Below are 72,089 nucleotides of genomic sequence, written 5' to 3'. Positions count from 1 at the left end.
CTGGGCCCTTTCGCTACTGCCCTTCCTTTGATTTTGCTACTTGTTTCTGTATATCAGTTTGACAATAACATATATCCTAATTACCAAGAAAAAGCAAAACCCTTTTTTTCCTGCCCAAGCTGTCAATCTGCCATCACCAGGCTTCATGAAAAGCAGCAGCCTTTTTCATGGCTGCAGTATAGCTAACTCTGTGTGCTTATCTCAGGCTGCAGAGGGTTTCATATGTTTGTGTTTGTGGTGGGGGCTGCAGAGGGTTTCTTATGTTTGTGTTTGTGGTGAGGTTTTTTGGAGGTCTTTTTTTTTTTTTTTTTTTGGAGGGCTTTTGTTTTCAAAAGCCAGTGTCAGGAGCCAAGAACCACAGTAGGCTTACAGAGTCTCTCTGTGAGATGTCTGTTTTTCACTCCTCTAGATGCAGAGAAATGCAGAGCAATCTGAAGGCCCAAAGGCAAGTGGAATGAAACTGAACTATGTCTTCCAATTCATGTTTTTTTGAGGGAATAGCATTTTGGGGGATAGTGACAGAGGTGAGAATGCAATAAATGAGAAAACTTTTGTTTAGTTGTTTTCTGTTTGCTGAAAGCTGCCATGGTTTGCCTCTGAAGTGCAGGAATCCACATCCCTTTACTGGACAAAATCAGGGACAAAACTGGCCTCTGTAATTTTATTTTTCATGCAGGAACAGGAGGCTGAGGTTGAAGAGCCTCAAAAGTGTCTTTCAGTGTTTTTCAAATAACCCACCAAGCTTTTTGTGCGTGCGTATACACGCACAACATATTTGAATGTTAATGGTATGTTAATGTCATCAGAAAAGTATTGCTATGTCACTACTAACTTTAAAGCTTCTGAGATAATGAATCTGTGATATTACAGATCCTGGGGGTGGAACATCGCATCTACTCTGCTCACCCCCTCTACCAGCCCACCAGCTCTGCCACTGCAGCTGGGACCTGACTGCAGACCTCACTCCATGGTCTGAGGCTGCTCTTTGGGTGATATTAGGCAGGGGACAACTGCATGAGGTTTTTGTCCTATGGTCAGGGATGATGCACTGCCAGTCCTGTGTGCATAAATACAGAAGAGCAAAGAAGGCATTGGAAGATGTGAAGTGCTCAGATGCTTTCCTGACAGAGCAAGACAAGCCCTTTAACTGGGGGCATCACACGACTGATATTAGTGAAGTCTGCCCATCACCCATAGCTCTGACTAGGCATACTGTATATAGGTAGATACATTAAGAAAATTTGCCGCAGTCAGCCCCAACATCAAAAAAATGAACTCATATTGGTAATTTAAAATATACATGTACTTAAACAATAAGTTAGATATTATTTTATTTCTTTTTGAGTGCATGTTTTTAGGTTTTTGTGTTTTGCCTTGTTGGTTTTTTTTTTTGGTTTCCCAGAGTCATTAAATCTAGAAACTCACATTTTAAATGAAGCCTTGTGTCTTCCACAGGACTTAAAGGAAGCCATTAGATGCTGAGAGATGCAGGTAAACCCATCAGCTGGCAGTGGTGGTAGCAGGGTGGAAATATCCTGTACATACACTATGTGGAATATACTTTTATCAGGGACGAAACTTCCAGAATGCAACTACACTCATCAAAGGCGAAGTTGCAGGCTATCTTCATCAACAGTTCCTGTCAGGTCTTTGGCTCTTTATTGAATTGCATTTTTTAGCAAGGCACTCTGGTTTTTGAAAACATTTCATTTTGCTCCCCCAAAAATTTCAGTGGCAGCAATCTGCCTACCTTGCTGGCATAGGTGAGGCTGTTACCAGCCAGCCCTGCCTGCACATGTAAGACTTCCAGCAGGTCCTGGGACTGCACATGTTTTTCCAGGTATATTCTCAAGGGTAAACTGCTCACGTCTTGTGAAAGTGTGGGAATTAGTATTCGGACTGTTATGCCTTAGGGGTGATAAAACCACTGCTTAAAGGAGGTTTCCTTGAATAACAAGCTTTCCTCATGCTTCAAAACTTTAACCATGATGGATGATTCTGAGTTTTCCATACACAAAGTCCATGACTTTCGATTTCTCTCCAGTCAAGGATTCATTTTAAAACTTCAAACTTGGAGTAATCTTGAATTTCTTCAATAGGTTTCTGCAATTCTTTGTGCTATGTGTTTGTCCAGGAAACTATGTTGAGGAAGGAAGCCTTAGGTGAAGCATTAGCAGGTTGTCAAGCTCTTTTTAAACCTGTTCAGTGAAAGGAAGCCTTAGGGACTTTTCTATCTGTGAGATACCTCCTTTTCCTGAGTCTCAGCTTACTGAGAAGATCTCTGTTCTAATCCTGCCCTACCCAGTACCACATTCTCTCTTAAGTAATTGTTTAGAATGGGATTTAGTGAAAAGAAGATTAGAGAAACTTTCAGGGTATGGAGAACAGCCCACCAGAAATAATACACTGGTTACTTGACTAATTGGCCAGCATTAGCTGTAGTGGGATGCATCTCACAGCGATTAAGCTTCAGCGCACCTGAGATTCCTAGGTCCTTACAGGGAGTCATGGGGCAGCAGTCCTTCAGAAGGAATGTTAATTTGTTTTAGTAGCTGTATTTGCGTTCCCTGGCACAGCCTACTGCTTTGGCACAGGGCTTGCGCTGGTGTCATGCACCATGGATTGGGAAGGCAAATCAATGCCAAAATGCTGTATGCTTTGCCAGATGACCTACGGTAAGTGAAATAGTTGGAAGAGTAATGACATGATGATGATAAAGGATCACAGAATGAGTTACTCCTCCTAGCACCAGGGAAGGACCTAGACAACAGAAACACAAACAAGGTTTCAGCACCCTCCCTCTACCCAACAAATTTATTTTTCCTTCCATTTCTCTACAGAATTATCATTATAATGCTGCACCACTCAACTTCTTGTGTTGTTTTTTTTTTGTTTGTTTGTTTTGTCACTGTGGAATCCTCTTATCAAATCTATGAATTCTTACTTTCTTACTAATTTATATTTTTTCCTCTACTTTTTTTCTTCTACATGACTATAAACTGGTTGTAAGCCTTTATCTGCCAAATCTTAAACTCATATTTGCTAACTATCCCCATGTCTCCCTAGATTACCTTCACTTCCTCCCTCTGACATTTCCTGCTTCTTGCTAATGTTCAGCCAAGGACCAGAGAACTGAATGTCCATTATCTCTGGGAATGCAGCCCATCATCATCTACCTCCATCCCAAACTGCAGCATTGCTTATCTAAACTTGATTTTGGATGTCTGGGTGAGCAGAGCAGAGCAGCAGAAAGCAGATCCGGTCCTACTTTTGTTTGGTTCCAGTTGCTGCTTCTCTTCAGCCTCAACTAGGCTGTTTTACTCTCCTGAATTGATCATAGTTGATGTGTTGCTGCTGAGCAACGGGTGGGTGCCTGGGGCTGGGCCGGGCCGCTTGGTGGGAAGGGCTGCTGCCATGATGGCATGGGGCAGACAGTGGCTGCAGGATGGGCTGGGCCAGGCCGCATGAGGCCTGCAGGTTGGACATGCCTGCAACCACTATTGAAAATCTTGTGATCAGAATCAAAGTCTAAATGAAATGTGAGCATTCATATTACATTTGGAAAAAAAAAAAAAGAGAGAGAGAAATTGGTAAGCCATCTGTCTAAAGTTTCTGTTTTTCAAAATAAGCACCACTTGTTGGTTGACCCAGACCTATCTGGGTAAGACATGAAGCCTGAAGACTTCATTTTACCTCAGTTTGTATGAACTGTAAAATTACTACTGTTTACATAAAAAGTTCTTGAAAAACTACTTTACCATAAGATGTCTTTATGCAGCCCTGAGCATCAGTCATGGAAGAGTTCACAACATGGGAGTGTATAAACAGGAGGGGGATCGATTGTGAGGATAGATAGCGATAGGACAAGGGGGAATGGTTTTAAGCTGAGACAGGGGAGATTTAGGTTAGATATTAGAAGGAAGTTTTTCACACAGAGGGTGGCGACGCACTGGAACAGGTTGCCCAGGGAGGTTGTGGATGCCCCGTCCCTGAAGGCCTTCAAGGCCAGACTGGACATGGTTCTGGGCAGCCTGGTCTAGTGGTTGGTGACCCTGCACTTAGCAGGGGAGTTGAGACTCGATGATCCTTGAGGTCCTTTTCAACCCAGGTCATTCTATGATTCTGTGATTCTATGATTCTATGATAGTGATGCTCAGAAAAATATCCACCAAGCCACAGGCATTAAGACATTTGCCATAGCAGGAATACACATGCATTGTATCATTGAACATCTCTCACTTCTGAAAAGCCAAAGATGGAAAGAAATCTGCAGTTTTTGCAGGCCAGTCTCTGGAAAGGGCACAGAACTACCAGCGCTGCAAATAATTTTCCTGGGATTGATCAGGTGGAGTAGTTTCAGCTTGCTCATCCTGTTAGCAGCTCTGGAAATCCCTGGGTGCTTCCTTCAGGCTTGCAGTCTATCCTAATCACCTTGGTGGAAAATCTGATCATGCAGTTGCATGGCCAGGTAGGTACAAGCATGCTCTGCAGCTGCTTGCACGGCATGCTGCTGATCTGCAAGGTTCTCTTTCCAGGTGTGAATATCTCCTAGTCTGCAGGCAGAGCAGTCATGTGCATCATCCTCTTAGGTAACATTCACACATCCGTGCTGCGCCTCCTGCATGTAGCAACTTCGTCTGTTTTCAGCTTTGGGACAGGCAGCTAGGGTGCAAGCTCAGGAGAAAGTCTCTTGTTTCATTTAACACGGAACTCTGGCAAGAAATCAGCTGGTATCACCTCAGAAATTAGCAGGGCATTGTGTTTTGCTGCTCTTTTGGCTTCTGCAGCCACAGTCATTTTTGTCTCACTACCAACATGTAGTCATGTAAAATTCTGACTTCTCTGACACAAGATTGGCTTTTATATTAAACTTTTATAGTCATCTCTTATCTCACTATGAAGCGTAATGATGTCGTTTTGATGTACAGGGTGATACCATACAGTGACTGTATTTACTGCAGGTTCACCTTCTCTTGTAAGCAGCACCTCAGGGGAGGAGAACAAGATTCAGTGAGGGCATCACATTTTCATTCTGCTGTTACCAGTTTAAATAACACAAAGCACCTCCAGACTCTGGAGGAGTCCTGCTGCAGCTGTGAGTCCATCTGCTTCTCTCTTGGGTTTGTTTTCAGGCCTGATGCCAGTGGGATGTTTGAATCCTGTATTCTGGCTTGTCTGGTCATGAGCACGTTGGCAGTAAAAGGAGCTGGTGGGAAGAAACCAACAGTTCTAAGTGTTATTAGGCACCTAGCTTTATTTGCAGAGTCAGTATGCGTGCCAAATGCATTTAGTCCTGTTTGTGTTTAGCTTTCCATTTGGAGCTCAGTTACTGGTAATGTTTTGTCCAACCAGAAAAGATGAAATGGGGAATTCACCATTGTACTTAGCAATAAGTCATAGTAGGAAGATGGTCTAATACATGAGTGTCCAAACTCTTGCCTTGTGAAGAGGAATCATCTTCGGCTGCGTATAAAATACATGATATAGTTAATGTATATAAGTAACAACATTTCTTTCTTTTTTTTTATTTTTTATTAAAACAAAAAATAAAAGGGCAACAAAAACATAAGACTGTCAGATTAATATATACCATTACTCACTTCATAAAGTGCATTCTGTATGGAAGTGCAGGGTCTGTGTGACAGTTCAAAATGCTTATAGAGCATCCTGCCAATTATTGGTGGTTGTAAATTGCAGCAGTGGGGCACAATGACCAGACAACAGTGGAGGATGGTTTTTTTCATCCCTTCAGAAAACCTCTGCAGCTGTTTAATGAACCTTCTCTTGATTCAGTACAAGACATGCAACAGATCTATTCTGTGCATCCAGTATCCTTCATACTGACCAATACTAACCAAAGTATGTTCAGGCATGGGGGTTAAGTTTAAGAAAGTCATCTGTGTTCTCTCTGTAGTCAATGGAGAGAGAAATTCTGTTCCAGGTGCACTTAGCTGAGCTAATTATTTATTGAATGGCTGAAATTAATTGATGAGCAAAAGAGCAAGTAATCAAGAGACAAGTAATGGATGGGGAAATGGAGGTGGAGAGGCTGTTCTCTGTATCCAATCCAGTGCGGGGGTGGCTCAGCATTTGTTTTGACATATCCCCTCTCCTCTGCATAGTCAAGTCACACACTGGGAACGTGATCCTTTAGAAGGCAAGTTTGAGTTAAACTAACATTACCGACTACAGGAAGATTGCCTGAACATTATGAACAACAGTTTCTGGGTGATAACCAAGACTAAAAGAATGGAAATAATCTTTAATAGAACTGTTGTATATCCTTCCCACGTGGATGAAAAAAAAATAAAGGAAGCCACATCAATCACACAATCACATTAATATCAGAAGTAGGAGGAGAGTAAATGGATTACTTGGAACAGATACTAGTTGTAAATTAGAAAAATCAGGGGGGGCTAAAGTGACTGCTTTCACCCTCTTCAGTTGCAGATACAGCTGACAAGGTGGCTGATACCTGCTCTGTGCTGTCATCTTATGCAGAGAACTTGCATCCAGTGGCACCAGACTGTAAGTGCCCTGAACTACTCACATTTGGAGGTGCCTCAGACAGCTGTCAAAGCTTCCTTGTCTTGTTTTATTTATTTCCTCATGAGCTTTAATGGCTGATTTTGGTGTGTAAAATCATGCAACTAAAGATTAATTAATTAATTAAAGTTAAAAAATGTGAGGGAAATCAACTTTATACATGGGTGGATGGTGACAGGACAAGGGGGAATGGTTTTAAACTAAAGGAAGGGAGATTTAGATTAGATGTCAGGGGGAAGTTTTTTACTGAGAGAGCGGTGAGGTGCTGGAACAGGCTACCCAGAAAGACTGTGGATTCCCCATCTCTGGAGGTGTTTAAGTCCAGGTTGGATGGGACCCTGGGCAGCCTGATCTAGTACTTGATCTAGAGGTTGGCAACCCTGCCTGTGGCAGAGGGATTGGAACTTGATGATCTTTGAGGTCCCTTCCGACCCAATCCATTCTATGATTCTATGATTCTATGATTTTTAGTTTGTTAACATAATCTAGTGGATATGTCATGAAATCAATTGAGATTAAACAGGTAAAAGTAATTAGTAGAAAAAATTGTACTCATTTTGCACAGCTCTGCCTATTAGACATGGAAAATAAATTACTAATAATCAAGTTCCCATTTAGTATAGTGCTTTATTACCTGGCATCTGGAAAATTCAGTCAAGGATTTATGCACTGCAACACTTACCTTGGCATTGTAAACAGTGCAGTCAACTGGTTAAATTTAATTGCGGTGAGTTGGCTTCAACTAAGCACCATAGAGACTGCTGAGAAAAAAATCAGCTCCATCCCAGTCTGATCCAGTAAATGATGCATTGGTCTTCTAGAATGTTAGTACATCTCATGGAAGAAGTTAGGTACCTATGAAAAGAAATACAAAATATTAAATCTCCTACTCTTACCACGGGAAGTGGCATCATGATTTCTGCAATTTTGAAAGCTATTTTCCCTTCTACAGAATAATTTTGTCAACTTTGATTAAGAAATAAAATAAAGATTTTAAAGGCATCGTCCTTCTTTGGTTCCAAAAAGGGAACCAAATAGCAGGTAGAGACTGAAACCAGGACTAATCCTGCTCCTTCTTTTTGTCTTGGCATTAACTAACTTGGTAGTTAATGAAGGTGGCTTCAGTGGACTGACTGTGCTAATGGCTTCCTATTTCAAAAGCCTATCTTCCTGTACAGAGAAATATGAATTGTCTAATAATTTCCCCTTGATGTTCAACTTAAACATCATTCTGAAAGCAAGGTTACTTGGAATTAATTTTTAAGTCCTTACATATTGTTTTTCATCATCTGTACTCCAGTATCTTACTCCTTCTTTACACATACCAAAGTTTTCAAGGCAAAACAGTATAACTAATCCTTTCACCTGTTCAGAGAAGCCTTAGCTGACTTAGCATTATTTCTCAGCACCAGGGAATGTATATGTGGAAAACTAAAAAAATCAGATCAGTAGTTCGGTAACAGGCTTGCAGAAGGCTGAGGTAAGGATGTCAGGCTACAGGCTCATGTCTTTAAGGACAGACAACTGAAGAGGGATGGAAGGTGACATATTTTTTACAGGATTCAGCAAACACCATTTGGTCATCTCAGAAAGCAATACGACATCTTAGCATGTATTTAGTTACAAGCTAATATTTATAGGATAAATATATCATAGTCTTAAATGAAAATTGGATGAACAGGAGTACAACACAAACACTACAGATAATTTTCTTCTACCAAGCCCATTTCTGTACAGCAGGATTGTGCTTGATGTTTGTGAAAAAATAAATAAATAGATGCTGACTTAGACTCTGATCTTGGGGAATCATTCTCAGCAGTTAGAAGTGACACTTCTGCCTTTCCTATCTTCTGCTCTTGATGCTAATGATCATGCTCATGCCATGTTTATAAGCAAAGGAAGAACTGGAGATACAACAACTGGGGGGGTTTCTCACAGGAGTTTTGTAAACACCGAGAAGGCAACAGTCATTCCTTAATGGTGGCTGAGTGGTTTGAAGCAGCAATAAGCCAGGCAGCAACTTGAAAATGAGAAAGGGATTTTCAAATACTTTGCTATAATTCCAGCAAGATGGTATTGGGTTACTAGCAGTTCACATTAAAAAAAAAATAGCACAGAAGGTACTATTAGAGCAGCAATATGTGCAACCAAAGCTATATCAGATCATAAAAGCAATTAAGTTATGTTCAGCTTGGGTGATTTGGCAACAAGACTAAAACGATACAAGAGAATGAGGAAATTGTACCTGCAGAGGCTGGGGGAGAAGGAATCTGTTAAAAAATAGCACATGCTTAGCCTCATGCCATGCTTTCTTCCTTCAGTTCTTGAATGAGATCTGCTGTGATCCTTCCGTGAACATGGCACTGGCAATTCCCCCAGGTTCACTGGGTACAGAGCCCCTAAGGTGGCATAAATTGCTGTGTTGTGAGTGGCAACGCTGCCTACAGCAGGGATTTGGAATTATGTGATCTCCAGGTTCTCTTCCAACCCAAGCCATTCTGTGATTCTATGATTCTGTGGTACCCTCATCATGGAGCAAACATTCCACCGAGAATTTACAGCAGCCTTCACTATGAGAAATGGCAGAACTTGGCATAGCCTAAAGGAATAAAGGGGCTCTTGAGTGAATGAAGGTGGCCAATGAGCCCATGCTGCCCCAGGCAGCAAAATTTCTGCAAATGGCTCTGTGTTCTTCAGGCCTGCACTAAGCAGCTCAGAATTATGCTGCAGCTTTACCTTCAAAACAGTCTGAAAGCTGGCAGATAACAGCAATGGGCAACTCCTGCACTGTGCTTCATGAAGCAATGCCATACTGTCATTACAATTGCTGGTAACAGAAATACAAATAACGTAGGACAGGGCTTCCAGGTCTTTTTTTTTCCTTGACAACTTTGTTGACAACCAGCAGCAGCTTTAATAGTTACAGTCTGAAGCAGCAACTTGGTTGAGGAGTTTGGGAAGATGCTGTGAATAAGTGGAACCCCTGTTTAATACACAAGGAAGGTAAATCAATGCAACAGCTGCCAGTACTGAGAAGATCTCCATGTTTTCCTCTTATTGTTTCTACTAGGGACCCTAACTTGCCATGTGATGAGATCCTCTGTGGGGAAGACATTTTTGGACTTCTGGAACCCTTTCAGGGATCAGCTGGGCATCACTATGGCACTACAAACTTTAGAGATCTGTGTATGCACACACTAAAGCTCAGCTCAGGTTAGGGATCCAAGCACCAACAGGCACGGGGATGCACCTTGTCCACACCTGGTGAGGATGCAGTGGCACAGCTCCAGCCTTCCTGTGTCAGCTATGCTGTGCCTCCACCCCCTCCACAGCATCCTGAGAGAAGAGCTGCTTTACTCCCTGAGATTAAGCAGTGCATCTATAGGCAATCCGTGAAAGAAGTTAACATGCCAAGTGTTAACACTGTCGACATCCTTTTGGGTCCTGAACAGTAGGAGATCAAACTATTTGGTTGTGCTGACAATGCTGCGAAGGAGGCACAGTAAGAGGCCACCAAATGAGGCCAGGCTTTGATCTGCAAAGCAGCCCTCCTCCTCCCCTCCGGCTCCCAGCGCTCGGGGGCAGCACTCCGCTGCAGAGTGCTGCAGGCTGTGGGGAAGCTGCCAGGCTCCAGCCACCTCCCTGCTGCACACACGGCTTCATTCAGCAAGGCTGCATCTCTGAAGCCAGGGCATCTCATCCTTGGGGATTTTCCTTTCCTTTATGTGGAGCAGTGGGTCTTTGGATGCAATCCCAGTGCATCTGTAACAACGTAGAGCTTTCTAGCAAATACAACAGGAGATCTCAGAAAGATTTCAGAGCCAAGCTGCCAGGCTGCAGCACTGCTGGCAAGACACTGTGACATGAAGAGTGAGGAGATGTAGAAACAAGGACAGAAAAATGCAAAAATTTACCCAAGCCACAGGTCCAGCAAAGGTTAAATGATTTGTAGAGTGCCTTTTTACCCTTGTTGAAATAGCATTTCTTACACGTTGTTCTTTCTTCAGCTTTCTTAGAAGAAGAAAAATTCTGGGAAGGTTCTTGCTTCAGAGGTCAGCTGTTACAAGAGAATGCCAGCGACTGAGAGGAATACTTTAAATTTATAAGATACTGCAAATTACCCAAATGCATTAGTCTATTGTCTTTATGTCAGCATTTCTCCTCAGCTTGCTTAGAAATACCGTGCAAGAAAAGAGGGAAAAAAAAAGAATTCTAAATGAATTAAATGAAAGGTAAGTCCACAGTAGGAATTACCTTTCATACTGAAGACCAGCCACTCCTCAAGAAAAAAGCAGTGCTCACTAGGGTTAATATAAACAGCAAGAGGAAGTCCACACAAGCTACCTACAGCAAGTAAAAGGGATTCAGGATAACCTGTTAATTTTAAGATTTTAAATGCAAGCTAGTGAAAATGAGTTTCTTAGCTAGAGAGTAAAGAATTTGAGTTTGGTACAGTCATCTTCCACAAGTAAAAAAATTTCTCACTGATATTTTGTATATGCAATGTTACTGTCAACTTAAAGCACCAGATGAGACTCTAGCTGTCCTGAATACTCTAAGCGTTCTGTGATTCTATGATTCTTTGAGAAGTAAGGGTTTTACCTGGGAATAGCAGTCAGCTGGCATGAGCCACCAACATCTGAGCATACATTTCTCCCATACTGTTAGCTGAGAAAAAAAAAACAGATTCTTGGCTGCCAGTCCTGTTCCCTTGGGAACCCACTGAAGGCAAAGGTCCAGATGCTTGTCATTCCCTCCAGCCATATCTGCTTTTTTTCTTCTCCTTTAAAGAAAGTTCAGAAAATGTAATCTTGCAAATTTTAATTGCAAGTTAATGGTCTCAACCACCAAGTTCTTTTTGGGTCTGGATGCCTATGCCTTGGAATTACAAGATTTCATTTCTGTTCTAACCATAACCACTTATAACCATAACCACCAGCTTGATGTTTCAGAGATACCTTTCAGATGTTTCAGTTTTCACAGTCCTACCCTGAGATACTGGAAGCCTTTGCAAGCACATTGGTCTAAATTCTGGGAGGAAATACAAGAACTCTTAATGATTAAAAATAAAAATGAGTGCTGGGACCACCAGTCTGAGGCCTAAGAATTTCTCAGCACAACAATATAACCGGGTAGGTAAGTGTCAGTAGCTACTCAAGGAAGTAAAGGTGTTGATGTTGCAGCTGGTAAATTTCATTCCCTTAGTAAAGGGACCATTTGCAATAGTGCCCAGAGTCTTGAGTGAGGTGGGAGGGTGCAGCCATGAGTGCATGGAGAGCATCAGTGTGCTGCTGGGGACTGCTCTGCTGAGCAGAGGAGAAGGGACCTGCTTATGTCTCCTGCTAGTAGCCATAATTCTGATTTGCTTTTTCATGTTTTCACATTTCAGAGTAAGCTGTATTTTTACTATGACAAATCCATGCACATCTGAAGCACCATGATAGTTTTGGCACAGTTCTCTGTCAAAAGCTGCCCTAAGTGACAGATCTGCTGAGAAAAAGTATCCTGCTTCCCACATACTCTAATGGAAATGACATCATTCTTACTGTACTTCTGAAAGAAATGGAGGGAGTTTACTATAGTGGTCATTTCTGTAAAAAACTGTTTACCTCAAGTAGATTTGCACAGCTGGTCTGACTCACAACCCAACATCACCACCTTCCTGTCCACTGGTCTCCTCCCCGTGGCTGCCTCTTTGCTGTTCCATTTCTGCACCTCTTGTGTCAGGAGCCATCCTCAAAGACTGTAACACCCCAAAAACATGTCACAGGCAGTATACCATCACTGTTTGCATGCTTCAGCTACATCAGTTCATATCACAGTTAAGAGACAGAGCTGACCTCTGTGATGAGTCTATTTTGCCAGCATTTCCTTATGATGCTGTGTTCTTTCCAGCATCCTTTCTTTGCTTTACCTCTTACCTTCTGCATTTTCTTCAAAACTCTCTCCTGTTTTCAAGGAGATTTCTATACTTTTAAAGATTTTCTTGCTTTTGGTAGTATTAGACCCCCATCAGTGCTGATGACCACAGGCTGACCAGCTCTTCCTGGCAAGGTTTCTACCAATGACACATCCCAGACTTACCCAAGTTTTTGGGCTCAAAATTATCATTAATCTCTCCATAACCATTAAGCATTCTAACTTTTACCAGCAGGTTTGGATTACATGAGGCCTTTGCTCCAGTGAGCAGGCAGGATCTCTATTAGATGGCATAGATGCCATAAGCTTATCTGTTGTCATAGAAGTCTCTTTCAAGGCAGAGGAGACCATGGATAGGATAATTCCCAAGTGAGAGCCCATGAGCCTGCTCCCAGGCAGCTTTGAAGTGAATGAGCGGCCCACAAACTGGTTTTCTTCTGTGTGCGTTTTTGAGTCATCTTGTTTGTAAGATATCTACAAATAGCTCGTATTCACTTCAAATAGGTGCAAGCAATTGATTGCCTGGGTTGAGTGAGCTTGTCTGCTCCAAACTGATTTAAATGGAACAGATGCTTCAACTTTCCCCCACATCATTTTCCATCAGAAGCTTTACAGACAGCTGTTAACACCAAAGGAAAGCCAATCCCCACTTTCAGGCTATAGTTTTGAATATAAAAGCCCTATTTCCCCTCCAAAGAAGTGAATGCTAATTGCAGTAAGCCACACACAGAATAGTTCCCAAAAGGCAAGAAAAGTAAGTGCAGGAACTGAGTTTACATCCTTTCTTTAAGGGCCACTGCAGTGTTTCTCACCTAATACTGTCAAGTACTTATATTTTTACTGGATTCGAGTTTTCAGGTTTCTACAGTGTTCTCACACATAGTGTAGTGATTCCCAGTCCAACAATCCTAAGTAATAAAAAGACACAATCTTCAGGTTCTTCAGAGTTTCCTTTTAAAGAGAATCTGAGCATGTGATACTCTGAGAAAGCCAATCAGGAGAGCAATCAGGGACCTCCATAATTAGAATATTATTTTAGTTCTTTTGGGATTAACCCAAAGTCAATAAATATGCAAAGACTCAAAAAAAAAGAACGGACCAAACTTCAGATTTAGACATTCTCGGGGGAAAAATAAGATGGAGTTAAAAAATCTTTTTTTGTTGTTTTTCTCACACCGAGCCTGCAGTCCAAAAGGGACAAAAGGCTAAATCAAAGACTAAATCAAAGACTAATCATACATGTACAAACATATTCAGTTTGTGCAGCAATGAAATGGGGTTGAACTGGCTGGGGAGCAGCACAGCAGCAAAGGCCCTAAAGGTGGCAACAGAAAGGCCATGGGTGCTTACGACATAACACCTATGGAATGTGACAGAGGAGTTGGAGCCGGGGATAAAAGACTATGGGTAGAAGTTAAAGAAGAGCATTTCAGACTGGAGATGAGGAGACTCTTTCCCCAGGGGCACAGGGCTGGACAGGGAGCAAGTTTCCCACGAGGCTGTGCAACTCCATCCTTGGAGTTGTCCAAGTTTCCCCAGAGGATGCAGCCCGGTCTGAACTGGCCCTCTCCAAGGCTGCACCATCCTGTCTGAATTTTCCTAGGATCTTACAATCCTATACAAATAATTTTTATATAACATTGTTACTTTTAGAGTCAGCGAATACCAAAATACGTGGACCAACATATTTGTTTCATAGTGATCGGAAAAGTACTTCCATTGAGGAAATCCACCTAAAGAAGAATGCATGGGATGGAATGCGTGTGTTTTTTTCTGAGTGTAATAGCATGTTGCAGCCAGAAGGAACATCTAGTAAACTGTTTGCTTACTGGCTCAGTTTTTAGTGATCTGAACTAAGACAGCGTTTAGAGAATTGGTCAGGGTGGACCTCGTTGTGCTAGACCTGTATACATTTTGTCTCAAGCTGATAATTACATAAACAGTGCAAACAGAAAGAAAATGAAAAATCCAGAGACCGTCAGTGGACTGATACCAGAACCTAAATTTTTGCAATAAGTAGTCATAATGCTAGTCATTTGGACATAGGTCTCTAGAGGGAACACATGTAGAAGTGAGACGAGTCATCAGTTATGTTACTTCATGTTTCATAGAACCCTGTATCACCACTCCATCCCAGGAAAGCAGAATACTGACCTATTGGATCTCAGTCCTCAGTCAAGGAAGAAGCATATGCCCTTCCACAGCCACCAACACTCCCACTTTCCCCAAATTCACTCCTTCCTCTAGTTCTGTGCCCCTTCATTGAAAATCTCTAACTGTAGTTGTGCAAAAAGAAAATTAAATGATCCCAGCAGGTCTTTCAGATCTTGCAGTCTAGGAATTCAGCTGTGTTCATGCAATATGGAGGACTGAAATAAAAGAAAAGGAATATGGGAGAGAGCATACCCTCTGGAGGTTGAACCTAGCTTTTTATTCTCAAAGAAAATACGATTTAAATATTGGCCTTTATGGTAAAGTGTTTTCTTGAATTATAAAAGAAATAAAAAAAATGACAGTGATCTTTGTACTAGTAAGGGCATATGAATAATAACACTGTGACCTACTGGCAAAGGAGGGGTAGGGGAGGAAGGAAAGCATTGGGCACTAGGACTCCGTCTTTATTGGTCATCCTAGTACATCATGTGGCCAAGACTCCTTTTTAAAGCCCATCTCTTGGAGCTCATACTATCCTCCCAGCTTGTATTTCTGTTTGATCCCGTGAAAGACTGCTACCTGGCCTGACGAAATGTGCGACCAGTTTGTGGGCACCTGGAAGCTCCTTTCTAGTGAAAACTTTGAGGACTATATGAAAGAGCTGGGTGAGAAATGTTACTTGAAATTATTGTGTCTGGGGAAGGGAAGGAATGCTGAATTTGAACTCTATTCCTTACTTGCTTTTTCTGGCTATGCTGTTTACCAAGGTCTTTTTAGTCCAGCTACTTCTATTAAATAATTTCATACTGGAGAACCTGGCTGTTTGGATTAGTGTTGTCACATTCCTATAACATAGAAAAACCTTCATTGGGAGGAATAGTTTCAGGTAGGCCAAGTCTATGCATGCCTAACTGGTAGTGCTATAAATGAAAGTAAACATCTCGCTGCAGTATTTTATGTGAATTTGCTTTTAAGCTTTTGGAAATACAAAATGGTGTAACACTAGAATGCAGCAAGCTTCTCCGTGTCTAAGAGCAACACACCTAAATTTGCTCTTGGACACTGATTAATTGTCACGGCCATTACAGAAAGTGAATGAAACTCTGTGACTGCCTCCAGTGAATATTAACAAGGAAAGTTGCACAGATCCATGCAAATACTACAGATACTTGCAAAAGATTTGAGGAATAACACTCTGAAGGCGTAGACTTCGCACTTAGAGTTAAAATTGGGCTTTAAAAGGTTTCTGTATTCCAGTAGGATGGGGAAGTATGGAGTAACTTGCACTGTTTGGATCTATACAGGGTAAAAAGCTGGGGATTTATTTGGAGATGAAGGGTAAAATATTCAGTGAAAATTCTGCAGCAAGCATTCAGACAGCTTTCAGTGAGATTCTCACACTCTTCATCTTTACCCCAGATTTTAGTCAGGACATAAGAGTTGCCAGCTATTTCTTAATCATTTCCTTTCATTCAGCCTAGCCACTGATAAAAATATCTGCAATTTAAGTGGTTTTGTTTGTTTGTTTGTTTTTGTGGCTTACAAACTGTTGTATATTTCAGCTTTTTTATTTTTAGATATAGTTAGCATACAAGTTAGTGCATAAACCACTGTGGTTATCTGGAGCAAGTACATATGCAAATATCTGGCACTAAAATTTTGTCTCAGTCTTCAAAATGTTACTTTTGCTACTCTGACAATGACAGAGCATACACTTTCCTCATGTCATCCCCTCTGGCTTGGTCTATAAACATACCAGCTAATGAGATGTTACAAAAGGACCTCTACAACATAATATTAATACAAAATTCAGAAAGTAATGGAGATAGCAACACTGAAGTCTTTTATTTTCCCCCGGTAAGAGAAATACACAAAAATAAAACTTTCATATTGTCCTTTCTTATTTACAGGTGTGGGGTTCGCTACCAGGAAGATGGCTGGTGTGGCCAAGCCTAATTTAACTATCAGCATCAATGGTGATGTGATAACCATCAAATCAGAAAGTACCTTCAAAAATACAGAGATCTCTTTCAAGTTGGGTGAAGAGTTTGATGAGACCACAGCAGATGACAGAAAAACAAAGGTGAGTCCAGAAAAGGCATTTTCCAGCTACGTATATCAAAAAGGTTGTCAGATATGGAGAACAGAGTTGCTATTTTGACATTCATTCTTGAAATGCTGCCTTCAAAGGTAAACGTGCTAAAATTGCTTTTTGCTTCAGTATTGTTTGGACATGGAGACAGTTTCTCCTTTGGTCCAAAGCGCTCTGATGAAATAGTCACGCTTTGCTTTTTTTCTCTGGCAGAATGTCATAACCCTAGACAATGGCACATTGAAGCAGGTGCAGAAGTGGGATGGCAAAGAGACTGTTATCAAGAGAAAAGTGGTGGATGGGAATCTGCTGGTGGTGAGTTCATTTTTGCTGTCTAATCACAGAACTCACTGTGGAGAATGCTATTTTGGTGGGTGTATTACACTGGATTCGATCACAGGGAGTGAAAACATCCAAAAAAACTGTGTGCTGAGTGAGAAGTCTTTCTGAACAAGTCTGGAGCATGTATTAAAACTGAAAGGATCTTAAACTTATGGAACAGTATAGAGGTATCTTCTATCCTTAGCAAGAAATGGTTAGGAAAGAATAGGGTGAAAAATTATCCCAGTTAGGGAAACTTCTTTTATATTTTATAATCCTAAAGTCCTGGACAGGATAGAGGTTGCATTAACAAAGTCTATTGTAGGTGCACCCTCTCTATGCTGACACCAAATACTTCTCCTGTTCATCTCCAGTAGACCCCCCATAGCAATGTCTGAGGACCGTATTGTAGACTACCAGTAACTGTGTCAATGCTATGATGCTGTAGGGAAAAAAAAAAAAAAAAAAAAAAAGTAATCTGTATCTGATCTCCTTTGATTGTTGTTATCTGGGCAGACAGCACTGTGCTAGACTTGGTGCCAGTGAGGCTCAGCTGCTGTTTGGGGTTTCCCAGTGTTGCTCTCCAGTTTTAGGAAAAACACTTTGAAATACCTGGGAGGGAACTAACAATGTCTTCAAAAAAGGCAGCTAGGATTTCTACATGCTAGAAAATGATACACATACATTAAATTCTTAAAGAGTTATGCCCTTCCCTAGAGAAAAAGATGTCTACAGATTTCATACTTAAATTTATTTGGCTAAAGACCAGAGGAGAATAAATAGAAAATAGTTTTTAATAACGACTTCATTAGAAAAACTGAAGAAAACAGGATTTGATCTAGCAGAGAAACAGATGAGGACAGTAAAATGCAGAGGATGACACATGCAGCTGCAAGCTGTGTAGGACCATGTGCTGTGTTGTACACACATGTGAAGAAGAAGAGCCACAGCTACACAAGGTGGGGAGAAAAGAGACAACTGCCTAGATCCAAAATGCCCCCATCCTCCTTGAGTGTTCCAGAAGCCTTCTTTAAGGCCCAGAAAGTGAGGAGATTAGAAATCTGCTGGGGGGGGCTAAAGCAGTCCTTTGATGTTGTTTTAGTCCTAGGCATCTATGAATATTTTAGACTTTTATTTCTGAAGCTCCCAAACTTGAGTTTCACTGTTTTGGCAATTGTTCTTGAAGGAGGAGAAATGCAAATTCTTTCTTGTGTTGGCTCCCAGTGCATAAGTAGTTCACTACCTTCTGACTAACAAATATGCAGTGAGACTTAAAAGCTGATTAAATTTGCATTTCTTTCCAGGAATGCACCATGAATAATGTTACCAGCAAAAGAGTTTATGAAAGAGCATGAGGAAGCCGTCTTCACATGGGACTGATGCTTAAGGCTGAACAAAACCAACTTCACTGAAGGAGAAAAACTCCACAAATGCATTTTGAAGAGAGCTGCACTTTTTACAGATGTATCCCCTCAAAATTACATGCAGCTACTCTAATTTGTTGTGGCTATTCAATAAAACATTCTGCTTTCTACAACCCTTGCGTGTGTTGGCGTTTGTCACAAAGGGCCTTGGGGTGTGCACTGTGGGGATGATGCTGTGTGGGATGTATCATGTGAAAGCCAGCACCACGCTTGGTAATATGGCCCATCTCACTGCAGAAAGAGGGTCAGAGCCCATCAAGTGGGTGGTATGTGCTGTGTAATGGAGGTGGATGAAGACCTGGATACAAAGCATCATGTGATAACGTGTATTTGCTGTGTATGGTCTACTGACTGCAAGGAGAGTGTGGCCAAAATGCTCAGCATTGCCTTTCAATGTGAGCGGGGAGCCTGGCACCTCACCCATGGCTATGGTTTGAGAGAATATAAAAAAAACTGAAAACTTTAAGCTTGGGGATGATCTGAAGTGGTTTGATCTTGTCCAGCTCCACTTGCAGTGAAATCAGAAATGCTGGAGCTCTCAAGTGTGATTATGTTGCTAATGTGCCTTTCCCTAACATTTTTTTTTACCCTAGATCAGACAAAAAGCATCAACCTAAAAATCACGGTTTAGAGACTACTCTCAAGCCTACTAATAAGCCTTTAATGGTTTTCTGTTTTTATAGCCTCCTTACTCTCCTATATGCTTTTTCTACTAGGTCATTAGGTTAAAACAGTCTTTGTATTTTATATCTGTTAGAGAAAGCTTTTATGGGAACACAAACTTCTTTAGATGCAAAGCCTTTTAGGTGCCAGATTTTTCAGCTCCTCTTATTCTTGAATTCCCTTTTTCTACTTCTTTCAGTCCTCAACACCTACTTCAAAAGTTCATGTCCTCATAAACCTCAATTTCTTAACCTGGGAGGACTCAAAGAGGAGTTGTAAAATTAGGATGTCTAGGGAAAACCTAAACACGAATCTGAGAAGATGTGCAGTATCCACAAAATGGGAAAAATACCATACCTCAAGTTTATGAGTAGGTTAACCATTTGTGAAACACATTGCACATGTTGCTGACATTCCTGAAATCAGCTGTCAGAGGCAACAGTGCTAGGACCTCACTGCCAGCAGCAGAGACCTCACTGCTGGATTCTGCACTATTAGCACAGCTGAAGAGGGGAAAAGGTAGGGCCTCTAACCTCCAGATGAACTAAGGAGTCATTTAAGAGCAGTTCTAAAAACCATCAGCAAATTCTGCAGAAAAATGTTGAAAGAGCCACGAACAAGCTGCTCCCTGTTTTTATTATAGCTTCACTGATTGTGAAATGTCATGAGCTTAAATAACAGCAGTTGCATAGGGGAAGGAAGAATGCTTTCGAGTACCCCATACCTACAGTATTCACTTCTTGAAAACATGGAGAGAACCCTCTGGTAAATGAAACGTGCTCTCTCAAAAGTGAATAGAGCTGACATTTCTAAGTCTCTTGCCCTCTCCTGCAGAGCAGCGCAGGCCACCATCTCCTTTTTGAAGTACTGAACTATTCTCCAAAAATCAGAAACCATTGCACAGCATTCATTTCTTATAAAGGAGCATCTCACTACGTTCCTGCAAACCCCACAGGCTGCAGCAGGCACCTCTGAGTGCTAACAGGAGTGGGTTTTTACTTGCTAGCTTACTGGCTCGCTATTCCTGTAAAGGTATCGTGGATGATCAGAGGAGAAGGGGAAACAGCCACAGATTTTTGGCAGCTCAGGAGAAGCATGATACAAGGCTTTTACTCTGACCTATACTTTGCTCTGACCTTCATGTTATTTTTCTCTTTTGCTTTTAATACTTGGTTAGCACTGGGAGGAATGCAGAATACTTCTGCATGTGAGTCTGCCAAGCCCAAGGTCACCCAGCTCTGCTCTGCATACCCTGCCCTCCGCAGCCTTGGCCTGGTCTCCTGGGTGCCCCAGCTAAGCAGACAAAAAGCCTTTCACACCCCTAAAACGGGGCTGTTGGGAATAGGCAGACTGCTGGCCTCATGTTCGCTGTCAGTCCCTCGGCTCCCTCGCGTCAGCATCAAAACGTCCTTGGTGTATTTTAGGCTAGGCAGGCGTTTGGCCTCTCTTCTTTTTTTTTCTGTTTGGTTGATTTCCCCTAGGATTTTAATTAAGATGTCCTTCGGATGAAATGTGTCCAGATCATATTTCCTCTGAAGAAGTTGACATAAATTTACTTTCTACATTTCTTTTAATATATATTCTTATGTTTTGTCTCTCTATTTTTACTAGTTTTTACCCTTCTTTCTAGTCCTGCTTCATAATCTCCAAGTGCATTTATTTCAAATCCTATGTCACTCTAATCACAAGAAAAACTGGAATCAAAGATCCCTCCTATTCTGTGCATGTCCAATCCTTGCTGCATTTTTTCTTCACACTTGAAAGGATTGCTTTCCACAGATATTATTTCTACTGAAGTTATAATTCCCTGCTCTTCTTTCTAGACTGTAAGTCCTTTAAATGAAACTACTGATCTTTCTTAGTGACAAAGAGATGGATGGTAGCAATGTCAACATTGTTTGAGACTGCTTAAGACTGGGGTTTTTGTCTGTATAAATAATTCTCTGTCACTTTTTTTCTTAAGGTTACTGGTACTGCAGTATAGCTGTTCTATTCTGACTGATTTGCTCTTTTGAATTTCTTTGGGCCTGATTTTATATTGTCCCAATCATCTTTTATTTCCAAAAGGCACCAGCCTTGTCTTGTTAAAGTGCCTTTATTATGTGGATAGGACAATTAAATGAAAGAACAAAGAATGCCTGAGGGGCAACGGTAGAATATTTTCCTATTATTCACTGAGTAATAATGGATAGTTTCATTTAGGAGAAGCTTTCTCATTTCCAAAGATTGGGTAAAAGACCTAGCTATTTTTTACACTAAATATGATGTAATGTTTTAGAATAACATTGTGTGGTCATCTTCACAGATTCATTCACTTTTCCGTACATTTTCAGACACAATACTTGCTTCCTATTGTGGGGGAGAAAGACTTACTCTTTTATTTTCATTTTTAATTACTCTGGACTTAACCCCTTTACACTGCACTGTAATGAGCAGTAATGGGAAGTTCTCTCAATTTATCCTTGTTCATCTTATGACTGGTAGGATAAAAACATTTTCATTTACAACAAATAGTTGTAACTTAAGCACACAACCTCAGAATAATCCAGAAACTATTTTATTTTCCCTGCCCAAGTTGTATCTTTCTTCCGCTTAAGCATGTTTCCCTTCCTGCATATGGCAGCTGTTGAGACAAGACCCACACCTTAGCTACCTCATCCCAGCATCAGCTCCATTCCACTCTTTCCATCCTGGATGCAACAAACTCAGTTCTGCATCCTGTCATACCAGCATTCTTCATCCTTGCAGTGAAGATCTGAGAAGTTCCCATATGTGGTCATAGCTCAGAAATTAATTATGAAAAAAAAATCAACAAATAGGTATAGAAGTCAAATAGGAAAGAAGCCATTTAATACTTTCATGTAACAAGTAATAGTTTTCTCCAGGAAGTTAGTTTAGAAAGGGGAAAGGCAGAATTTCACTTGATGTGGTCTTACACTACATAGTTTCATGCATTTTGGGGTATCTTGAATTACAGTGCTTTACATTCTTGCCTGTCAAGGATACATACAGTTTATGTTGCTAACTACAACACAATAATTTTAAATATACATTTACAAAAAGCTTTTCAAATGTTTAAGCTCACTGTTTCTAACTCCAGGTGAACGTGTCTTTGCCACAAAGAGTACTGATGATATCCCGGGCTGCATTAAGAGGAGTATTGCCAGCAGGTTGAGGAAGGGGACTCCTTCCCTCTGCTCAGCACTGGTGCGGTTACACCTGGAGAACTGTGTCCAGATTTGGGCTCCCCAGTACAGGAGAGACCTGGACATACTGGAGAGAGTCCAGCAAAGGGCCACTAAGGTGGTGAAGGGACTGGAGCATCTTCTATGAGGAAAAACTGAGAGACCTGGGGCTGCTCAGCCTGGAGAAGAGAAGGGTCAGGGGGATCTCATCAATATCCATAAAGACCTGATGGGAGGGTGCAAAGCAGACAGAGCCAGGCCCTGTTCAGTGGTGCCTTGTGCCAGGACAAGAGGTAATGGGCATAAATTGAAACAGCTGCGGTTCTCTCTGAACATTAGCAATCACTTATTTACTGACACAGTTTTCCCAGACAGGTTGTATAGTCTCCTTCTTGGAGTAATTCACATGCAGTTTAGATACAGTCCTGGTCAGTTGGCTGTAGATGGCCCTTCTTGAGCAGGTGAGTTGAGCCAGACATTCTAATCCAGACAATAATGTCACTAGAAGGAGAGATTTCTGTGGCAGATTTTTTGTCACTTCATCTGGAGATGTAAGGTGTTTGATCTGCATGTCCCTTTCTACTTCACATGGCACAGAAGAAGCCATTGCCCTTCTTGACAGCAGGAATACCTGAAGAAATCTTATGACATTAGGAGACATTGGAATGCAAGGTCTTTAATGACTGCAGTAGCTTAAATATGCATTAAACGCTATGAAATCTAACTATGCAGGTGCTGGGAGGCAAAAATGGAACAGAGTATTCCCTCTTTCCAATCCAATTGGACTGCTTACCTCTCACCAAGTGACTCTGAACTAACGATAAGTCCTTTAGAGCTGAGCTCCACTGATGCACTGCTATTCTGAGCTTGTCCTTAGTTTTAGAAGGGAGACAGTGAAGCTTGACTGCTCCTTTTCTTTGTGGTGCTTCCTGGGCTATACACAGGGAAGAAACAACAGTTTGGGCTCATTGCTCTGATTCAATGGCAGAAAATAGGACAGAATAATTCCATCCTGTCTGCAAAGAATAAAACTCACAAATCCTTTCCTGGATGCGTCACGAAACAACAAAAAAAAGTGTAAAGCAGATTCTTGGCAACTCTTCCCTCAAATTAATGTGGATTTGATTTACCTGTCATAGAAATGACAATACTAGAAATTGTGTCAGCAGCAGAATGGTGTTGGGAGGACAGTCAGAGCTGGATTTCATAGGGATACAGTGGCTGGTGGCGACATATGGCTCAGACCCCACTGCAGTCCCAACTGTTCCATGGCTGCAGCGATAGCCTCACATCCCCAACCCCAAATGTGCCTCACTGTCTTGATCTATTCAGTGGAGGAAGCTGTGGCAGGCGTCACCCGGAGCCTTGGTACTGACACGGCTGCCTTGGACAAGGTGCACATTGTGTTGCCCTGGCACTGCTGCTCCCATTGGCCCATTCTGACCATTACAGGGACTGGACATCTTTAAAAGGAGGCAAAAGAGATCTGAGCCAGGCACAAAATTTCTTTGACTCCCACCAAGAGCTTCTGTGGCTGCTGCCTCTCTCCAGAACGACTGCCTCACAAAGCCAATACAATGTGTAACCGATTTGTAGGAACCTGGAAACTTGTCTCCAGTGAAAATTTTGATGACTATATGAAAGAATTGGGTGAGATACATTGTGTGCTTTTTTATTTTTATTTTTTTAAAGTAAATTTCCTTTACAAATACCTCTTCTTCATCTTATGTTTTGCTCATACATAATGCTTTCTTCCTGGCCACATAGGTGCTGTAATTATTTTTCTAGCATAACTTATTTCCTTAACACCTAAAATGGAAAGAAAAGAAGGGCTTCTGGTAAATTACTGTTATAAATTTACCTCTGTCTAAGTGAACTAACCTCATCTAACCTGTTTGTAATGAGAAGGATCTAAGGAGATGCAGCATTGTTTTATGTTTCTCTTCATTGCACTGTTAAACTCGTGACTTGTGATAATTTACAATATATAATGGAGCTGATGTCTCATGACACTTTGGTTTCAGAGTTCTAAATCCTATGAATGAATATATCTGTTACTGAGAAATGCCAGGAATGTAATCAGTTGGGCATTGTTTTTTATTCTAATGCTGGCTTCATTCCTAGATAGCAAGTGCACACAGTCAGTTACAGCATTTCTTTTGCTATATAAATGATTCACTGAGACACTAATTCCTCTTATTTGAAATGTTATACTGAGTAACAAAAGAACTTCAGTAAATTAATTAACCAGAGTAAATGTGGGACGCAAGTCCAGCTACAGACATTTTTCTGAAGATCGGAACAAAAATGTTTCAGTAGTGAATAATTACTGCCAATAGTATTATACTTTACAGATAACAACAGATAACAACATATCTCCTTTTATACGTATCTTCTCATAGGAGCACTTCATAGCATTAATGCAATAACTATAGCTATCCCCTTTCTATTTTTATAAAGCAGTGATACATTATTACTTGTATGAGTACTTGTCTTTTTCTCTGAGGTTCAACAGCTAGGATCCCTAAGGAATCTTAGTAAAAACCTATGAATTGCCCATTCTCCAGTATATTTTTTGCTTTAATGAATAAGCAACAAGATACTGGCAGTTCAGAATCCAGTTTCTTCTAGGCATCTTGCTAAGAAAAGTTCAGATTCTAAGATTATTCAACAATTTTTATCTAGAAAGGATTTAGTTGAATTTTTATGAGAAACAGTTCTTTTTCTGATCTTCTCTACTCATTCCATCTCTACGAAGGTACACGCACATCACTAACCACCAGTACTTCTTCTCAGCTAACTCAAGTCAGCTCAAGTGAATCTTTGCTTCTTGCTGGAGGTGCACACTATCAACTGGGGCTGTGTGAGCCTCTGAATACAGTGCTTCCACATATGAAGAATCAGTGTCTCATATGAAGAAAGCATTATAGTATTCAAGAATAAAATGTTCCTCGTTTTTCTACTGAAGTTTTATAAATTGATACTGAGTTTTTTGCTTCCTACAATGTAATGACAGCTTTGTTCCTGATTTCTAGGAGTGGGCTTAGCAACCCGGAAACTGGGTGGCCTGTCAAAGCCCAGTGTGATCATCAGTATGAAAGGGGACATAGTAACCCTCAGAACTGAAAGCACCTTCAAAAATACAGAGATTTCCTTCAAACTGGGTCAGCAGTTTGATGAAACAACAGCAGATGACCGGAAAGTCAAGGTAAGGGGGCTGATGATCTCTGAGTGTTCCTAACATACTAGAAAAGAGACAGGAGTTTCTCCTACCCTCTTAGTGTACTATGAAATTCCCAGGTTATTCAAGAAAAGCACTGAAAGAAGAAATAGTATGATGCTGACACCACTGGTAAGAAGTTTATCTTTAGCAGAGAACGCAGATCTGGCTGAACATAAAATGAGTTGCTACTCTAACCTGCAGACTTGGACTACAGTTTGAAACTCTTCTCTTGCCTTTGTAGAGTGTTGTAACCTTGGAGAAAGGGTCATTGGTTCAAGTGCAGAAGTGGAATGGCAAAGAAACCACAATAAAAAGAAGACTGGTTGATGGGAAAATGGTGGTGGTAAGTACCAGGTTCTCACTCCTCGTACACTACTGCGTGGCAGGAGGATGCAGCATTCAGTTGGCCTCTGTCTAAGCAGAGTGTCCGTTTTGGCTTTTTGAGAGAAATAAGGATGGAGAAAATGGGAAACAAGCTTAGGAAACAACCTGCAAGGAAATAAATATTGTTCCACAACAGCAAATCGTCATTGAAGTAATTATACTGGCAGAATTGTTATGATTTGAGATCATACTTACTGATCTCAAAATTATTCTGCCTAAAAGAAATGCAACTTTCAGAGAGTAGAAATCTGTGAAATGTAAAAAGAAGTTTGCAAGCCACAAATTTCTGTCTCTGGAATGGCTCTTTCTTTTCTTCCCTCTTCAGAATGAATCCTATCCACCTTAGAAAACTGATTTCACATCTTTTTGCACACCTGTTTCTATTCATGCCAGTCAGTTCATACTTCTGTTTTTCAGGCGAGAGCACACCCAGCTGAAGGTGCTGGAGGTTTATTGCATGAAAGGCAGTTCTCTGTGCCTAATCCTGCTGGTGATGTTGACCTTCAGTGGGGTCAGCAGATCCTGATGGCTCCTCTGAATGGCCTTTGGCACTGAGAGAAGCACTTCCTTCATGAAGGCTGAGGACTTTCCTCACTCTATCTATCCTACCTTTCTCTACTAGGCACATAAAAGCCATGGAGGAGCCAAGCCAGTGCCATAATATGTTTTAGGGAATTAAGATTTTACTTCTGAATAAATAGAAATAACACGGAATCAGAATGATAGAATGGCTCGGGTTGGAAGGAGCCGTAAGGGTTACCCAGTTCCAACCCCCTGCCATGGGGACATCAGACTGCCCAGGGCCCCATACAGCCTGGCCATGAGCACCTCCAGGGATGGAGCATCCATAGTTTCTCTGGGCAGCCTATGCCAATGTTTTGCTCATTGTTCATTTAAGTTTTTAAAAAGTAGAGCTAAACTAGCTCAAGCAACTTGTTCACTAACAACAGCATCAGGCTGTAACATGCTATCTTGTTCAGACTGCATTTTACTTTAAGATTTCTTGAATTAGGAAGGGTTCTTTGCTTTCACATCTCATTGTGGTTGCATTTCTGTGTTAGTCATTTAAATTACCTAGACATCTTTGAAGCAGTGAGCAGAGGTTGGGTCCTTCTACCACCAGCACTTTGTGGCCTACCTCTGGCCTGTGACAGGACTGCAGAGGAGGCCTCGTTTCTGCACGCCAATGAGCCCTGACTCATGTCCTGCCACCTCTGTCGCACATGCCTGGTGGCTGTGAGTCACCAAGGACCACTGTGGGCCACCAGGACGAAGGGGTCAGGAAAAACATCTGGTGATTCATGAGTGCAGAGTTTTGTAGGCCAGAATCCTGACCTCTGAACTGCACAGGCTGCATGTGTTTCCACAAAAATATATTTGTAAAATTGAAAGTGTTTGTGAGCCACAGTATAATAAACTGGGCCGTGATGATGTTTCTATCAAACCAGTAACAACAAGGAGAGTACTTTTTTTTTTTTCTGTAAGCTGAAGCTAATTTTGCAATCTCTTTGTCATTATATGCCATTTAATTAAAGAAACCACTTATTGCAATAGAACTACAGATTTGCCATCTGCTTTAAAAATCATACAGATTTATAAAATATGACATCCGAATTTTCAGTGATTTTACTGCAGCAGACGCACCTGTTGCCAGTGAAATCCTTATATTAATCTTTTCTTTTGTGCCTAAGGAGTGTGCCATGAAAGGAGTTGTCTGCACCAGAGTCTATGAAAGAGTGTGAAGAAACACCTTCTCTGCACCGGACTGGGACTGGCTCTTAAAACACACCCTAGTTCAGTGACAAAAGCTTCATGCACTGTGCTTCTTTATTTTATTTCCTTTTATTGGGAAAATGACTGCATTATGATTTGATATTCCAGAGCCATAGAGTGACTAATCAAAGTATTGTGGTGCCTCAATAAAAGCTTCTCAATACATGAAATACAGTGTCTGCACATCAATTTTTAAGGTTTGCTTTCTTGGATGCTGCCCATCTTTTCTGTTGCTCCTGTTTGTGTAAGTGGTCAGGCTATTTCTGCACAAAATACTAAAATACAACCAATCTGCCTCTGGGAGAGGGCTAACACTGGTTCCTTGATGCATGTAAAAGTTCTCATCTCATGGCTACAATATTACATTCCTGTAAATGATTTTATTGCTGAATAGTTCCTATAGGGAAAATAATTTTAACCACAATAATTTTTGACCTGCAGTATGATTTATAGTTTCAGTCTTTTTGTTTTACTGTATCATTTGTTTGTTTTCATCCTAAAATGCTTATACTTCTCTTCGTACCAATTTCTATAACCTGGCATTCGCTTGGAAGAGAACAGCTTTTGGAGGATGAATTATCAGGATATATTCCATGTTTCTCTGCCGAACAGCTCTTGAACTGTCAAAAGAAATGTGGAACAGGTCTGAATGAACTCCAGAAATCTTAATGCTAGAGAGTTTCATTTTGCAAAGCAATCCATCCTACTTCTAGCAATTTTTAAGCATGAGTTTAGTGTTAAACACACAAAGGAGATTTCAATTGATAGACTTTTCTGCTAAACCCAGTAGAGTAGCTAAGCTGTTCATTCTTCCCATTGTACTTACTCTGTGCTTTTAACTAAAGAAAAAACAGAAAATCTCCTTAATCCAAAAGCGCTGTAGCAGCTTATTATTTTTTGCTTTCCTTAGCTGGTATTCAGTAATACCACAGCATTCAAGTTAACAACACAAAGAGGAGTATTTCTTCCCTTTTCATTGCCTCCACGTCATCATGCAGGACTCTCTCTGCCTTCTCTGGGGGGTTAAAACTGCTGTGATAGGCAAATGTGTTTATTTTGGCTTGTTAGGAGCTGTAGTGCTAATGTGAACCTTTGCCTACTGGTTCTGCAGTCAAGAACATGAATTCTCACAGTAAGTGAGATCCTGAATGTCAGTATCTGAATCGGTGTGGCTGAGCAGATAATTAAGAAGTGAAGGTCATATGTAAATATAAAATGTAAAGATCACTTTTCTTCTCGACCCACCTCTGGAAAAGCTAGAGACTGGATCCAGTTTTGGTCGCAATTTTATACAGATGAATACTCACTGGAGGCAGCTGCCTGAAGATACAAGAGGCCTCCTAGAAAATATGAGAAGACTGGACATTTATAGACAAGTTTATGCTGGTCTCTAACCTAAGGGAGTTAACAAGGGAGCAAACTCTTCAGTTTCACCATTAGGATTCACATTTGTGAGAGTCAGTTTCTGTGACTCTAAGTCCTCTGTGTCTGTAACAAGGACTGTAAGTAAAGTGCCGCCCCTTCTAACATAACATTGTTCACAAGCTGATTGTAATCACAGATTGTAACTCAAGGCAATCCACCAGGCTTCCACAAAAACAGCCCCACACTGTGAACTGCTGCTGCACGTAAGTTTCTTGTTTGTTCTCCTAGACCATGAACAGAGAGCTGAAATAAGCATTTCTTACAGCTCAGCAGCTACAGTGTATGTGATGGCCTAAAGTTTTGCTCTGGATTTTTATGAATCTGGGTTTTTGCTACTACCCGGTAGCTACTGAACACAGTCTCCTCTCAGTGTAGCAAGGTCCCAGAGAGGCTGCCAGAGCTGCCTGCCCTGTCCCAGCTCTTCTCCAGCTCTGAGATGCAGGCAAGGGAGTGGTGAGTGCTGCAAACATGCTCTTTATTTCCTTTGCTTTTCTTTCAGCAACCTGTAAATGTTTCTCTGAGGTTAAATGGAAAATTTTCTTCTCCAACTGAATATCAATTTTAAGTTTTTTTCACTTCCTCAAGAAAAGGAAATAAACATTCAGTTTGGTACAAGCTGTGTTTTTCCAGCACTGGGAAAAAAAAAATAGAACTGTTCACTCAGTCCTCATTCATTTGCTGTCTTCTCCTTTTCTCTTACACAACCCATCTTCCTCCTCTTGTCTGTACAGCTTTTTTAATTGCATTTAATTTTCCAGAGTTTGAGGATTATAATGATGGTAGCTTTTGGCTTTAAAATTCCTATTGAGATGCAGATATGTTATTAGGATCTCAGTATTTGGCATTTTCACTCCATACGAAGGTCACTTCAAAATGTCATGCAAGCTAGGGACTTTCCAAAACAGGAAAAGTGCAACAGGACTGATAGTGTGGAAGGCGAAAACAATGAGGCAGGTGGCACAAATCAGCACAGAAATTGAGCGCTTTGGGATACTGCAGCCCATAAAGCAGTCCTCGGAGTCTCCAGAAGAAATTAAAGTGAATATGAACCGTGTTGTCTGAAAGTTGATTTTGTGCCTAACTATAAAACAGCTTTTCTCCTTTCCTAAATATTTTACACGGGCCAGATATTCATGGAATGACTGTCCAAACTGAGGTTTGATGCCTATGTCTTGAACACATTGCCAAATGAGTGCATTTTCCATTTCCCTGCTGCTTAATCTAGAGACATGAGTATCCTGATGCTGGCATATGAATAGCATTGTTTAAGCTAATCAGTTTGATCTAGTACCCACCTCATCCTCTGCTTGCTACAGAGACCAGTGGGACTACTGAAATCAAATAAAAGCTGCCCCTGGCCTGCAGGTGTGATGGCTGTTGCCTTGGACTAGACAGAATTTGACTATTTGCAATAGAAAGTGTCTCTGGGTGACACATAGCTAAACCTGTGTTTCTGTACTCTGCACTCCACTCGCTTCTGTGCAACAAGGAGGAAGGAGAGGCCACAGGCTCTCGAGCAAAGTCTTTATCCCGGGTAGCACCTTTAAACTCTCCTCAGCTGTTCTTGGTGAGTTCAGGTATGTGGTATTGCAACTGCATTGCAAAGCATATTTACACGCATCCTAGGGACCAGCACATGGCCTTTGGTGCTGATTTAGTTACACTACCTTGTCACCTATTGGGACCATTTCATCAGGCAGTAAATGTGCTGCTGAACTGTTCTAGGAATGGCAAAGATGGAGGAGGGGATTACACAGAGTTATTAAATACATTGAGCTTCATAACAGGTTGGTCCTCAGTATATATCTTTTTCATAGAGAAAATTCTTGCTATGGTTATAAACACTTCACCATATAGAAATTGCTCAACTCTGCCTTTTAAGGTGTTGTTACCTTCCTTAACTTTCATTTTGTATTAAAGATGTTCTGCTGATGTCTGTGTTACAACAGAGTGAAAGGTTAGCAGAGCTGAAGGGGTAATCAGCCAGAAACAAATAGGCTGATGCCATGAAAAATCGCCTTCAGAAATCCTGGAATTGAAATGTAATCAAGGTCTTTGTTAAAGAGGTAATTAAAGCATATCCTTGCCATTTCAACGGGGAACGTTGTGATTGGCCATTGGCCATTGTACTGCAGATAGGAAACACAATAAAATGATGTTATTTGGACTAAAGGGTACAACAACATTTGTGCATTCCCTGAGACACTAAGGAGAAAGAAAGCTGTGTAAAGCAAATACTGTTCATGTAGCATTTTCAAATGAGATCATGGATTTTTTACCTTTTGGGTAGCAAATCAATATTCAAATATAATTTCCTTTAATGTTATGGACATACTAAAAACTAAAATTGTGAGGAATGGCATGATTCAGGGATTAGGAAGGATGGAATCTCTGGATTACAGCTGGATCTATTTTCAGGTACTCAATAGAGTAGTAGTTAAGACTAGTTAGATTAAAATTTATGCATATTGTTATAATGCGATCACCAATATTGATTATACTATGTGAGATGGGTAAGACAGAGAAAAAGGGTTCTCAATTTACTTCCTAGTGAATGTATCTACTTCCTAGCACACTTCCTTGTGGACAAGGCTTCCTTATAGACATCTCTGTGAGCAGCAGGGTCAAAAACACTGTGAGAACTGATCCTGTGCTTCAAGCTTATAAATGCTCTAACAGCTAGGGCTAAAGCTACAGGAGATGTCTGTAGTGGAGCTGTGTGACAAGTCAGCTAAAGCACAGCCTCTATCAAGTCTGACTGAGCTTTAGGCTTTTTTGGGAAATCTGTAGACATAATTACTAGAAAGAAAAGATATTTCCTGTATCTAGCTACTCTACAATACTTACATTACTGAACATGCCAGCAATAATCTCATTTATTTCTCAGCTCTTTGCACAAATTTCCAGAACTGAAAGCTGAAATGTAGATACACGTTTTACTTGGAAACTGCACACTGGATATGGAAATCGGAGACAGTGAATATGGAAGACTCAGTCATCTTGTGCTCCGAAGCTCCTAGCAGAGAGGCACAGCTTCATACAACTTTGTGCCACCTTCTCATGCTTTGTTCCATTGCGTTCAGAGTTTTTTACCTTAGTGACTCTTATACGTGTGTATAGGCAAAATCATTTAATGGGAATATTAACTTTTTCGCAAATCTTCCCTCTTTGCTAACAGTGGGATTAAAAAGCAATTTGAAATGATAAGGCATAACACTGAAGGCCCCTAATTACCTGGTTAACGTACATGTTTTGATTTAAATTAACAAGAGATCAAGCAGTCAGATTATAAAAGGGTAGGTGCATAAAAGTCTCTGCTTTCCAGATAGAATCTGAGCCTCTGGCCAGGAGTGCAGGAACCAGCACTAAGACTCTCCCTGGTGCTTCCTCTTCCTGAAGAATCTGATGTAATCAAGAAGCATCATCACAGTTTTTGCTGGCACTGTATCCAGTTGGATAGAGATTGCATTGTGAAATAAAAAGGCAACCATTAGAGTCTAAGATAATGACTTTGGAAGACAGCGCGTCAAGGAAGATAAATAATTTTAAGATTGTATTCCCCTGCCTTTCTTATATCCCTTTGCAAAGCCTGTACATTATGGCTAGCTCACATCTTAGTTTAACTGCTTCTAACTTGAAAAAACAATCCAAAAAACAAGCCAGATGCTAACAACAAAGTTCTGAATGAGATGATTGCACAGATATAACTACAAGCAGAAACACAGCTCCTGTAACTCCTGAGTAAAAGGAAGCAGAGGTCCAACATGCGTCTTCAGTTCTTCACTAGGATAGAAAGAGAGGCCAGGATCTTACAGGGCAAACAGTGTAACATAAGGCCTCAGAAAAATTCCAAAGAAAACATCAGGCAAGCTATTTATAAGAAGCTAAAAGAGAGCAAGATAATGGAGGTCAATCTGAATAAATCATTCCAAACCAATGTCATTTTCTTCTACCAGAGTGGCAGACAAGTCTTGCGGATGGAAGGAGAGTGGCGATCCTCACCTCTAGTGACTTCAGTAAGGCACTGACAGTCATCCATTAAACGTTTTCATAAAGATGCTATACATTTAGGCTAGTTGCTCCTACAGAGAAGGGATACAAAAAATATCTGGACTGTCAGTGGTTCACTGTCAAACTGGTAGGATGTTTTGAGTGGACTTCTGGCCCAGTCCTAATTAATCTCCTCAGTAATAGCACAGATGTTATTTATGGATCATACGGAGAAGAGAGGAAATGCAAGCACACCGGAAAGCAGGGTTCAAATTCGGATGATTTCAACAAACTCAGGAAATAGTTTGAAACAGTCAGGGGAACATTCAGGAGGGAAAAATGTGCTAGGCAATATCAGCTGCAGCACACACGCCAGATGGGGAACAAGGAACAACCAGCACAAACCCTGGGAGTCTGTAGTGGCTCACAGACTGAATACGAGCAACAAAATTGACGTTATTGAAAAAAGACAAACCTCATGTTGGGATGTGCAGTCAGGAGGACAGCCAGTGAGCTGGGGTCATCTGCACGTGCTGCTTGTCACTTGTGAAGCCTCCACTCCACATGTGTCTAGTTCTGAGTAATGCAGAGCAAAACAAATTTGTCAAGAGAGAAGTAATAAAGCCATAAAACATGCTCTAAATAGGAAGGATTCAGGAAAGGGAGATGGGCCAAAGGTGCACATGACTGCAGTGACACAACAAAATTCCTCACGTCGCTAAGATGGGTAATATATGCAGATCTACACACACAAGCACATGCACAGAATTGTCTATTAATACACACAGTTTTAGTCAGAGCCAGTGACCACCGTTCTCAGACACTGAACTGTCCCGGAGGCAATGTAGCTGAGACCCACCTCACCTCTGTAACTCCTGCTATGAGAATCAAGGTTCAGTGGATCTCTCCTCAGCATCTCAAGAATGTATTATAATGGGTCAAAAGCTCTTCACATAAAGAAAAAAAAAGGAAATTTAACAAGAACCATAGAAAAAGAGCTGATTTCTCAGACCATGAAGAGTACTAGTGATTTCCTTCTACTACTCATATTTCCTAACTGATCTGTGATATGAAATAGGAGATTTAAACTGTTTGAACCAGAAATGTATTGGTACAAAATACTCCTTTTTTTAAGTAAATAAGTATCTGCGTGTTAAAAAATATGTGACAAATCAAATAAAAAGAGAGAGAGAGAAAGAAAATCTGAAATAAGCAAAGAAATCTTAAATCCTTAAATCTGAATGCAGCATGCTGTCATGGATGCAGCCAGCCTGTGAATATGATCAGATTTTGTATTTGTCATTGTTCTAGAAACACTGAAGTTCTTGTAGAGCAGAAGATTCTGTATCTCTTAAGAACATTACTCTTCTTCTCATCCTGTCACCATTGTAGAGGGACTGACCTGGCAATTGTGTGTCATTCCACAGATTTTCTAGGATGAGGGAAGAATTGGTGTATTGCAGGTTTCACATTACTCACAAGAGGTTGTGAAAACAGTTGAAGGATATGTGTTTTGTCTTAGTTTTGACTGTCAAAAGCCAGAATTCTTCCCTGAAATCCATATGATAGCACTGGGTTCCCAAAGTGGGAATTGCCTATATGAGCCCTTTGAAGACTGGTATTTATAGGTTGTAAACATAAGTTGAACAAAAGATATTCCCAAACTCTGCATCAGCTCTGCCACCTGAAACCAGTTTGGAAACCTGCTGACAGCTTCTCTTGGTCAGCAGATGGGTTTCAATATGGTCTACATTTTTGATGTTAAGTTGTGCTATCTAAATGAATATCATCAGTCTTCAGAAAATAAGGAAGGTGCATAGTTCATGCTAGTTGTTGTCTGTCTCTTCCCCTAACTCATCATGTCTTATGTCTATTTAGTTGTTCAGTTTAACTTCATTTCCCACTAATGCACCTGCATCCTGGTCAGCAGGAGGGAAGCAGGACAAGGCCCGTTTGTGCTTGCATGAGGAACAAGTGTGTCAGCATATGCTGATCTGCCTGGCTGCCCACATGTACTCTGTGTGTCTATGTGTGCATGCACAGGTACCTTTTGGGAAGACAAGCTCAGCCTGACCACTACCTGTACCTTTGGGTCTCCTGCAGCTACTTCACCCACTATCATCCATTTGAGTTATCATGTCTGTATAGCCCACAGAGGGCTTTACCTTTTGGAAAGGGTTTAGATGGCTTGTTTTAAAGGCCTTCTTTAGGAGATGAATAATAGCTTAGAAATATGTGCTTTTCCTCCCTGACTGCTAAGGGATATTTGTTACTGTCTGGTATTTGATTAACAGCTCACTGAGCTGAAGGTTTAGCATCTTTCACCACTATTCTGGCTGAGCTATCTTTGGTGGTAGAGCTCCAAGAAGCACCCAGCTGGAGAGTGGTGGTGGGCTGGTGATGCCAAGAAAACCCTCCTACATTTCTGACTGTGTGCCAGGGACACAAGATTAACTCTGTTAACATGACTGATGATCATCTATTTAGAAGAGCAGCGAAAGCAACCCACTTCCTTGCACTCAGATGTGCAAGCATGGCCTGGGTCACGCACTGGCATGTGTCCTAAGTGTGGTGATGCCAGTTTGTTTCTCTTTGCTGCCACCTGGCTTCCTGCTCTTTCTATGGATCTGGCAGACTGTCCTGCTTCTTGGACTCAACAGCTGGGCAGTACTGAGGGCTGCTTTCCAGTTAGTTTCCTATCCTCACTCAAAGGTAGCTTCATGCCTCTGGTAACTCATACACATTTGTTGTGCTAGTAAAACGTGTGGGAATCTGAAGGGCTACAAGGTCCTTTTTGGTTCTAAGAAACAATGTCCTCTTGTATCGATGTAACCCAGTTTGGGCTCCCTGGAGGTTCTCATCAGTCTGACAAACAGTCAAAATGCTGGAAGAAAAACTAAATTTGGATCCTTGTTCCTCATTTCTTTCTAAAAATACTGCAGTTTTTCTACTCACAAATAGTAACAAAACATAGCAGCACAAAATAGCAGCAGGATTCTCAAGTTTTATTTATTAAGTCAGGAAATTACTCACTACTCTCCCGAGTAGTGTTTTAGCAGTTTTCATTTTTTTTCTTCCTCTTTTCTCCATAGGATTGCAGAGACCACATTCAGCAGATGGGGAAAGGGTGAAACACAGAAAGGATGCCAGAGTTCAATAACAGCATGTTGCTTATGTCCAAGAGAAAGGGGAGAACATCACCTCAGGGAGTTGAGTTGAGCATCCATGTTATGATAACATGATGGAACATTCAGATCTGCAGCCAGGAGATGGGAATGTGATCAGCGTCACTCCCAGGTGTGGTGCAAGGATGTATGGCAGCCAAGAGGAAGAGAAGTCTGTTTTCAGTAGCAGAAAATTCTCCAAGCACCATCTGGATTTGAATAGGAGATACTCTTTAGAGGAAATTACGTATAAACGATGGCATTATCCTTTGTATTTTGCATGCCTTTCCACACACATCCTTTTTATAACACAAATGCATATGGGGTTGAGGTACTCCTACTGCTTACGAACCCATTTGTAGGCTGTGACTTTTTAAATCTTGTGAACTTGTGGGAAGTGTCTCAAAACATGAGACAGAACATGACTAAAAGACTGAAAAACTGAGAGATCCTGGGCATCTGAACATGTGTTAAGAAAGGAGGATAAGTTTTCTTTCCTCAGTTAACCTAAGCAGTCTATTAACTTAAAATGCAATAATTAGTGATTGTCTCCTGTGAAGTGGTTTATGGAGAAGAGATGAATCTGAAAGTACAACGAGAGCGTAGCACTACCATTCACTAGCGTTTCCTTCTGATGCTTCTGTGTGACTTTTGTCAGGTCTTTGGTCTTACTAAAGATCATCCAGACTGCTCTGAGGAAAAGGCACCTGCACCTCCCTGCTTTTCAGTAAGTCCAGTTCTGATACATGGAATCAGAGAATCTGTGTGTAGGTAAGCATGAGACCTGTGGTGACCAAGACTACCAAAATATATCTATGGAGAGAAAGGCAGTTTGTGTAAGAAAATGGTTTTAACCCACCTTATGGGGATGCAGCCACAGCCCTAGACTTTATGTCCTGCAATATGGCAGCTAAACAGTGGCGAAGAAAAACAAAGAAGAAAAATGATGCTGCTCCTTTTGGATTCCCTAGCTGTAACTGAGAAAAATCTGAAGCAAATACAAGGAATTTCCACAGACTGGAGAAATTTCGTGCTTGCACAGAAGTCAGTTTGCAAACTGCTCTTTGCTAAACTGATTTTAAAAATGCTTTCGTTGAACAAGTAAAGGTTGAGGAAAATTCTTATGAGTCCCACTAAATTTTAAGCGTTGCTTTTACACTTTCAGTGTACCTCACTCTACAGTTTCATGCTAAAGTCTATCCAGGTGAGGTACCGTGTCCTTTTCTTATCTTGTGCATAGTGTTTCTGGCTGTAGGTTAGACTTTGTCTCCGGTCTCCCTCTCTCAGACTCTGCAGTGATAACTTTGGACATCTTGTGCTAAGGAAATTCTTGTGTCAGGATTTTAAGGATTTTGCTTGGACAGGATTCAGTGTTTCATATTCCTATGTATTGTGAATTTTCCCAGGTATCTCAGGGATGCGGTAACAAATATGACCCAACTGTGGAAATGGTTTCCTGTGAGTATATATGTGCTTTTCTTTTTGTGAAGGGCTTTTTCAGAGTGTTGGTTTTCTAATGAGGTAACTTACACCCATGGATATGTAATACTGCCCTGTGAACTTGCGAGGGAAGAGAGTTAAGAGGGTGATTTCTTGTTACTGTATGGCAGGTTTGAAGACGGAGTTCTGCAGCAAAGTAAAAGAAACTCTACTACTCATAATGAAAAAAGGTCAAAATACTTTGATGAAAAGAACAAAATTTGTCAAAGGTCCATTTTCTTTCCAACCTGCTTTCAGCTAAAAGATAAGAATTCATATTTTAATATGTATGGACAGTTACGGACAGTGAAGCTGACTAGTAACAACAGTGATGATGTGTCAGGATTTCTACACTATAAGGGACAACCTTTACGTATACATATGTATATATAGAAAGAGTATACATATATATATATGTGTATATAGAGAGAGCTCCTTAATAAAGGGACTTAAAAGTTTATCTTAACAATTGATTTGTCTTGGAAAAGATGAGGGATATGTTTAAACACATCTGAAATGAAAAGTGAAACAGTAAAAGGTGATTTATCAGGCAAGGAAAATAATAAGAAGTTATCTGTCTTTATCATAATACTTCAGGAAAAGTCTGAGCCTTGAAAAGGAAGAGAGAGAAAACAAAGGGAGAAATATTCTGTTATAACGATTAAAAATTAAAACACAAAAAACAGACACAAAAGTTCTTTAAACTGTAAAATAGATGTTTGTCTTTTGAACAGCAGTATATTTTCTTCTGGAATATATGATGTTTATTCAATTTCAGGTGTATCTCCTTCAGTTTAGCTAAAAAAAAATATTGATTACATTGTTCTTCAAGCAACATAGCTATCAAAAATACTTTTTTACTATTTTATTTCATTATAATCCAGACTGTTGTAATGAGCCTCAGGAAAGATCCTCCACATGTGTTGCTTACTGGTCTCTTGACTGGGAATCATCACAGGGTTTCTTGGAGATGGTGATGGCTAAAATTAGCCTATTGTATCAAAAGTTAACTATTCATGACTTTTCTGACAAGAATGTACTATCATTTGTTGAAGAAATGAAGACAAGAGGAATGACACATCAGCTGATGGAGATGGAGCTGCCATTTTTTATTACTAATAACAGGCAACACTAGTGGTAACCTGATGAAGTTGCTTCATAACTCCACCTTACTCAGCTGAAGAATATTTTCCTTCCCTTTGCACTAAAACCCAAGTGCACAATGCGTCTTCAGTCAAGCCCAGCTTTTTCCTAAAAGCTTAGTTTCCTATTTTGTTTCTGATTATTTTATTTAGGTTATCACTTTATTGTTTTGCTATGTCTACTGGAATTTTTATAACTATTTTAAAAGACTTCTGAGGCAACATGTTGTTGGAGGAAACCGGAATATTGTTGTCTGCCCGGATGTTTTAACACAGCTAACTCCCTTTTATGTAGTACAAATGTTGAGGCAGAAGAGGTTAACTACAGAAATGATGCCATCACAGAGAAAGGGAGATTTCCTAAAGTAGGTCTCTGACACACTGTCTGTTGCTGCACAAGAGTCTTGGCTCAAAGAAAAGTTTAACAAGGTCTTGCCATTTCAATGCTTCCCAAAATTATGTGCTTTTATTGTCATCACCCCTAGGCACATGGAACACTGGTATTGTCCTAAACTGAAGTCATTCAGATTACAATATCCATTTTTTATAACTACAAAAAAGCTTGCAGCTAGTTTGGACTCTCCAGTTTAATATACGCCTTAAGATTAGATTGAATTAAATCAGAAAATACATTTTAGGCAGAAAATAAATCACAGATTATACAATTAATTTTCAATCTTACAGTACACAGTGTCCCAGACAGGAAAAGCAGCTGCATTTATAAAGTGTTTTTTCATCCATACATGAGAAAATAAAACAGTAAATCAGTGATCTTACAAGGTTGCGTTCTTTTCTTGGTATTTTAAATATGTATTAAATAATCATGTGAACACTTTGTTGCCCAGGATTAAGGTTTATGTTAAAAAGTCACATGCATCCTAAGCCAGGGACCTCTGTTGATCATACTTTATCCTCCATTTTAAAGCTGTTTTGGGGAAGATGCAGTAAACCCAATATGACTTATACAAGCTTTGAATTCAATAAACTATTACAGCAGATTTTTGTTGAACTTGTTTTGGTTGCGAAGTGAATCATATTTATTAAGAATTAGCACTTTCCAACACTAATTACATGATATATAATCATGCAGAAATCTCAAAGCAGTTCTAAGGAATGAGAGAATTTTCTAACAATATTTGCTGTCTTGTGACATGCTGTCGATTTTGTACCTTGCCAGTTGCAATAGAAGCAAGCAGAAACCCTATAACACGTGGGTCTAACTTTTGGGCTTGTCTGGGCTGCTTTGAGTGAAGAGGAATTGTCTTGGGTTGCATATAAAATATATAATATATATATTTAATATACAATATTTATCTTTTTTATATATTTATAATTAAAACATAAAAAAGAGCAAAAAAAACCTTAAAGCTCGTGGGATGTCTGACCTTGTTATTGTGAAACTAATGCATCGGTCTGGTTTGATGGAAGTGGTTGCAGTTCTCAGCGACTTCTCAAGGTGTTCATCAGTTTTTTTCAGGAAATTTACTCTTCCTGTACTTCACCCTTGAGAAGAGTTATTTACAAATGTACATACTGCCATTAAGTGATGATATGAATAAGGCGTGACTGGGAAGTGAGGGATATTTTTCTCTGATAAGAGAGGTCTTATGAAAGTCCGTGATCATGTTTTCTTTGAATTTGATATCCAATTGCAACTCTATACATTCCATTTGAAAATCATCTGGTAATGTACTTATCTTAACGGAAAATCAAGTTGTAATTGTACCAAAAAATTAGCAATTTTTTGGTGATTGGTGATTTTTTTGAAATCTTGAAACATTCTCTCAAATTTCTTTATCAAAACTGAATACAAGGTTGCATATTTTTCATTGTTCACAGGTCTGTGTTTATCCAGTGTACCAAAACACATAAAATTTTTTTGCCATATCTTGAGTTTGCCACAAGTTTCATTTCAAATGTTGTTATGGTTTGAAACATAGCACAGATAAGATGATTTTCACCATGAAGATGCATGTTTAACTCATTTAAATGAGCAGTCAAATCCCTCAAAAATGCTAAATCTGTAAGCCATTTTTCACCTTCATGTTCTGGCACAATTTTGCCTTTTGATTCCAGTTTGTAAATCATAAAATCTTTTTAGCATTTTACCACAACTTAGCCACCTTACTTCAGAAAAGTAAATGATGTCCTCATAATCAGCATTCACACTTTCAAGAAACTCCTGGAGCTGATGATGATTCAATCCGTTGGACTTTATGAAATTCTCAGCTTTGACAATTTCTATGACATTACCCACTTTTAAAGCTTTTGTGTGTAAGTTTTCTTGATGTACAATGTAGTGACGTTTCATCAAAATGAGTTGCTGGTGGCAACTGCATCATCTTCTATTAATTTTATAAGTTCCTCTTTTGTACCAACCATAGCCAGGGCATCATTAGTAGCTATACCACACATACTGACATAGAATAAATAAAATCACTTTAATGTAATTTTTAGTTCTTCATACTAATCAGGAGGTTTATGTAGGTCACTCTGAAAGTAATGTTTCCTATTTATTTCCTTGGAAACTACAACAGATACAAAGAGCACAATAACTATTTGATAGAGCAAACTCTCAGCTACAGAATACTATTTTTCAACACAGTCTCTAACATTAGCTATGCATTTTCACCAGTGATGAACAAGAGCCTACATGCTACACTTGTAAAAATCTGCCCCAGCGGAGGTGACACACTGTCATCTCTTCTGAAACGCACCACCCACCACCTCAATGTGCTCACATCCACTGTTTGGTCTCCATAAGCATTCAGCAAGTGTCAATGAATGTCAGTGGGTGCTATTTTTTCTGCATGGAGGAATTCAATAACACACTTCTGCTTCATATGCACTTCCATGTCAGATGCCTTTGTGTCAGACCTCAGCTCTGCTGTTATCTGTTGTGCGGCAACAAAATGTGACAGAATATTGGTTGGAAAGTTCAGCCTCTACACCATGCCTCCACCATCCACCTCTGACGTCATGGGACAACATAATAAAATAGGAGGCATTACTTTCAGAGTATAACTCATAGTTGTGTCTTTTTATGGCATCAAAGAAGTCATTTCTTCAGTGACATTATATTCACTTTCAATACCTCTAATAAAAATGGTAAGTTGAGCCATATCTGCCACATGAGCAATTTCATCTATCTCCAAAGCATAAAATTTGAAATTAGTAGCTTTCCTCTCAAAATTTCTTTTGATATATTTTCCTATTTCTTCAATTTACCTGGCTATTGGCCTAGTAAGAAATAAAGTTTAAAAATATCCATTTTTTTAATCAGGACAAATTATACCCGCTATGCTTTCCATTGCCATGCCTTAATAAACTCACCATCAGTACCCCATGACTAGCTTATATAGTAGAGTTCGTCTGAGCTGTAAATTTAAAAAAAATTACTGAGATGACAGACTCTTTCAGTTCCACGATCTTGTCTTTACAAAACATTCCTTGATACGCATTGACTTTGGCAGCCTGTTCTTGCATATAACACCTTTTCAGATTACAATCTTTGAAAACGGACATGATTTCTTCACAAATTAAGCATAGTGCCATATTATTTATCTCAAGCAAAAAAGAACTGATTTATCCTTTTTTTTTGTTGTTGTTGAACACTATCCATGTTTTTTCCTTCTGGGGGGAATTCTGTTTTCTTTAAGTGACGTTAAGTACGCTGAAATATTATTGGCAATCACTGTATTTTACTTGCTAAGAGGCACAAGCCAAGTAATGCGCATTACACATGGATTTCAATTCAACTGAGTGTGTGGTGGCATGAGAAGTGTGGTTAGCCCTGCGCTGCACCCTCCCCTCCACAGCATTCTGTTGTGACCTACGCCATCTACACTCAAGCTACACACAACTGACTCATGAAAAATATAGCTAAAAATCACATAACAACATTAGAAGTTTATGATCTTGTGGGGTCACATTACTGGCTGTCCAGGGCCATATGTGATCTATGGGCCACGGGTTGGACAGGCCTGCTGCAAAAGTGAAATAGAGAGTCAGAGGTGAGAGGAAGGAGCAGCAGTTTTTTAATGTATTCTTATAAGTTTGAAACTATAGGAGTAGCTTAAAATGTAATGCTAATAAATAGCTTTATTTTCTTCTTCCTTGTTTTCTGTCATTGAGCAGATGTCAAGGGCAGGGGAGCACTGAATTACTTCTTGAAAAGGACTGTGTGGTAGATGAGCATGAAGAAATGTGTAAGTTGGCAAATAATTTGAAGAATGAAAGCCCAAATGTCAAATTTTAATGTGACCTTCCTCATGTGTGTATCATCTTCAGTGACAATGTGGAAGTTTTTTTCAGCTTAAAACCTGTTTTCTGAGTCATCACTCTCACTACCAGTGAGTAACACTACTATTCTTAGTCATCTGCGTGACAGTCTGACTTACTTAGGGTGGATACACTACACAGTGGCACAAAGTTCCCCATATAGCTTTTGTCCAAGCATAAGTCATCCTTGGCCTATTATTAGGTTACTTATGCCTAATGCATAATGAGACATTTAATGCCAATGGATGTCCCTGGAAAGACGTGGCAGATAATGCAAAGCTGGGCACTGGAATAAGTGGTACAGAGAGCAGAAAACAGCCCTCACCTCACTCTGCTTCTGCACAGACCTGCCGATTGTGCCTGATGCCGATAAATGATCTGGGCTGGATCCCAGCTGGCAAGCTAGAAGAGCAAATCACACAGCTCGTTTTCTGTAGCGTGAGTCATCTAGGTTTTATGAAGAGATAAATATTTAGCTTATCCATACAGTGTTTTAAAATGCAAAAACAAAGGTGTTGTCTGTGAAGCCAAGTGCTCTGAAGTTAAAAAATGTTCTTACAGAAATAGTTCTTCCACTTTCCCCATATAATGGTAAAACTCTCGGTGATCATCTTGTTCTACACTGGTTTACTTTTCTGCGTCAGTTGCCTGCACAGTCTGTAATCAGTGTCTATAAGACCAATGGCAAAAACATTTTCCAGCTGTCCTCAGTGGGTACCTGACAGCAGAGAGGTTGTTACCTTTTGCATGTATCTGCAGAGAGGACACTAAACAGACATTATTTTTCACAAATTACAAGAAGAAGGTAATCTGGTGCACCAAGATCTTCCATCTGTAAGAAGGTGCTGTTGTCTGCTGGCTCAAACTGCAGCTGCAGGAGAGCTACGTGCACAGGCTCAGCCCAGCCACTCCAGGCATTTCTGTGGTGAGGCTGGGATGGGCACCCTACAGCCAGGACTCATTGGACTGACCCTGAAAAGCCATTTTTCTGGCCTGCATGTGTCAGGACAGGAGGCAAGGGTGCACTCCTCACCATGCACCCTTACCTCAGCCCTGCATCAGCCCCAGGGTGGGCGTTCCCCCGGTCTGTTGGAGTGGCCCTGGGGACCAGCACCATCCATAGTGCCTTTCCCAGCTCACCAGTGTCAAGTACTACAGATCCACCCCACTGGAGAAAGGTAAGGAACTCTGAATGAAGGACGGTGAGGTTTTAATGAACCCACTTTCCTTTTTGAAGCTGTATTTTGCACAGGGTGGGGTGCAAGCAACAGCTCTGGAAAGTGAAGGAAGCCCGCTGCCCACTCTCCCAGGACCTCTCTATGAGTTGGATGTTGAGGCTGGACATCCGCATAGAGATGCTTGATAAGTGGGGCCAGTACCAAAAGTCATTTCCTGAGCAGCATGTCTCACAGTACAGGATCCTGCTCCTCCCTCCGTCCTCCTTTTGCAGGGATGGGGGCCTGCCTGGCGGCCCTGGCACCTTGCCCTGGCATCAAGCATGGCTTCCTGCTCCAGCCTCTCCAGGGCCTCTCCTGCTTGATGCTCTCCATTACACCACTGTGTGGTTGCTGAGCAGCTGGCCAGATAGTGTGAAAATACAGCAGAACTCAACAGGCATTGCCTATAAACAGATGATAGAGAACGCCATGGTTGGAAGCCCTTTGAAGTCAGTGGGAAAACTCCTGCTGGCCTCAGTGGGCTTTGGATCAGGCCCAAAGACTGTTTGGCTTTAGATAAGGTTTGTGTCAGAATTATAATACCTAACCTGAGCAGTTAATACCTAACCAGTTTAATCACAGTTTTTCTTGAGGGAGCCCAAATTGTCTTCCTTGATAGCTAGGATACAATATCTTAGTGTCTTAAGCTCTGAATCAGTGTAGCAGCTCAGTATGTACCTAACCTTGAACATGCAATTAGCGTGCTAGACTTCATACCTTCATTGCCTTCTCTTTTTCTACAGGAAGGGTTTATAATATTACTGCCTCTACGAAAACAAAGGCTTTCACTGATACAATGTTAATTAAAATACATATCTTATCACTGTCGCATAAATTCAGTAGATGCCATGATTTCCCATTCAGTGACTGTGTGCTCGTATTGGTCCCACTACCTGAAAGACAACATGACTAAATTGTTTTTAAGGACAAAAAATCATAGAATCATAGGATCATAGAATTTCTATGACAATTTCTGACAAAGAATGGGTGCAAAGGAAGGAAGAAGGAAGAAAATATTAAATAAGTGAACACTTAAAACAGTGCTTGTTATTTCATTGACAGAAAGTAAAAATGTTATAATTTTTCTATTCGGGATGTTTTTAATTGTATTGCATCAGTTTGGTCTGCTTACAAGGATATTGCAGTTATTACTGATTCTGGTGATACTAGGAAGGGAGCAGAGCATCAGGGACTGAGCACAAACTGGGAAGCTCTGTAACTAACAAAGGAGGGAACCAATTTTCTGGGCTACCGATACCCACTGGGCTAGGAATGCAGTCGGTGGTGTAATATTCTTTGGGCAGCCTCCAAACAATGCTGTGTTGTGGGAAGGAAGTTATAATGCAGTTGTGTCTCTGTCTTATATTGACTGCTGGGTCAAACAAAGCAGAGTGATTTGGAATTCACTTGCTGTGCCACTGCCTACTGCATCTAGTTTGTGAAGCAGGCTATTGTGGATGAAAATGGGAAACAAAAAGCATTTGATCTTTGCAGCCCTCATGAGACAGCTTTGAATTTGTTGCAACGTTCTTTTTTTTCCAGGCAGCAAAGGAACAGATTAGTATCTGATTATGGATCAGCACTTTCACAAATGCTGAACAGCAAATGCTCCTGGCATCACTTATTAGGGATGTGAAAAGAAATTATTCAAATCATTTAGAAATTGCTTGACAGCACTTTTGAGATAAAGATGCATTAAAATAAATCTGCGTCTAAGCATTGCTTACCTAATGATAAGAACACAAGTACTGCTGTACTGGATGATATTGAAAGAGTCTTTATGATCTGGTCGCCAGCAGTGGCCATCTATGGATGCAGAGGAAAGCCCACAAAAGTAAGAAGGACATGTATCAGGTGGTCCTTTCCTTTTTATATCCTCTCGGCCTCCAGATACTCACAGCTGAGGCACTGCTGGAGCTGAAGATTGCATGTACATTCTTAAATTGAAGAGTTTGAATGTGTTCCTCCCCGGATTCAACTAACTGCCTTTTGAACAGATTTATATGGCTGACCTCCCCAGTATTCTGGAATCACAGTTTCCATCATTAAACAAATTTTAGTGGGTGTATGAAAATCATGGCTTTTTGTTGCTTATTCAGTCATTGTCTGTCAGCTTCCTGAGGATCCTGCATTCTAAAAAAGGTTATGGGAGGAAGACAACCATTCTCATTTCATCTTTAGAAGACTTCAAGACCTGGGTGGATGGGGCTCTAGGCAACCTGGTCTAGTGGAAGGTGTTCCTACCCATGGCAGGGGTTGGAACTGGATGATCTTTAAGGTCCCTTCCAACACAAACTACTCCATGATTCTATGATTTTATGATTCTATGACTACAAATGACTTTGTAAGTCTCTATCACATCTGATTTTGGTTATTTTTTTATGAGTTGAAGATGTACAGTTATCTTGAAAGAACAAACGATTACTCAATCTTTCTATGCCTCGTTTCATCCATCTATAAAATAGGGTTTCTGATTTTTGGCTTGTTTTTAACATCTTGTACTCACCTCCACCCTAATATCTGGGAAAGCTCACCTAACAGAAGAGATCTTTTTGATATTTTAGTAAATGTCCTGATATTTCAAAGTTAATGGAGACTACAGGATTCTTATTTGCACTTAACACAGCATCATTGTACAGTAAATGCTGCTGTTAACTCTGTTTTCATGCAACAAGCTTGATATATACATCTAAGAAATAATAAAAAGCTGCACTGAAAAATAATTCACCTTTTGTTGTTCACTAAAATAGTGGGAAGAACTGCATATTGATCACTCTTACATCCTTCAACTTCTATATAGGCAAAGCAGAAAGCATAACAGGACAGAAGTGTTCATAGGGGATGTAAACACACTAGCCACATGCAGTGAAGGAGTGCAAGCAGCCTCTTCTAGGCTTAGTGAGCTAATCACAGAGAATGTGGCCCTTGTCTTCTTGAACTGGTGACAAAATTCCTTGCAACATTCCCAGGGTAGCGTAAGAATCTTAATGGGAAAATCATCTTTACAAAAGGGAGGGGGGCAGCTTTTTGAACGTCACATTTCAAACTCCCTGTGGACCATAGCAAAACCTTTTTCATTTCTGAAATTCCACTTCCACTCAAGCACTTTATCTAATGTGTTCCTGGACTGCAGAGCCAGGATGGCTAAAAGAAGCTACCCTCTTCCTTTCTCCCTCCAGAACAAGGAAAATGGGAAAATTTGCAATTGCTTTTTAATGAATAGTACGTAAGTACCCTAGAAAAAGATTTTTAAAGGTATCTTACTGTCATCTTTCAATGAACCTCTATGCAATACAATTTGTTCTTTGTATAACTTTAAACTTACAAAAGTGTACTGAACAGCCCTGCCAATAAACTTCAGAGAAATGTGAGTGGGCTGTAATTATTAGAAAATGACAAGTACCTTTTCAATACTGAAATACATCCAGGAACAAAGGAAATCCCTGCCCTAAGCAATAGGGAGGTATCTGACTTGGGCAAATGGCAGAATTCTGCCAAGAGAAGCTAGGGTCATCCAGCCTGCTCACACCTCCCTCTGCCATGACAACAGTGGGCACACCCAGGCCTGGAACCAGCCATTACAGTGCTTCTGCTTTGTTTTCAATTCTTTTCATAAATCTGTGACCTCTTCCACCTAATTTATTTGTTCGCAGATTAATATTTCTGGCATGCGTCTGAATTGCTTTGTTTAGGCTTTAAATGCAAGTTTATATGCTCTTGCTTTCTATAAGATTACTTGAGAGCAAAAAAGATTGTTTTGAGAAGTCACATTTCCCTCCAGACATATTGCCCTGCCCTTAGCATCTCCTAAAGTATCCACTAGAAGAGCACCAGTGACACAGGGCTCATAGACTCACAAACCAGAAACACGCTCTGAGAACATTCAGACACTTCCAACTCCTCTGGCACCATATATGAGGGAAGCTTGTCCACTGGACTAAACACATACTGCAATATTTTTGCTCCTAGCACATGAATCAAATCAATCTCATACATGCTGTAGTAATTTAAGTAATCTTTCTGTTTTATTTACCTCTCTTATCAGTCTAATGCTTAATTGTTTATTTGTTTTTTTTTAATAGTCGTGACTGTTAGTGGTCTGGACATAATTTTTTGCAATAAAAGCTGCTCTTTGTATCAGTCCACTAATAATCATTTACGTATGCACCCCTGTTTCCCCAGACTAGGGGTCTACATCCAATCTGCTGAGTGGGGATTGCTTCAGGCCCTTGTTTTCCCTTCAAACCACAATGTGGAAAGTGGCTGGGACATCACTGTGACTATCTGACAACACAGACTGTCCTGCATGAGGGCTTGGTCTTCATAGCCTCGGTCAGCAAAAAGAAAGAAATAGCTGCGTATTAGATGTCGCTAGCAGCACTGCATTTCTGCCCACCTCTGTCCTGCTTACTCACAGCCTCAGGAGCATTCCTGCAATCCCAGAGTAATATCTGCCTAGTGCATGCAGAGCCTGTGGGAGCACCAGTGGTTGGATGGAGTGAAGCACTGCTGAGGTGCACACACTGTGCTCCCCAGCAGGCTGCAGACCCTTCAGTGCGCGGGAGGTGAGGTAGGGCTGCCAGCAGCTCTGCTTTGAAGTTTCCTCTTGCCCACGGCACTTGAGGATTTAAGTCTGCAAGAGTTTGGGGTTGTAATCATCTGGTTGTGAATCTGATTGCTTTGAAGGATTCAATTAAATACACCACACAATAAAAATGCATGCATAAGAGATTATTTGGGTTTCATACCATGCATGGGACTGGAGCCTAATTATGTCTTTATTGCTAACAACATCTGATTATAATCACAGAATCAGAGAATGGTTGAGGTTGGAAGGGTTCACTTGGGATCATTTAGTCCAACCTCCCTGCTTCGGTAACACTGTCTTCATTTCACGACGACTGTTTCACAAGCTTTCTTTATGTTAGATAACACAGAGGTGTCTACACCACAAAATGGAGTTTGATGGAGAAAACAGTGCTGACCAAGAACTGACTTTATGTAAAGCTACTCAGATGGAAGATTCTGATTCAGAAGACACAGGTGGGTAGAGAGAGCTGTGGTTTACATCCACTGATGTTAACAAGCTGTGAAGTTTAATAACCAAAGAAACTTCACAAACTGAAGGCCATGACACTGCGCCTAAGGAGTACTGTACCCTAGTCTTGCTGCCAGGTGAACACATCAATTTCTGAGCTTTCACAGGGAATATCAAGATCTGGAGCTTAGATCATCTGGCGTTGACTGTGTTCTGGATGAAGATGACTTAAAATTGTTCATAAGGTTTTAGAAGGGAAACAGGCAAACACATACTCTCCAAACACACACAGTCAGTTAAACATGAAAAAAAAAAGTGAATATTCTTTCGAGGCAAATATTTTCTGTGCACTTGGTCTTGTAAATTTCATTTTCCAGTATGATGGAAATCAATGTACATGTTCCATTCACATACAATAAAATATCTGTGAAGGTTTTGTTCTCTCATTCAAAATAATCTAACTACACAAAGCACCAAATTTGTCAGTCCGCGCTTCACAGTCAAATCCTACTGGGCACAGATTTGCTTCAGACCTGAGCTTTTAGCTTCTTACCACTAATGGGAAGACTGCTAGCATTTGCCAAATGAGCCTTGAACTGAGATTGCTGTTGAAACTAGATAAGAACAGAGACATACAGTCAGAGTAACACTAGAAGTACAAAGACTGCTTTCAAGCCGGTATTGTAGGAAAAGAACAATAAGTTAGGAACATTTTCTGAAGTGTGTCACCTGTGATTTTGCACTAGTGCTGCTTTTACTGCTTTTCAGCTGGCATCTGCTAGACAAGATTTTAATACCTGCCATTTGGCCACAGTATTTTAACAAGATATAACATTTTAATTTTATCTTTCTTTTCAAAATGATTTGTCTTTTGATAACAGCTTTTGCTTCAAGATGGTTGTGATGTCTTGATGGAAGCAAGAAATGGCCAAGCTTTCCAGACAGTGCCAATCAATTTAATTACACTGAATTAATTTAATTTAGCTCCTAGTATTTACCAGGGCTTTGAGAGCATCTACAGGAAGTCAGGTTGCATAAGTACTGCAAGAAAGGACTAAGTGTTTATTTTAGGAATCCATTTTTTTGAAACAGTGGCTTTCTGGGAATGTTTACATAGTTTTTGTCAAACTACACAGATTTGACTTCCGTATTGTATAAATTAGACTGACTTTTTTTTCCCAGTGTGTGCTGTACAAATTATTCTGAGGAGCACTACTGCTGAAATACAAAAGCTGAGGAGGAGGGTGAGGCCATATAAAGAGAATGTTTGGAAAATATTTCAAACATTTCTATTAGTGCTTTATTGGTGATTCATATATTAAACCTGCACAGTCTTACACAAATATTATGAATGCTCCCCAGAGACCACTTTATTCCTGGATTCTTTTAATCTATTGTATTCTTAATCTTCAAGCAGTGTAAAGATCATGAGGAATGTGCTTTACTTTCATGTGCTAATAACTTTCTCCATGTGAATACAAACATTGTAGTTACATGGGTATTTCACAGTTCAAAAAGTTCTTTGTAGACCAATGAAAAATAATATTAAGTTGTCTTAAACTACATATTATAAATGAACATTCTACAGAAAATCTTGACCAGGCTGCAAGCTTTACATGTGCCTTCCAAACAGAGAAGACTGTCCTAAATATTTAAACAAGACTGGGGAAAGCAAAAAACATAACCTTTTCAATTGTGATGAATAGCCCCATTTTGCAACAAAAAGCCCAGTGCAACAGGAGGAAACTTAGTCAGATCCTTAGATTTCTGAACAACACAACACAACAGCTGCACTTTGAATTACTATCAGTGGGAGCAAGGCACCTAAATTACTTTGGGTGCCAAACTGCAGGAGTCTAAAATTTGTGCCTGTGCCTTAACAGTGAACCATCACCACAAACTCTTCCAAGGAAAAAATATGTTCAACAGGTACAGAAATGAGTGTTTGTTTTGGGAAAGGCCGGGTCAAAGTCTGCACTGTTCTCTGAGTAGAAGTTGGATCTTTGCAGCTGTTCTTTTTTCCAAAGGGAGCCCATTGCAGTTTGAAAACTATATACGGGAGTGCCTCTCCTTTTCTAAACTGACAAAGTACTGAAGTATTGTCTCAAAAGTGAACAATAGATTTTACCTATTTATCATCATTTAATTAAAGAGCTTTTTTTTTTTATTTAAATGAGCCAAACTCACTTACTGAATTTACTATTCTATTGGCTTTAAACTATCCAGAATCAAAATTTTAAAGAACTTGTGGAAATTATTTCTAAATCAGAAGGTTTAACTTTTCCCGCATTAATTTTTAAACTCAACTTTCAGTTTTTGTTCTGCTTGGTAGCTTTCCACTCCATCCCTTCTGTAAATGAGGTTTGCTACTCTGCTGTTGAGATCCTTCTAATGAGTTCCTTCCTAATACTGTTGCCTAGTACTGCTGCTAAGCTTACTGAAAGAAAACATATACCATGATTATACCAACTAGTTAGCCACAAGAAACACAAATTGTACATTTAAAAATATTTTTTAAGAGTCTGGCTGTGTAGCTGTTGATCCAGTCTAATATCACAGGTCTCTGTTTTTCTGAGTATGAGAGACTGCTTCAGAATCCGTAGATGAGTAAGTCAAGATTTCCTTATATATGGCATATTTTTGCATAGGCTGAACAGAAGCTTATTTCAGGAGTACCTTTAAAAGCACTACAAAGCAGTAATGCTAGATGTGAGCTGGGAGTGATACAACCTTCCAGTGATAGCCAGAGGAGCAGACAGGTTCTTTGAACGTAGCTCTCATTAGTTTTAAATCCATCTCCTAACTGATGACATCTCCTTCTGCTACAAAATGGCAGCAGCCAAATCAAGCAATGCAGGAGGAGGCAAATATGAGGAGTATAGGGAAAAGGAAATCAGAGATTGTATCTGTTGATTTTTCTCTAAATATGGAAATTCTTATACAATAGACCATCAAATGTAATTTCCTATGTCTTGGAGGACAAGCTGTACGTTTTCTAAAATAGTTCAAAAGGTTTATAAACTCTAGCTCGGGGTGTGGAAGTGGAAGGAGGGGGCCTGAGGTGCTGTGGAGAAGAAGAATGCAGTACAGGATATCCCCCTCCTAACTCTTAAAAGAAACCCCTGAGTTTAAGAGATTTCTGTGTATCATTAGGAACTGGCCTATTAACTTGACAGGACTGGCCCTAGTGCAGGTTGATGACACAGACATTGTTACGTGGCAAAACTGAAGGACATCCACAATTTCATACAAGGACAACAGACTGATCACTTGCCAGCTCCACCTCCGGGAGAAAATATTTGACATCAAAGCTGTGGCACTCCGCTTCTGCTGTTCAGCATCACGTGCAACACAAAGGAGGAGCCAGCAGTATCATAATGACACTCTGCTCTTTGTTGTTCTTTGTCTTCTCTGCTTGAAACTCCAGATGTACCTTGATCTGCCCCACCGTAACCTTGCCTCTGTCTCAGAATAGTGCTCAAAGCTCACCTTCTTGCTGGGACCGCAGCCTACCCTTTATTGACCAGGAGTGAATATAGGTGGTGCTGGCTCATTTATTTTGCTGTGTTGCTTCCAAATGCTTTTGTTGCATGAATTCAGAAAGTGTCAAGAAAGAATTCACGCAGTGCTTGATATTCTGCCAGAATCTGCCACTCAGTTGCAAAACTCTTAAGAAACCACTGGGCACTTTTGGACTCTGCTAGGTCAAAGAAGAAGCAAAAAGGATTTCCAAAGTACTAAAACAACCTTTCTCCCAGTACGTGACGAGTTGTTCTTTTTCCCTCATCTGCTAATACTTGCTGAGTATGTGGCAATAGACTTGGACTGGTTATTCTTGCCTAATGTCACTAAGAAAATCAGTGCAATTTTACAGCAAATGGTGTCAGCTAAAAAACAAAGGGCTGGTAGTGGTAGGCACATTGATTCCTTCAAAAGAACAGTCTCGTGTGTGTGACTTCACTGTGTCATATGTGTTCAGGTTTGGAAATCCATTTATCTCACACAGCTTTCCAAGGCCTGTGAATGAGGAGCAATCTAAAAGGTAGAGGACATTTTACGGAGACAGACTCATAGAATATGAGGGATTGAAGCTGACAGCCTGGAAGTTCAACAGCAGTGATATTCTCCTCCCTGATTTCAGGCTCAAACTCCTTTATACATCTGTTAAAGGGCTGGAGCTAAAACAAGCAAACAAAATCATATATGTACAAAGACCAGTGGGGACAGGAAATCTCCCATATTTATTATGGCAGATAAATAAATAGCTTGTAAAGTTTAGAGAAATTACAAGCTGTCTGGAAAGGCAAGAAGCTGGGAAAGAGAAGATGATCAGGTATTCTTTTAAGTTTTAATAAGCTATTTTTCTATATTTATAGGAAGACAGGATTGAGGAAATGCATAAGATAAATAAACCACCAGCTCTGAGCATCCCTTGGATATTTTTCTGTATTTCCAGTTGCTCTTGGGAGAAGAAGTCACGTGCATTTGAACACATAACTTCTCTGTCACCAATAGCCTTGTGATGACTTGCATAAGGTGAGAAGTTGGCTTTCCACTACCTGATGTAAAGGGAAAGGGAACAAAGTGAGATTTGCCTACCAGCTGGCTCCTCTGACTCACAGTGACTTCAAAGTTGCAGCAAGCACTTTGAAGGTGGCTGGGAAGGATTCTCAGGCTGAAGGAAGCTCTGAGTTACATTGATGCAAAGCTAGATTACTAGATTTGAATTTAACAGCAATGGTGCCACATACCTGCAGGTAAGGAGAAAGCAGAATCACATCAGGAATGCTGGAATGGGGAGAAGGTTCATTCTACTCATGAAGTCTTCCATCACAGACAATGTACATCTCCCAGAGTTTTTTTTTAAGTGGCTTCATAGCACTCGCTAAGTCTAAATAAAGGAACAGAGCAAAACAAAGGCGGTGCATTTTATGCACCGGGTAATCTTGAGTTGTGTCACTATTTATTCTGTAAATGGCCTACTCTTCTGAGACTCAGAAGCCACTTTCACTCTCAGCTTACACAGTGATGTTGTAGACAACTATCAATATAATTAGCACTTGGCCAAGAACATTCTGAGAGACATTCCATGATCCGTTCTTAAAAATCTCCAAGGAGAACGTGTCCACAATTCTGAATTCCTATCTTGGTGAGAATAATTAGGATCATATGATTTTATAGCTGGAAGTGAAAGTATTCAGCAGGAGAAATGGTTTGGAAGAAACATTCCAGAATTCTAACCTCATCTTGATATATGGAAAAAGAGAAATTCATTGCTGTAGACAAATCAGTTACACTTGATGGATGACAAGCCTTGGAAGAAAACGTCATGAAAAGACAAAAAAGATAATGAAGAAATATTACCTGAAAGAGGATGCACTGTTTAAACAGAAAAAATTCTTTTCACAACACAGTCTTTCAAACTCTTTTAAAATATATATTTTTGAGATATTCATTGAAAACACCTGGCAGTATTAGAAGATGAACACCTTACCAATGCAACACAATTCCATTCTATGATTTTATTAGTGATAGGACAAGGAGTAATGGTTTTCAACCAAAAGAGGGTAGGCTTAGATTAGATATTAGGAAGGAATTCTTTACTGTGGGAGTAGTGAGGCACTGGTGCAGGTAGCCCAGAGAAGCTGTGGATGTCCCATTCCTGAAAGTGTTCAAGGCCAGGCTGGATGGGGCCATGAGCAAACTGGTCTAATGGAAGGTGTCCCTGCCCATGGCAGGTGATTGGAACTAGGTGATCTTCACGGTTTCTTCCATCCCTAACAATTCTGTGATTCTATGCTTCTATGATTCAAGGATTTCAAGACAGTTAATGGACACAGAGTGATTCCTGGAGGATGGTAAAATGTTCTTGTAAGAGAATTTCTGCAGCTCAGTTCCTGAACTCTACTGAATTCCTGATTGACCAATGTAGGACACATATGTGTTCTAGTCAGAGCAGTCTAGTTAAGAACAGAGACCACAAGGAGACCTAGGGGATAGAGAGCCTTGTTGAGCTCATTTTAGCTGCTTTCTTCAGATCCTCCAGGCCCACAAAAGAACCAACATCACATTCTCAAAAAGGGTCTGAAAGAAGGAGAAAACTTGTGTTAAGAGTAAACTCATGTGAGGAGTAAACCAGGACAGAGAGAGACATAACCAGGGAATAGTTGAGATGAGCTCGCAGAACTGTTGCCTGTGGGACTTTTTTTTATCTTGGCAATGATGGGAGAGCTGATTGTAACATGCTTGAAGCATTGACTCACAGGTGTCACCACTTGTAAGAACAATGTTCAGCAGCAAATTTGCAGAAGATACAGCCTGCTATGCTATGCCCATCAGGAAGCATGCAGGCAGATTGTTTCAGCTGAGAACACCTGTAGAAGCATCTTAAAAAATCTCTGGCTGAGGAAAATGTCAGGGACCTCACTTACCATTGAAATCCACCATTAACCTTTTCTGTACAAGAAAAGAATACATCTGTGTTAAATATAGAAGGTAAATGATTTCTTCTGATGTATTGTGCAAGATGGAAAGAAAACCTAAAAAATCATTTTGTCTGTCTTTGCCTCTGAAACTAATCATTTTATATTTTAATTTATTATGAAGGTGAAGAATTACATATTCTGGGCATCATGGTATATTATATCATTTCCCTCTGAACAAAGTTTCATCTCACTTGTTTGTGTCCAAAACCTGTAATGCCTTCAGCAAGTTTGCCAAAGGCCCCAGAGACATTTTATTCAACTGACATTTTTGCAGGCAAATTGGAATATTTCCTTCTTAGTAATTCATTGATGTAAGCCTTCTATATGCCCTGCAAACACAAAATTGAAATCTCTTCTTCTCAATGAACGGATCAAATGTCAACGAGACAAATAGATGCTTAGAAAGGTTTAATAGGTACTGGCAAGGGAGGAAGTAATTAGGAAATGAGTAGTTACTCATGCTCATGAATGTGCCCAAACAAAAATCAGTTATATTCACTATTCTTTCATAAGAGCATTTTTAGAACATTTATTCTTAGCACATCAACAGTATTTAGCAAAAAAAAATGCATTGTATTTGTTCATTTTTCTCCCAGGCTTTCACTTAACAATGGGTGAAATGAAGGTTTTCCTGAGTTCAACATTTGCTTTCCAGATTTGCGAGATTCAGATAGCTTGGAGCCATGACGTAATCTTAACCATTTCCCCCTATTCTCCATTAGGCCATTTCAGAGCTGGAGGAGTATTGTGCCTTATTGATAATTCCCTTGAGAAGACTTCAGTGTAAGGCCGGAGGGTGTGGTGATCTGAATTGTGAAGAGAAGCAGAGATCCCCTTCATGAGGACATCACCAAGGGGGAACAGCACTGCTGCTTGGGCATGACGTGGAAATGCAGCAAGACCTCTTAGTTCCTGAAGACCACTGCAAGCATACAGATCTTGTTATCTCTATTAATAAATAATAATAAATGATAAGGCAAGTCCTCCCTTTATTAGACAGATGAAGAGCGCTTTATGTTTACCACACACACACACACACAAAGGATAAAAAATGTACATGGAAAAAATCCTAGGACTTTTGCTCATGTGCCAACCTCAGCCATTTGTCAGTAAAAGCTTGGTTATGAAATAGCAGCATGAATGAGTTACCCTTCTTTGGGGTGTTGAAGGGTGGTCCAAATCTGAGCTACATCTGCTTCAAACTCTTGGCTTCTTCTCAGTTCCACTTTTATTTTGGTATGGTTCAGTTTCATACTACTTTTCATTGGTCAGGCATTTTGGCAGGCCATTTCAGCAGCACTGTTCAATACTCCATGCTGAGATGGCACGCAATCGGAGATCAGTTTGCCTTTGTTCTTGGACATACCTAGTGGAATTAATTTGCAATGACCTTATTATCTTGATGGAAGTTGTTAAGTATAATATCTCTCTCTAATAGAGAAAAACAGAAAGTATTAAGGGACAGCTGATCTCACTTGTAAATGTAAGGTCGGTGGGGATCTTCTCCATTTCCTATAAAGGGAGCCTCGGGGACTGTGTTGGACTCACACTGGGGCACTTCCTGTACCTGCAGTTAGATGAAATACATTCCCACCTTGAAAACCATTTGGAACCACCCTCCCAAATCCCAGCTGGGGCATGAAGCTGCTTATTAAAGGCTCATTAAAACAGCCCATCTTCTTTGCTGATGAAACAAAACAGAAAAGGTCATCTGATAGTTACTTTAGATAGGTCAAGGGTCACAAGATAGGATAAAATGTAATCAACTTATATCAGCATTCTCATGCCTAGCCTGCTATTTCCAAGTGTATTGCAAAAGTCTGGAGTTTTCATAATCAGGTCACAGATGACTAAAATCAGCTACAAAGGTTAATGCTTACAGCAGCTCTTGTTCACAGTGAGTACTGATTCACAGATTATTTTCTCTGCTCTTACTGTAACAAAATGTTATTGTAATGTACACTATGTTACTTTGGGACATCTATCATTGTTAGATTTCTTATCTCACCTGTGATACTGATGGGCTAAGGAACCCAGACTCTTTTTGATTATGAAGATACGATAACTACTTCTAACTTTACATTACTCTTTCTGCAATAAAACTTTGTCTAATTTTAACACTATTTTATAAAGTAGCCCTGACATATAATTGTCATAATGGTTGTTGTGTTTCAGAAGGCACCTCCTCTTGCTGTCAGCCTTTCAGAGACGCATCCATCCACCCTTTGACTCATCAGCTGATGAAGAAACTTGTCATAAGCGCAATTCCCTGAGGATTTGTTAGCTAATGGAGCAAAGCAAGAGGAGGAGAAGCATAACACAGCTGAAAGTATTTTACAGAAGCCCTGTTGGTTGGCTTACAAGAGAAAGTTTTTCTGGACCATAGTTAGATATCAAGGCCATAGCTACTCTGATTACATGCTCCCTGTAACATTCATGATGATAGGCAAATTAACTTATTTGATGGTTCTACCACAAACTGATGTTATTTACTTGCATGACAGCTTGATAAGGAAATTAAAAGTCTCATAATTGCATCTCCATTGAGCTTAGTTTTTTGATTTACAACTAATTGCTCCAAATTATCATGCATGGGTGCTACTACAGACAGCACATACCTGTAGCAACTCCACATCCTCCGTGGAGCAAGAGGAGAACTCAGACAGCTGGTTACCTTCTGCTGTTCCAGCAGGGTTGATGGGACCCTTCCCCAGCCTGCTTGAGACCCCTTAGTCACGCAGACAGAACCAGACCTCAGCATTGCACTCAGCACACCTGTGTGACAGAGGTTATGTGGACATGGTAGACAAGACTTTAGGAGAAATGAGCAAGGGAATGGGTCAATATGGAGGAAGCTGTAAAAAGACGTGGGCAAATGAGAAGGGGCAGTACTATTACAGAAGTTTCTAGAAGTAAAATAGAATCTGGGATGAGAATGAGAATAAGATCCTTTCTCTTGCTTTCGTAGGTCTTCCCAAGCTCTAGGGTCACCACCTCCATCCTCTCTCCATGGGCACTTATACCTCCTCACATCGACACTCTAAATGTCCCAGTCCATTAACCATTAAAACCACATTCTTCCCAGGGGAGAGTCCTCTGCTTTCCCTGCTAACCCCAGCACATCCTCCTCTTTTGATGCCACCAAGAGGAATGGAAACTAGGGGGAAGGCAGTCAGACCATGACCTGGGATTCACTTTATTGCAAGAGCAGAAAGTTGAAGGAACAAGGACAAAGAGGAATGGTAAGCAGGGATTTCTGCTTCTGCTCCTGTCACAGGTAAGGATTAGGTTTCTGCTTCCTTGTCCAGGAGTAGTTATCTCTTACCTGCTTAACATAGGGTATTACTTTGCAACAGAAGCACAAGGGACATTTGAAACACTTCAGTACAAGAAGTAAGAAATGGAATAATAGAAAAAACTGCAAAACACTGAAGGGCTTTCAAAGTTACATCTTTTAGTGGGCTCTGCAGATGCTAGCCAAGCCTTTCACATTTCAAAGACACACTTTTGTTTCTGGTAGACAATCACAGCAGCCCATAATCATCAGACCAATCCATATGAGCAGCCTGGAAGCTCCAAGGGTGTGTCTCTCTCTCACAATTCGTTTAAAGGCTCAGCACGTGGTGTGACAGTTTCCTGAAAAGGTCAAAGATATTGGTCACTGAAGAGGAACTTCTAAAAGCAAGAGATAAAAAAAATACAAGCAAAAAAAATTACATAAAACTAGATTTGTTTGATTACTTTTAATTGAAAATATTTTTTAATTTTTTAAAAATACACTACTTCTGTTGCTCTGAGTTGGATCTACATTGTGACATTGTTCTTTTCACCATAAAGATTTTCATTTTTTCTTTTGTTAATTGTGACCACTTTGTCTGTATATATTGAAAATATACATAACTGTAGGAGACAATTGGAGTGGCAAGGCTGGCTTGTTAGCAGACGGAGGAAACAGGCTGCCACCCCTGCTCTTCTTGGCTTTGGTGCCATGCTGTTCTGGTTACCAGGCTGGAAAAGTGTTCCTTCCTGCATGATGTCTGAAAGGATGTCTCCATTTGGATGCACTGTAGCGCTCTGAAGGCAAGCTTGGCAGCTAATAACAATATAGTAAACATTCCCACATTCATTTCCATTCTTGAAACAAACACAAGTTTTTGTGTTTCTTTAGAAAAACAGTAAATGGCAAATCTCCTCAGCTACAGTTCTTGCTTATAACTCTACATCTCATTGTGAGTAAAATCATTTTAATTCCTAGTGGCATTTTTTCTTCCCAAATGGAGACAGTTTACACTCCTCCCTCTCCAAATGTTCCCTCAGGAACTCTTTGTACTTTCCCTTAACTGTTCACTACATTCACTGGAGCCTAGTTGCAAAAAAACTGCTCAATTTTGCATCTGGATTTCCAATCATTCACAAATTCATGGCTGCATTCCCAGACAGCAATTATATGAAACCTGTAAAACCCATTACCAAAATCTCTGGAAATATCACTTGACTCAAACAAGATTCTGTTCTTAGAATTTCTTAGCCTAAGCTTTCAGAATTAGACTTGTATTTTGTTAGTATTTAAGGAGAAATCACTCCCAAGCTCATCTGCCACCTCTTTCCCTCTCCTTAATATTACGGTCCATTTTATTTTATTGCTCTTTTCTTATGTCTCACTTCCACTTGATCTGTGAACACGCTGAGCTGACTCAAGGTGTCAGGAAACACAGCAGGGACAACTGTTAGCCTCCAGCCTTCACAGACCCATAAAACTCACAGAGCTGCTGCTTTGCATTAGCTGCTTCACTGGAAATGACAAAGTGCCTTTTGTCCCTTCATGCTTGCTAACAAGGTCAGCACAAAACTGCAGTTTGATTAACACAACCCTGTAATGTGGGCAAAAATAATAGTTTTATAGACTTACATCTCCATATTAAGCTGGCCTGTTCTTAAATAACTCTTGAAAAAAACATTTCATGTTCTTCTTCTTGTTCATGTTAATCTTCACTCTTCTCTGAATAGATATGTGCTTCCCTGATTCACTTTCAGTCGTTTTACATGGGATGCACTCAGCTTGAGACAAGAAAGTGTACTAAAGGATTTGACACTCCTGTAGGTGCAGAGCTAAGATGTCAGTTGAATTCTGGAGAACGTAACTGCCTTCATTGTTTTTCAGTGTGTTTTGTTTTGTTTTTAGAAGAATGTAATAATGCCTTCCCATTCTATTCACAGGTCTACTCCTGTTAAATAATCTTCAGGAAAAGCTACATTCAAGTGACGTTCTTCTGAATGCATTATAGAAAACAGAAGAAACTGTCTCCTCTTTAAATACATCCCAAATACAAGAAGCTGGTGTCTGTGCAATGCCATGCTCTGGTTCTCTCTATTAAACCATCTCTGGGGATCTACTTAGGTTTGAAAAAAAAAATGGCTTTTTCTCAAAAGCCATCTCAACCAACATGCTGTAAAACAAGATTGTTCACCAAGTGTTACCAAGACTTTCTCCTCTGTCTTGATTGTCTAAGGCATGGGATCATACTGTCGGTTTTTGCATTTTGGAAAAAACCTTACAGACATGCAGCTTTTCTAGATAAAGGGACACAGGCACAGTCACATCTTCTTGAGCATCATCAGTTTTGTCACAAGAGGCAATAAGCATCTCTTTCTCAAGTTCTGTCCAGACAGTACTTTTTTGTAGGGCTTGCAATAGCAATTTTTAGCATTTCTAAATTTTTCAAGCTAAAGCTAAGCTTTCAGGCGCTGGAATGGGCTGCCCAGGGAGGTGGTTGAGTCATCGTCCCTGGGGGTGTTCAAGAAACATTTAGATATAGCGTTGAGAGACATGGTTTAGTGGGGTTATTGGTGGTAGGTGGATGGTTGGACAGGATGATCTTGTAGGTCTTTTCCAACCTAGCTAATTCTATGATTCTATGAAAATCCAGCTAATTTCTGATCTCACTTGCACAACACCTGTTACATATCAGCCATTCATATTTTCAACATCAGGCCTGTAAGTTCTGTTGTAACTTCTGTAGTGGTACTAGTCAGTGAAAAACTATGACAATCTACCTTCTATTCATAGCACTGCAACCAACTCTCTGGGAATGAGTTTAAGCAAACCACATTAACACTCTCAATAACACTTCCCTGCCGATAAAAGAGTGACAGTGATGAAAATCTCTTGTCAAGTTAATGAAAACAAAGGAAGAAGTGCAAAGAACAGTGAGTTATTTTTACAGTGATATAGAAAACATGAAGAAAGATACCCAGGTTTCCAGACATGCAGTATGGCCTGAATTTTTCATCCACAGTGTTATAAAAATGGGAAAATTTTTATTGGTATTGATTCTGATAAGGATCACAAAGGCAGCATAAGGATTGGGCTAAATAGTTTGGTACTAGTAATTTAACATAAACTCAAAAATATGCATCAGTTAAGCATGAGCATATCTCTACCTACGCTGTTCCTAAGACCATTTAGCTCCTAAATATGGCCTAAAGGTGATATAATACTAATTTACTTAGTAGAGAGGTGCCAAATCTCAAACCAACAAAGCAGATCTGGCTCGACAGACTGGCTAGTCTGGTCCAGCTCTGCCTGCTTTCTTTACCAAAGCTCCCACAGCAGTAGGAGGGGACTGCACAGCAGTTCCAGACAGTCTGGTCTGGTAGATGCAGCCAGCCTTGGCCACCAGCCTCACTCTGCTGGGATCTCTGGTCTCTTCCCATCACAGTATGACATCTGGGAGTGGGCTCAAAAAAATCACAGCCTTCTCTTGGCTTTTTTGCTAGGAGCTTCTCAGAGGCAGTCAAAGGGCCAACAAAACCAAGAAATACACAAATGTTTTCAGAGTTTCCTTTTTATACATTCAAATTTCAAGGACACTGCAATGCCAAGAGGAGATGAAGTGAATGACCATGCTGTGTTTCTGCAGGCTGCTCTATGAAGGCTAGGTACTAATGACTTAGTATGCCTACTTTATTATCGTGGTTTGTCTTAAATTTTAGTCTTTAATTAAATGGTAGTTCACACCTTAGAATTAATAAGACAAAATTTCAGTATTCTGGGCAGAAACTGTGCAAATTGTGCCACAAAGATGCAAACCTACACCAGAAAATTTGCAGGTCTCTAAATGTGGAGAGGATACAAACACTTCAAAGTACATAAAAATGAGGTGAACATAACCCTTGAAGCATGTCTTGATCATTCAAGCAGTTAAAAAAAAGTTATTTCTATAAGAATTTCTAGTTTAAATGGTATTTGTTTGCTTCCCTATGTATTTTCCACCGATGTGGGAGAAATATGCAGAAAATGAACAGTTGCCGACTTTGTGGTTTTAAGAAATTGTTTGAGGCTGTAATGTTCAGTGTGATGACATCTCCCTATGTAGGCAGCGTTGAGATATATAGAGTCAGCTTTTGTGCCCATACAGTCCCTGCTCAGCTTTTCTATTGGCTCACAAAGCATCTTTCATGCCCCTGTTGAACAGTGCACTCTGTAGGTTAGTGACATTGTGTCTGTACTCCTCCATTCACAATCTGGCACTGTCATCACCCCATTTTACTATCTCATATAGTCAGGGGCTTCCAGCAAAACCAGCAAGAGGCTGGAAAAAAAAAAAGTTTTCAGTAACTCATTACTAGCCGGAACAACTGCCCAGTCTTCTGAAGAAAAGAAAAAGAGAAAACAAAGTGCTCTGAGTGACTAATATTTCATATGTCTTTTCTAAAAGAGCAGCATTCAGAGTCCTTTGGTGCCTTTTGAAATGCTCAGATCCCCAGATGCGGTCTTCTTTCATAGATTACATTTCCCTTGGAGCAATGAGCATACAGCAGCTGTCCTCTTTCCATCAGCAAATATTGTACCAGACTTGCTGGATGGAGACTTTTCTCACTGACACAGTGCTGTGAGAAAATAAACCATGGCAATGTGGATACTCCCATCCAGGGTACTAAAGAGCAAGCAGCTGAGGATTACAGCTTTGTTCACACTACTGTAAGAACAGTTGGTTTTGATCCTTTGTGGTCTCATGAGTAAAAATTATGGCTGCTTCTCCCTTCCCTTCTTATCCTATAATCCACCAAGCAGATGTGCTAAGCAGCTCAGAGAAAACTGCTTTGTAAAATGTGAAATTTTGATCATGCAACAGTCTGCAGTGAGGAAAGTAGCATTTGTACAGTCTCCAGCACTTGAATTTCTAAGGTCTTTAGTCTTTCTAGTACATACATTTGTTACATTAGGTGCCATAATGCACGTGGAAGAGGGACAGACATCCATTTTCCCCTTGTCTTCCCAAATTCATTTTGCATGATCCCCACAAATGCTGGACAAAACCACATACCTATCATTCAGGGCAGAGTAGGGAGGGCTCCCCCAAAGAGAGACAGCTGCATCCTTTCAGGAGATGTGGAATCAAGGGCAGAGAGTGTAGGTGTCAAGAGCATTTTCTCAGCCAAAATGCTTCCCAAAGCTCCTGTTGAGTCAGGGAGGCTGCACACCACTTCCAACACAGCAGGTACCACGCCATGCTCTGCTGACTCAGGGCTGAGGATCATCTCCAGCAGCTTCTCACCTGGCTGATGCAATCACACTGTACTTTCAAATCAGTTCACCCGCTTGCCTTTCACTTTGGAGGTGCATGCAATTTAGCATATCCTACAGGATCCTTCAGTAATTTTATTTCAGATTGTGAAATGCTGTATGATAAATCCACTTGAAGCCTCATTGTCTTATTGTTTTCAGAACAGCATGTCTGCAAGCATATATGAATCACACTTAAAAACTGAGGTTTTTTCATAGCCTGTTTTAGATAGGGTTAACTTACAACCTTAGAAAATCACTTCTATAAGTATTTTCTTCTCTGCTGATCCATTCTTAAGCGTGGTTATAGTCCCATGACATCTACATTTATACCAAGCGAAGAGGCTTTGACAGCGGTTCCCTTATTGTAATGTAGTCATCATAAAAAAGGCCATTTTCTGTCACTGTGTTCTCAGAAGATTATGTCATTCTTTCAGAAAACTAATAGAATGGAAAGAAAGAGACACAAATGTATCTGTGTCATCAAAATGTCTTGAGAAGTGACATTTGCACTCCACCTGAGCCCTCTGATCTCTTTTTGTTCTTCCTCTCTTCTACCTTTCCCTCCTTCTGGTTTCTTTTCCACTCATGCAGATCAGTCAAAGAATACACACATGCCTTGAGTTTTTCTTTTAAAGAAAACTTGGAGATATGGAAAACTACAGTGTTTCAATAGGGAGGTGAAAACAAATTCACCTTCCCGGTGAAGCACTGAAGTCCTAGATGCGTGAAGTGAAGGATCAGGCTGTTTTTTAGGGTCCTAATCTGTTCTCTTTTACTGTAATATGTTCTCCACTCATAGTACCTGCTGGAGCCCTGGCACCTGCATATGTTTATTTTCTGGAACAGCCCCTCTGAGTCCTTCTGTTCTACTCAGGTGCTTCAGTTGTGCTTGACTCTCGGTGCTCTAATATCACTCCTCCAATGATACCCTTATTTTAGGTGTCATTTCAGTGTGTCACTTACATTTCTCTTTAGATTATGGGTTATTTGTCATTCAGAATGCTTCTTTTTCATCATCACTAAAGTAGCACTAGGTGCAGCTGGGATTTTCTCCAGACATTTGTTCTGAGGGCACAAAAGAAGAGAATATAGATTGTGCCTAAAGACATAAGGGCCACTTCTTAACTTAAAGGACAATTTAAGTCAGCATATAGGTTCCAATATCAGTTATGCTCCACATAGATAATTTATAAGAATAGGACAGCTTTATGAAGGAGACCGTCAGAATTATCACCACAATAGTGCCAGTACAGGCTACTAAGCAAACACATAGTCTGTACAGTCAGTCCAGAACATAATAAAGAAAATATATTCCTGCCTCAAACTTACTGTTGATCCAGTCACACACAAAATTAGCCTTAATTATGCAACTACAGAAGCTATAATTCCTGTATAGGATATTTTCTAGATCTAGGGGTTAGCTAGACATTCAAATGTCGTACTTTGAGTATGTCCTAAAATTGTTAAGTTTAATCCCATCAGAAAAAGTGGGGAAAAAATGGGAGAAGGCATCTGCAAGCTTACCAATGACCATTACCAATGACCTGGTGACCCATGCACTGAGGGACAGGTACCACCTCTGCCAGCTTACCATGCATTTGGCAGCATGTCTGTTTTCAGAGGCTTATAGCTAATTAAATCAGGGCCAGTTTTCCCTGTATAGAATAACATATTCCTCTTCAGTGAGGACTGTGTGTGTCTCACTCCATGCTTGATTTTCATGGTTCCAGATTTGCTCAAAAAAACTGTCAGTGAGCCTACCATGGGGAAGTAACTTTCTTATTCTTCCCATAAAATTCAGCCGATAAACAAGAAACACTTAAAATAGTCCTTCTTTTTCTTTTTTCTTTTTGTTTTGTTTTCAGCACAAATTCAAGGCACTTGCAATTAGAAATATGGAATGTATGGATTGAAATAAGTATACAAGAATCTGCAAGAAAAATATGTAAGCAACACAGTTATGTTAAAGCACAACAGATTTGTCTGTATGCACATACATAAAATAAAGTTGCAAGTGAGTGTGAATTCTTCTTTAAAAGTCATTTCAGTGATAAATTCTATGGCCACCTCAGTAACATTTTATTGCCAAAGGAAAAAGTGATTAGAGAATAAATAAATACTCAGTAGATTTCTTTCTCATCCATAGCAAGCATGCTCCATACTCATGCACAGTCACACACCCTGTTTTCCTCCTTCCAAAAATTCGATGTTCTTGAGAAAAAAGGTTACTTTATCCACAAGATATCCTCCAGCATGATACATGCTTGATATGTTTGTTGACCTTCCTACTGGAAGACACCCAGTTCTCCAAGCTGTCAGTTCGTACATCAGTTTTGACATTCCTTCCAAGTACATGTGTATTTTCTCCATATGTATGCAAGCCACTCACTGACAAGGCTGGTTTGGAAATAAGCTATCTCTATGCCTCAGAGCTATGCCTCTAGCTCATTTGGATTTGAATGAAGGGGCTGAGAAACAAAATATTTAATTTAAAATTAAATTAATAAAGGACTTAAAAAATAAAGGATTTTCTACCAGTGGAGGTAAAAATCTCCTATTTTTTTAACATCAAATAAACATATGAGTTGCCCTTAACAATTCATTTACATCCACTAAAATTAAAATTAAATTCATCCAATTCATTTACCTAGAAAAAAAGAATACATTAAAAATACTTAACCCTAATTTCGTCAAACTGCATCATTGCATTTTTTCATGTGGAAATGACATTTTGACATAAAATTAAGACACCTAATTTTGTAATGGGCATTTACCCATGCTCTAAACATTTAACTGCCTTCAGATTCTACAGATATCTAGTTAGTACCATTGGTGGAGCCTGGAGAGCTGTTGAGCTGACTGTAGGGTGAGCTGGACCACCAGGCTCCACTGCCTGAGATGACTTAGGGCTCAATTCAACTGACTAATCATAGGCACCCAGTGCCACAACTTACAGTGGTGCAAAAAGCAGAATAATCTCATCAGTGCCCCAGGTAACATTTCCTTTGTGAACATTTAAATACTCCAACAGCATAAAGCAGAATTAAGTCCCAGTCCACCAATTTTCCTTATAATTTGCCATAAGGTTTTGAATGTATTTTAAATGCATTTGTATGATCCATTGTTGTTTGCTAAAAATTGGTACCTCCTGAGTCTTTCCTCAAAGATACCACAAAGCAGATATTTTTTAAGATACTACCTACACTATCATGCGTACCTCTGCTGTGATAAGATGCTGTCTTCTTTTGGGAGCTTGAAATCTAGTAGTATAGTAACAGGTGCTTTTAGAACATCCCAAAAAACACCTGGCTCTGTTCACAGTGAAATCCATTTAAAACTGTAAATTATTTTAATAGGCACCAAACAACTTTCAGCCTGTTTTGGAGTCCTGAGATGTGTCTGATCAGATGTCCTCACTCTGGTGATCAGAGAGTTAATGTGCAGTTGCAGATAGCTATCTATACAGAAACATGCTCCCGTTCAAAGCAGAGTTTCTTCTTACATAAGAGTTAACCAAAAGATTAAATTGAAAGATAGGACTTAATAAACCGAGTGCTAAATTGGAAGACAGCAGCAGCTTGGACAAAAATATATTATCATCTTTTTTTTTTCGCTGGAGAACAGCAGAAAAAAAAAAAAAAGACTTTCAATAATTAGCTGTGGAATTAAGTGGTTTTCCTTTTTATTTTTCATTAGGTTTCTGTGGAAAAAAAAATTGTCAAATGAAAACGTAATCAATTCAAAATCACAGTTGCTTCAAGCTCTGAGAAGAAAGTGCTGTCTCACCGGAGGGAAGAGGCAACCTTGGCCTCCCCAGCACTCTGGATCTGTAAGGAAGACTGGATATCCAACAGTCCTGTAGCCAGGGGCTAATTTCTTTGCAGAAAGCAGTGTGCACACAAGCCTTGTTTCAGCATAGGTGCCTGGAGCTGGTGCCGCAGGTGCTTCCAAGCCCCCAGCACCTGCCAGCCCATTGTGCCACAGTTCCTCAGGCCCAACAAGGTCTGAGCCCATTCAAAAATAGGCACTGAGGCCTGTAATCTTTTCAAAATAATGGCAAAAATAACAACAGTTTTTCCAAGGGTTGCCAGAGTGAAAAGCAGGTATCTAACTACCCCACATGAGGCCTCAATGGCCGGCACTTGAACGTGCACAGCAGCAGGCCTTGCTGCAGGCCTGGAGGATTTCCAGCAGCAGGAAAGGGGCTCAGGGCCAACCGGCTGCCGTGTGTTTCCAGACCAGCTCTCCATCAAGAGAAAAACAGAGCCTGAAAATGCCTAAGCAGGATTTTTGGATGGTCTGTATCAGTGCACTCTCTCCGAGCTGGCGCTGGCCCAGGCTCTGCTGCTTTCCCACAGGCTCCTTGCAGGCTGAGGTCCACTGGCCATGTCCATCCCTGCTTATGTCTGCTTCAGGGTCATCTATCTCCATCTGAGGGACTGGCAGTTCCTCCTCACACAGCAGCATCCCCAAGTGCATGGTTAACACCAGGAAAAGCCAGTTTCCAAGTTAGTGTTTGTGTAGGTTGTGTGCCTTTCCCTTCCCAGCCATGTAATGGCTTTGCGGCAAGGAGAGAGGTAATGACAGAAACTGTGTGTCTCCATGAACTTTGGCTCCAGTGTGTGACCCTGGGGCCAAACCCATTCACAGCAGTGTCTCAGAGCTTGACCCACACAAGGTCACATCTCCTAAATGAGGCACAGGGACAAGAAGAAAACTGCTTTCCTCTTGCTGCCTCAGGTGGCAGGCCTACAAACACATAACTAAGCACTAAGCACTTCAGTTATTCATGTTTAAACTGAACAGCGGGAGGACAATGTTGAAATATCTGAGTAAAAGAAAAAGAAAAAAACCAACAAAAAGTCAACTTGTATAGTCAGGAAAGAAAGAAACTAAATTCAAACTTTTTCAAGGTCAACTGTTAGTTTGAATGGGTTTTTAGAAGTGTCTCCAGAGAGACAGAACATTCCTTTCTAGACAGCAGTTGCTTTTTTTTTTTTTAAATGAAGACTGAGGTTCTGGTATTACTGTAAATTCTAACTTTAAAAAAAGAGAACAGATAAGCCTGAATGGCTTGAGTTTGCTTTTGATCAGAGAGATTACTTTGTAAATTTGCTGTAGAAAGTAAGTGCAAATTTAATGCTGCTTATACTGCTTGGAGGCAGAAATCTGTCTGAAATCACAGACTCGTTGAAGTTTTAGCTGCCTATGCTGCAAAACGCAATGTTAATGGAAAATATGAGAGATTAATATCTGAGGCTTAAAAAAGTATTTTTGTGAAGAAAAGAAGGTAAACCTTATTTTCATGCCTTAAAGTTCCTCCTATTTCTAATATTCACAGGCCTGCATGCTTTCCTATGCAACCTACTCTGCTCTAGCTGGGGAGTTGGACTAAGTGATATCCAGAGGTCCCTTCCAACCCCTATGATTCTATGACTCTGTGAAATGAATGATAAACAGAGGAAGTAGTTGACAAGGGAAAAGAAAGTCAGTATTACAAGTTTTGCCAGTGCAATGAGACCTGGAACAGGTGAAGTCATTCTGAAAACTCAGTGAAATAACAAAGGCCGGTAATGTATAAACTAATCCACAGGACTAGAAACTGCTTATAGCCCAGCAGCCTGGGTTTAGTGCTGTGAATCAGGCACAGATCTGTTGTGGGGAAAGGTTACTGATATGTTATCGCAGCTCTTCTTTCATCCCTAATCTGGCTGTCTTAGTTTTGGTCCCATTTTACACCAGAAATGAGATCACAAAAATTTACAACTGCATTTTGTACAAATTCAGAAAACCAGTGACAGCTGGAGGGCTACATGTATGAAGAATGAGCTTGAGAAGTTGCCTTTGCAGCTCACAGTCAAACCACAGTGTCTGGAAAAGCAGTACAGACAGTTTCACACGCTCTCTGCAAGTGTATCATTTTGTTCTATGGCAGCACCTTGAAGATGTAATTTCTCCTTGACAGGCAATGCATTAAATAAAATGCAGCTTTCAGATTAGAAGAATCTGTCCTGCCCAACTTTTGTGGAATTTATGAAGGAAGATGAAAGTTATTAGGAACAATGGAAATATTCAAAGAAGCAAAAATTGGACTTTGAAGAAACCTTCTGAAAGTTTTACACGTGACAAACCTACATTGTAAACGACATTTTTCTTTCACAGTGGAACACACAATTCAGTAATTCAGCCCCCTCCATCCTAGCGCATTAGAAGCCAGCACTGCTTGTTCCATTCATCCAAAAGTGCGCACTCTCAGAAACTGGGAACTGTGAATTTCCTAGTGGGCCGCCTGGATGATAATAGTAATCTGTTTCCTTCTGAGTCCACTTAAAGGCCATTAATACACCTTCAGAGATGGTGATATTCATAAATTTATAGTGCTTAACAATGGAAAAAGGAGTCTTTACCAGTATTTACCAGAGAGCAGTAGCTGGGATGTGCAGAACATCTGAGAAAAACTGTGCTTCTTGTGCAGACCCTGAGTAGGAAATGCTATTGAGTTTTGTAATGCCTAGGGGAGCACTGAGCAGATTTCACTTGGTATAAGCTCTCATGACTTATCGTGATTGTTCCTAGCTACAAAACCTCCACCCCCTCTGGGTAACTTGTTCTCTAGGAAGAAGAGTTAAAAGCTGTTGCTTCTGGGTTTGGCCCCGGACTATCCAGCGCTATCAAAGACAATTCTTACAGTGTCCTACCTGCTGCCAGAATAAAATCTAACATATCAAATCTAGATGTGTGCAGATAGAGTCACCATCTTGGACTTTTCAAGACCCAGCCAGGAACAAAGCTACAGCTGACCTGATGTAGTACTGGTGATAGTCCTGTTTCAAGCAATGGTTTTGACTAAATGACCTTCTGAAGTACACCCCAGCCAACAGTTCTGTGAAGCTATGAAATATGTATAAAAGCTTTGAACATTTAGAACATAACTTGGTTTGCATTTCAGTAGAAATGATCTTGTAACTGATCCAAGAATGCTGTATTTAATGAAGTTGGTGCTATTCCATCAGTGTGTCCAGGACTTGGACATTTGCACTTTGTGCTTCTATAGCTTGCCTATCCATTCCATGGATTGCAGAGGGCTTTTGATTTCAAAATAGGAAAATGGAACATCAACCAGTCAGTATGATCCCCTCCATGCAAAGAGGATGCAATTAGCTTTAGTTGCTGGCTTGACCTGAAAGCAGAGGGCTGTGGTATCATGGGAGCTGCTGACAGAGGGAGGAGAAACTTCCAGTGCTCTGCAAACAGCACAAACCATTCGAAGGACAGCAAAATAATTACTTACTATAGATTAAATACCCTCCTTTATGTCACTGGGTGAAAAATATTTTAAAGTGTGAAAATACTGTAGAAACTTCATGTTTTGATTATTTTCAGATCAGGACTGTTTGCTGTGGGGTCTTAACAGAGGCAACATCTATAAATATGAGAACTGAAAGGAAAAAATGGTAAAATAGGGAATCTTTTCATGTTTAGCACTTTCAGAGCAGTTTGCAGGTTCAAAGGGCCTCATCACTGAGGGAGCTGATGCAAGGTGTCTCCTGAAAGATGACAGTCATAGATTCATAGAATCATAGAATTGTTTGAGTTTGAAGGGACCTTTAAAGGT

At 40.3% G+C, this 72,089-nt stretch overlaps 2 protein-coding genes across 2 annotated transcripts; both read left to right on the top strand.

Annotated features, from left to right (window-relative positions):
• On the top strand, positions 15,131-18,569 carry LOC110394007 (fatty acid-binding protein, adipocyte-like). Its single transcript, XM_021387597.1, has 4 exons — positions 15,131-15,284; positions 16,530-16,702; positions 16,925-17,026; positions 18,337-18,569. Exons 1-4 carry the CDS (start codon positions 15,212-15,214, stop codon positions 18,385-18,387), a joined length of 399 nt encoding a protein of 132 aa, XP_021243272.1. The 5' UTR covers positions 15,131-15,211; the 3' UTR covers positions 18,388-18,569.
• On the top strand, positions 23,788-27,838 carry LOC110394268 (myelin P2 protein). The gene is made up of 4 exons (XM_021388059.1): positions 23,788-23,954; positions 25,340-25,512; positions 25,769-25,870; positions 27,603-27,838. The coding sequence occupies exons 1-4, from the start codon at positions 23,882-23,884 to the stop codon at positions 27,651-27,653; spliced, it is 399 nt and encodes a 132-aa protein (XP_021243734.1). The 5' UTR covers positions 23,788-23,881; the 3' UTR covers positions 27,654-27,838.

The sequence above is a fragment of the Numida meleagris genome, chromosome 2 (genome assembly GCF_002078875.1).
Source record: "Numida meleagris isolate 19003 breed g44 Domestic line chromosome 2, NumMel1.0, whole genome shotgun sequence".
NCBI lineage: Eukaryota > Metazoa > Chordata > Aves > Galliformes > Numididae > Numida > Numida meleagris.
This window is presented reverse-complemented; position numbering and strand designations above follow the sequence as displayed.

Excerpts from the sequence above, each read along its gene's own strand:
- LOC110394268 (XM_021388059.1), top strand. The coding sequence starts at position 23,882 with ATGTGTAACCGATTTGTAGGAACCTGGAAACTTGTCTCCAGTGAAAAT. Across the intron at positions 23,955-25,339 it reads TGACTATATGAAAGAATTGG|GAGTGGGCTTAGCAACCCGG; the intron begins GTGAGATACATT and ends CCTGATTTCTAG. Across the intron at positions 25,871-27,602 it reads TTGATGGGAAAATGGTGGTG|GAGTGTGCCATGAAAGGAGT; the intron begins GTAAGTACCAGG and ends TTTGTGCCTAAG.
- LOC110394007 (XM_021387597.1), top strand. The coding sequence starts at position 15,212 with ATGTGCGACCAGTTTGTGGGCACCTGGAAGCTCCTTTCTAGTGAAAAC. Across the intron at positions 15,285-16,529 it reads GGACTATATGAAAGAGCTGG|GTGTGGGGTTCGCTACCAGG; the intron begins GTGAGAAATGTT and ends TCTTATTTACAG. Across the intron at positions 17,027-18,336 it reads TGGATGGGAATCTGCTGGTG|GAATGCACCATGAATAATGT; the intron begins GTGAGTTCATTT and ends ATTTCTTTCCAG.